Source organism: Onychomys torridus, chromosome 12 (genome assembly GCF_903995425.1).
Source record: "Onychomys torridus chromosome 12, mOncTor1.1, whole genome shotgun sequence".
NCBI classification, from domain to species: Eukaryota; Metazoa; Chordata; class Mammalia; order Rodentia; family Cricetidae; genus Onychomys; species Onychomys torridus.
In genome coordinates, this window is record NC_050454.1 from 988,036 (window position 1) to 1,059,584 (window position 71,549).

Consider the following 71,549-nt stretch of genomic DNA (forward strand, 5'->3'; position numbering starts at 1 on the left):
TGCACACTGTATTCTGTCTAAGAGTATAGCCTGGCAGCTGGCAGCCAATATACATACTGTATTCTAAGAGTATAGCCTGGCAGCTGGCAGCCAGTATGCACACTGTATTCTGTCTAAGAGTATAGCCAACATGCACACTGTATTCTGTCTAGGAGTATAGCCTGGCAGCTGGCAGCCAGTATGCACACTGTATTCTGTCTAAGAGTATAGCCTGGCAGCTGGCAGCCAGTATGCACACTGTATTCTGCACCTAAGCTCAACTGACTGCCCATGAAAGAAGAGAAAAGGTTGAGGCATCCTGTGGGTCCCCACTTTAGGACACCATAAGCCATAACGGTAAGGAACTATGAAAGGGAAAGAAAGTGAGAAGTGTCCCCACACTAACATAAAGTTCCTAAGGGCTCTAGGAAAAGAAAAAAACACAAATTAGAAGAGAGAAATAATAGACCACCTCGCACTGGATTGTCCAGATGTTCCAGGTGGGGATCTGAATTGGGAGAGAGCCTGCAGGAGTATACCAGGGGCATCTGCTGAAGTATCCTGGTACTTACGTCTGGGTGCGATGAAATGGACCCGGGACTCATGACTAGGAGATGGCTGCAGAGATGGCTCAGTGGTTATAGAAAGTGCTGCTCTTTGAAAGCACCTACATCAGGTAGCCCACAACCACCTGGAACTCCAGCCCCAGATGATCCAACACCCTCTTCTGGCTTCTGTGGGCACATGTTCATACCCACAAAAATCCACGGACACACATATATATAATTAAAAACTAAAACAGATTGTAAAAAGAAAATGAGAGTAGAAGAAATAGTAGGGATAGAAAGATTTAAACAGAATTAGGGGATGGGAGAGGGTAGAAGTTTGAAGGAGAATCAACCAAAACAAGAAAGTATAGGGGTGAGCCATATGGAAGCTTACTACTTTATAAACTAACTAAAATATGTAATTTTCTTTAAACAGTTTGAATAAGGGGCTGGAAAGATGACTCAGCAGTTAAAAGCACTTGCTGCTCTTTCAGAGGACTCCAGTCAGTTCCCAGCACCCACATGGCAGTTTACAGCCATCTATAACTACATTTCCAAGGGATCCAGTGCTCTCTTTTGGCCTCTTCTGGAGCACTGTATGCATGTGGTGTACAGACATACATGCAGGCAAAACATCCATACACATAAAAGAGGGAGTGTAGAGCATAGTGGCACCCACCTTTAATCCCACCACTCTGGAAGCAGAGGCAGGCAAATCTCTGTGAGTTTGAGACCAGCCTGGTCTACATAGAGAGTTCCAGAACAGCCAGGCTACATAGAGAGACTGTCTCAAAAAGACAGACAGACTGACAGACAGACAGACGCACGCATGAGAGAGAGAGAGAGAGAGAGAGAGAGAGAGAGAGAGAGAGAGATTGAACAGAGAGAGTTTGAGCAGAGAGAGGTTTGAGCAGAGGTTCCCGATATCGGCAGATAATTCTGCTCTCAGAAGCCACAGGGTCACATTCTAAAACAAAGGTTGACCTTGAACTTGAGATCATCCTGCCTCTGTTTCCCAAACACTAGGATTGCAGGTGTTGGCCACTTTTAGTTGTAAAGTTGTCTCTTCTCTAATTAAAATGGTGGGGGGGAAGCATAAGTACTGAGACATCATATTAGAACTAAATTATGTTAATTTCAGATAGCTCCATAAAGTTACTGGAAAAAAAAAGAAAAGTTTACCCTGGAGTTTTATAAGTTACATCCAGGGGCTGGAGAGCCTGCTAAACAGGTAAAGTCTTACAAGCACAAGTGTAGGCAAACTCTTCTGTTCCACCAGTCAGTTCCCAAATAACCACACAGAGACTTAACATTAATTATAAATGCTTGACCATCAGCTCTGTCTTTTTAGCTAGCTCTTATAACTTAAATTAATGCATTTTTATTAATCTATGTGCTGCCCCGAGGCTCGTTTACCTCATGTATGTACTTCCTATCCTGATCACTCTGCAGACTCCACCTTTCTTCCCCCTAGCATTCTCTCTGTCCTGAAAATTTTGCCTAGCCATCAGCCAATCAGCTTTTTATTAACAACGAGAGCAACACATCTTCACAGTGTACAGAAGGATTATTCCACAGCACACAAATCTAATGGCCCACGCTTAGACTCTAAAGGCATGTCAGAAGGCAGATACTGAGGCAAGCATCCATAATCCCAGTCCTTCCACAGCAAGATGGGAGGTAGAGCTAAAGAGCCATGCAGAATCTCATGGGGCAGCTGGCAGAGCAGCAGGAAAAGAGGCCCTTCCTGACCAAGTGGAAAGTGAGAACTATCTCCACAGATAAATAAGTGCAAGGTAACCTTCCACTGAGAAATAGGAAGCAGAAATCTTAGATATTCATTATTTCATTCTCCATTAATATAGTAATCTTCAAGTCTTGCTTTTTAAGTACCAAAGTTTCCATCCAAATTCATGAATAAAAAGCAAGGTGCCTTCAGAGGCAAACTGATCTTTGTGACAAAGGTCACAGACAGTTCACCCTGAAAAGCATCTAAATTTAGAGATTTGCCACGGGAGCAAAACTTCCATGCTCTAGCAATAGAACAAGACAGGCTTTCCAAACTATGCCAGGCATGTGCCCGCAATGCTATCACAGCAGGGCCAGGCTCTGTGCCTATGTGCTGGTGACCTGGGACAGCTCAGCCTTTTCTAGGCCAGTTACAGAGCGCTCTAGAGCTGGAAGCAAATAGACACGGCTTGCTTTTTTTTTTTTTTTTTTTTTTTTTTTTTTGTAGCACACTACTTTAAAGGTTTATTTATTTATTATGTATACAATATTCTGTCTGCATGTGTTCTTGCAGGCCAGAAGAGGGCACCAGATCTCATTACAGATGGTTGTAAGCCTCCATGTGGTTGCTGGGAATTGAACTCAGGACCTCTGGAAGAGTTGTTGGTGCTCTTAACCACTGAGCCATCTCGCCAATGCCTAGGCATAGCTTTTAAAATACTTTTAAAATAAACATTCAGGGGCTTGAGGTGTAAGCTCAGGGGCAGAAGAACCACCTAGATGTGTGATGCCCTAGATTCCATCGTCCAGCACTACCAATGACTAAACAAAACTATTATTTTAGTACTTTGTACATGTACATAATAGGTTTTTATGTCAAATTATTACTAGAAGAAACCTCTGACTCTTGGGCATGTGTCCTACAGCTCAGAGTCAACCATGGTTTAAACTGCTGTGTCACCTTTGTGTGAAGATGCTCTATGAGCAGGGCACACTTTCCTATACCTTTAGAGGACAGGACTTGGGGTGGGTGATGGGGGGCTGGTTGTTCCTTCTTTGTTTGCTTTTGTTTTTTAAATTAAAGTGGCTTTAGTGTATCAATATTTATAGATCAGCCATTTGTTTTTTTATTGTAGGTTCCCAAAACATTTTAAATTGTAGTTGTCAGAAGGGATATTAAGATCTGTAGCTAGGTGGTAGTGGAGCACGCCTTTAATTCCAGCACTCGGTTGGCAGAGGCAGGCAGATCTCTATGAGTTCGAGGCCAGGCTGGCCTCCAGAGCGAGATCCAGGACAGGCACCAAAACTACACAGAGAAACCTTGTCTAGAAAAAAAAAATCTGTAAAGACTTTTTCCACAATACCATTATATCGAATTACCTTTCCTCTAGCTACTTATGGTCTTTCTCAACATTTTTAAATGCAGTATAGTTTTACAACAAATTATATTCCCCCACCACAAAGAGTAAACCCTCTTCCCTGGTAATGTTCTTTGTGCAAAAATGAATATAGAATTAGAAGTCTAAGGAGGATCTGCAGAAGCCTGGTGGGGTGGTTCATGTCTACAAACCTAGCACTTGGGAGACTGAGGCAGGAGGATTGCTGCTATGAGTTTTAAGGTCAGCTTGAGCTATATAACAAGAAGCAATAACATAAATGAAGACTATTTAAAAAGCCAGGCAAGGTGGCTCATATCTGTAACCCAACACCTAAGAAGCTGCCACAAGTTTAGTGCCAGCCTGGGCTTCGTAGAGAGTTCAAGGTCAGCCCGAGCTACAGAGAGAGACCCTGCATCAAAGCCAAACCAACAAACCAAGTAGGATCCAGAGAGGCAAGGCGCATAAAGTCTTTCTCTAGCCATGTGATGCTAAATTTATCTTGAGCTGTGCCCGTGGTTAACATATGCTTATTCTGTGACTTCTTTTAATTTCTGAGTTTCTTTGCTAAAACTTGTTTTTCTAAGTCAATATAAAGGATAGTATATATCTTTCTATCCTTCGTTTATTTCCTTCTTAAGGACAAAGCATGAAAGGAAGGAACAGCACAGGAGGGGCTGGAAAGATGGGTCAGTGCTTAAGATCGTGCGGAGGACCAGCGTCTGCTCTAGCGCTTGCCCTGGAACCACCTGTATTCCCAGCTCCAGAGCATCCAGCACCTTCTTCCCGGCCTCTGTGGACACCTGCACTCATGTGGTACCCATGCACACACTCAGGCGCATAAGCATATACACAGAATACAACAAATCCTTAGCATTGGTGAGGGAAAGGACAGTGACAACTCCTGGTTGTTAAGTATTCACTATATCCCGAGTACTGCACATCTGCTTCTTTTCTTATTTAATCCTCACACTTACACAACGTAGGTACTTTTATCTTCATTTTATTTTTAAATTTACTTATTTCTTTTTGGTCTCGTGAGACAAGGTCTTGCCATGAAATGTAGGCTGGCCTCAAACTCCTTCTCTTCTGTCTAAACCTCCTAAGAACTGAGATTACAAATATGTTCCACAACTCCCAGCCTGATCCTCATTTTGAAGATGAGAAAACTGGCTGAGAAAGGTTAGCGCACTCAAGCACGTGGATACTGGGAAGCAAAGCTAAATTTTGAACCTCCGACTGCATTTAAAAATCTTGAGAAAGACCATAAATAGCTAGAGGAAAGGTAATTCGATATAATGGTTTGAACCACCTTGCCTAGCTTTTTAAATACTCTTCGTTTATGTTATTGCTTCTTGTTATATAGCTCAAGCTGACCTTGGCAGCCTCCGACGATAAAGCACTACTTCAAACAAGATAGGAGATACAGCTGCTAAAGTGTACAGCTGCTGATGTAATGGAGTGAAAAGGCAACACAGCCTAGGGTGACCCCTGGCTGGCTATCCAGGGGTGGAGATGCTCTGAGATCTCGGTTAGAGCTTCCGAGGGGTGCTGGCGCTCGAGGTGGATGCCTAGACAGTATCTCTGATGAGCACAGCATCAGATGAGATGCCAAATGAGAATTCTTGGGCTGAGACTGTTGTTCCAGCTTTGATGAACACAATTTCTTAAGAAAGCTGATGAGATTTTTCAAGGACAGAAAGGGAGGTCATTCTTGGCTAGGTTCAGCCCCTTCCCTTCATGAGCACTGCAGGATTTGTGGGATGACTGTCCAGAAAGCAATCAAAGGATCAAAAGCAGACAAGATAAATTCTTAGAACCTGTTGGCATCTTCAAGGAGAACAGTGCCAGGCGTGGTAGATCAAGCTGAGCTTGATACATAGCTTTACATGTCACTGGAGCAAGAGCCTGGGGCCAGGGACATGAACTCTATACAGACTCGGTAGTGTTTGGCTGAGAATGGCCCCCATACGCTCATGTTTGAATGCCTGGTCCCCAGTGAGTAGAAGTATTTGGAAAGAATTAGGAAGGGTGGCCTTGTTGGAGGAGGTAAGCGGGCTTTAAGGTTTCAAAAGCCCATGCCATGGCCATTCAGCCCCGCCTCCCATGCAGACTTCTCCCTCTCCTCTCTCTCACTGCAGATCAGGTGTGAGCTCTTAACTACTTCTCCAGCACCATGCCTTGCTTGCCTGCCAGCATGCTCCCTGCCATGATGATCATGAATCAACCCTCTGAAACTGTAAGCAAGTGCTCAGTTAAATGGCAGCTCACAACTGTCTATAACTGTAGTCTCACGGGATTTGATGCCCTCTTCTCCTGTGCACACATATGTGCAGACAAAACACCCATATACATAAAAACATAAATATTTTGAAAAATAAGAATGAAGAGCAGCAAATAGAGATAACATCATCAAATTGGGCACTTACAACTGGCACAGCCACATCTGAATGGAATGGCAGAAGTCATAAAGCCAGCACAGCTGCTTGACAAAGATCCGCAGAGCTGAGCCCCATGATGGCCGCCATGCCACCTTTGGTTTTCATCTCCACCTGTTACATACTTGGGGCACTTTTAATATTTGTACACCTTGAGGATATTGGGTTGATGGAAAATTCCTTATGAATCATATATGCCTTCTCCCAGGAATGCTGCTTCTAAGCTTACCCAGGAAAGTTCTGAACATACAATTTCCCTACACACACTTTGAGGGAGCTATCCTTATCTACTTGAAGTTTTTCCTTACGCCTTGGAGGTTGTGACACATAAAGAAGAAGCCAGAGGTCTCTTCATGAGGCTATGAGACAATCTTGAAACATCTGTCCCTGTACTTACACTGGAACAAGATATTCAAAATAAAGTAAAATTAAAAAGGTCAACAAGATTCAGTGGGCTAGAGGAATTGTCCACAGTTGAGATTACAAGGCTCTTCCCACTGTACACTCAGACAATTATGTGGCATACAACTGCCCTACACAAAGACATATTGATGAGCAAAGTATGGAGTGGAAAGATGATAAAAGTATGAGGTGTCAGGACCTCCCTCTCTTAGAAGTTAGCTCATGTAGAGCTACTATAATGTCATATGACCAAGGAACAACAGAATGCCAGGATTAGACATATAGACCAATTCTATAAAGACATAAATGTGAACATTGATTCTATTATGCCAGAATTTGAATAATAACTACAGCAGCTTTAGCCTGAGGATTTTTCCTGGGCACTCTGACCACTAAGAGTTAATAATACATTGCTTAAGACACGGCAAAATGCCCAGGGTAGTTGAAGATTTTGTTTTGGTCTAGTGTCCTTGAAGCAACCAAAACAACCAGCCTGAGCACAGGCTGTCAAATGCCTCTAGATTCTAAAAACATTGGGTTATGGGGTTTATGCGTAAGAATGATAACTCTGTTTATTAATGATGTCAAAACTTGAGGGAAAATGATTGGAAATGATAACTCTGTTTTGTCATAGTTTATTAATGATGACTAAAAGACGAGCAAAAGGAAGTAAAACACATGTCCAAAAACAAAAATGATATGATCTATGTTTTAGAACATCATGAATGTATACCTGCTAACTAAATTCTGTATAAATAAACACTCTGGCTGCTAGTCAGTCAGGCTACAAGATTCACCATGGCCTGGCTCACTTCATTCTCCCGCGGACTCCTTACACCCTCTACAGGACCCATCCACCACCAGGGATGGCTCCCAGCACACAACATCCGGAAGACACTAACTAGGTAAGTGGAGGTAGTCAGCTGGAGTTCCTGCTTGAGTTTTCTCTCCATGAATGAGCTTCCTATGGCTGAACTTCCAACTGCTTTTTCCCCATGTAGCCTCTCTTAGAGATGATTCTAGCTGTTTTCAAGGACCTGTTTTTTAATGTTTTACTCTTGGGCTGTCTTACTGTCCTCTTCCCTCCCTCATCCTCAGACAAGTGGCCTTGGAGGACACTTTGAGATGAACATGACCGGGTCTGAGTTGGGAGGAAAGGAACATCACTTCTAAGCCAGCTTCTTAGTAAACTCAAACAGCACACAACGATTTACCAATGCAATATACATTACACTAACATGCAGGACCCTGGTTCCCTCTGCAGCACTACATAAGCTAGGCATGGTGGCATATACCCACAGTCCTAGTACTTGGGAGGTGGAGGTGGAAAGGTCAGAAATTCCATGTTGTCCTCAGCTACACGGCTGTTAGAGAACCCATGCCTTCTAAGTACCAGACCACAATAAAGGCAGAACACATCCAGCCCATCCCCATCTTCTGTCTGAGTACTGGCTCATTTCATGGGTCACATACTAACCAAGCTCTACCTGCTACCCAGAGAAAGAGTGACCTCAAGACCTTATGTAGTCTAATTTGCATAAGCCCTATTCTTCCACCTTGTTCATATAGCACAGGTCACATATTAACTAATCCTGCTTCCTCACAACATAAGCTCTCCCTTCCCTGAGAAACCTTTAAGAGTAGACACCTTGCTTCTTACTTGGAGTGGAACCAACGCTTCTTACTGTGGTTCCCACTGTACCACTTGCTGCAGCATTAGTAAATTGGTTGCCTGAAAAAAACGACTGGCCTCAGCATCTCCCTCTCTAAAAAAATCCAGCAACAGTGGAGGTCAGCCTGAGAAGCATGAAGACCCTGTTTTGAAAACTAAATAAAGGAGCTGGAGAGATGGCTCCATTGTTCAGAACACTGGCTTTTCCATAGGAAGAAGGTTAGGGTCCCAGCACCCACCCACGGTGGTTCACAACCCTCTGTAACTCCAGTTCTGGACAATCTGATGCCCTCTTCTGGCCTCCATGGGCAATGCATGCACGCGCAAACACAGGCAAAGCTCTAAAACACAGAAAATAAAACCTTTAAAAGTCAGTGGTGGCGTACACCATCAGTCCCAGCACTTGGGAGGCAGAAACAAGTGGATCTCTGTGAGTTCGCGGCCAGCCTGGTCTACAGAGTGAGTTCCAGGACAGTTAGAGCTGTTACACAGAGAAACCTTGTCTTGAAAAAGCCAAAAATAAATAAATACAATTCTTAAAAAGCGAATTTAAATAAATAGAGCTAGAGCTATTAGACTTAGTGGCTAAGAGTGCTTACAGCTCCCAGCACCCACATCAGACAACTATATCCACCCCCTGAACTCAGATGCTTAGACCCAGTACAGACACGTACATAAAAAGAACAAAAAGTAATAAAAATCATTTTAAAAAATGAATCCTAGTTTTCCTTCAACTTAAGTGTCTTGTTTAAGTGAACTGGGGGGGGGGGGGGGACAGGAGAGGAGAGAGGGTTAAGAATATGAAAATGAATATCCTTGTCCTGACAAACGCAACCAAAGGTAAGGATTCTCAAAGCTGAGAGCGACAACTGGTCAAGCCAGAGTAGCAAGCAGTTTTATCGCAGGCCTTCCTATCAGCCATAGAGGAGTCAAAAAGATGTTTCCCTCCCACAGGAAGTACTCAATGAATAGGTTTTTCTTTCTTTTTCTCCCCCCCCCCCTTTTAAGGTTAATGGGAGATGAAAAGGAGACCTCAAAGCCTATTAGATGCCCTGGACGTCAACCCTCCTCATTATATCCACCTTGTGGAGGCAACACATTTCCTTCCTTTTAAGGGAGGCAGGGCTGTATTAGTGACGCGCAGAAGAGAAGTACATGACAACTTTGATAATCAGAAACCAGAACCAACCAAAAGGTTTCAAGATAGAAACAAAACAAGGCCTGGAAAGGAGTTCTTTGTGCCTTGGAAAATTACAACTTTTGTTCGACTCCAGCGTGTTATTAAAACAAAAAGGCAGCGAAGGGACTGATACAGGCGACCTTAACAGATTTACAAAGGAAAGACAGCATCCTCTTCACTGATGGCAGTACATTCCAACTCGCTGGCCCTCAGATATCCCAAGTGTGTTAGAAAGTGTTAATTAAACAAGCCTTAGTCCAAGCACTAAGGTCGGCTAAGTCCTGGTCTTGTGCTTTGGCTTTGGGAGGCAGAGGGCTCTTTGAAGACAATTAACATACCACTCGGGCCTCGCTCAAGACGAATTCCTTTAACCTGATTGTACCTTAAACAAATATTTCGAATTAGCAGCCAGGGATGGGTTTCGCCCTCTAGCGGAACCCAGGTGGCCCGGGAGCCCACCGGGAGTAAGAACTACATCTCCCAGAGTGCTCCGGGAAGGGGATACCTCTCCCCCCATTGGCCAAGGATGGGTGACGCCGAGTGTTTTGGCCCAACGGTCACATGTTTCCTTTGTTGTGAGCGGTGGCAGAGGCTGGTGGCTCCCGGAGACGCCGGCGGAGCAGAGACCGTGGGGTCGCCTCTTCCAGCCTGCGCCGAGAGGTACCGGGGTGGCCGCTCCAGGCAGCCCGCGGTCGCGGCGCTGACCACCGGCACCTGCGGGAGGGAGACGAGGCCCCCGGCAGCCAGAAGCCCGCGAGGCCTCGGGCGTGGGGACCGGGCGGGGACGAGCCCTGCGGCGGCGATGCGCTTCGGGCGGAAGCGCCCGGAGTGCTACGGCCTCGGAGCTGGCGTTTCCGTGGGGGTGAGGGCGACCGTGGGTGCTGTCGCCGAGCACGGACGCGATCGGGGTGCTGGGGCCACAGCCGCCCGCCGCCGTGTTGTTGCGAAACCCGCTAGGCGTGGTCACCTGACCGTTACCCGCCCCCGCTGAGCCTTTGTTTACCGGGAGCGCAGCCGCGGGCCGTCCCGGGGGAGCCCCCGCCCGGCTTCCTTCTCTGCCCGGCTCTGCTTCTTAATTTAGTTCCCAGTGTTCCCGCCCCCAGTCCCGGACACCCGAGGCGAAGACCGTTCGGGCGGCTACGATTGGGCGCCGCCGGCGGGACCCGGCCGCCGAGTTCCGAGTTTTTATTGGCGGGGGCTGGTGTCTGGGTGGCCCGCGCCGCGCAGTCCCGCCCTCGCTTGAAGGTGACCTGGAGGACGCGGGCGCCGCGGGAGGGGGACCACGGCGGGGGGCGTGCCCCGCGGAGGCCTGGGCGAACCCCGAGCAGATGGGCTTCGGGCACAAAGTGACAAGACGGCGCCGAGAAGTGCTCTGCGCAGGCTTCGATAGCAGGGGGTGAACCACAAGGTCCATTTTGGGGAAGCCGGGGTGTGTCGGCGCTAGCGGATTTTAATGATCCGTTTTGCGGCTTGCTAGATGTTTGCAGCTGACACCCGGCAAGTCCACCTGGTGGTTGGTTGACAAGGGTTTGGCCTTTCGTTTGGGTTTTCTTTTATTAGGATTTAAAATCTACCTTTTGCCACTTAAGGTTTAAAGGATGGCTTTTACCTTGAGAGAGAGAGAGAGAGAGAGAGAGAGAGAGAGAGATTATGTGAAGTTATTCGCCCAAAAGTTAGTTTTGTTTGTTTTTTAGTGCGCTTTCTTAGTTTTTCCTGATTGGGGATTTTTCAGCACACACACTTTCGTGTGTTAATCTTCCAGGTAACTCAGAAGTTTCTGAGATGTGAAAACTAAATTAATATCACTGAAAGACTAGTCATTATCAGCCAGAGGATATTAATGATTGTCTTCCCAAGCCCCTAAGCTTATGGGGGTCTCAGATTTTTGTCATTTTTTTTTTTTATAGCAGAAAAAAATGAAGTTCTCCAGTGAAGCAGGTCTTACTGGCTATATATTCCTAACAGATTTTTTTTTAAGAAGTTGTTATTCTGTGCATGGGTATTTTGCCTTCTTGTATCCACCACTTGCGTTCAGTGCCAAGGAAGGCCAGATGAGGGCGTCAGATCTCCTGGAAGTGGAGTTATAGATGGCTCAGGTTGTCATCTGTCTGTGGTTGCACAGAACTGAACCTGCTGAACCTGCTGCCGCTCCGCTTAATATTAAAAATTCAAGTAGTGATGACTGTATCAGAATAAGCAGCTGTGTGATCAGAACACATAATCACTAGTGTACTGAGGGTTTTTAATAGACCTTAATATATGCAAATGCTATCCACTATACTTTAATAAAAACTAACTGCCATCTGGTAAGTCGTATTTCTTCAAACAAAGCCTGTGATTTAGTCTCTAAACAGGAAGGAGAAAATAATATTCAAAGAGTTATCTGTTCTATCTTAAACTTTACTGGCCTTTGTCCAAGTTGCTAAAACCTTAAATGGTTTTTCAGTGTGCTTTTTAACTTCCTTGTTTTCCTGCCATTTTGTTAAGATTCAAAGGTCAAACCTTTCGAAAATAAATACTTAGTAAATATATTGCAGCATTTATTCTTGTACGAACTTTACTCTTACCTTGAAAATTAAAGACAACTCTTTCATCAAATACATAGGTATGGACTCTGTAATGAAAAATGTCAATCAAATGTCCTCACAAGCCTTCATACAGAAAACATGCTTTCATTTCTGTTGTGGCTGCAACAGAGACAGTTGGATGTTGTTACATCTCTGTTCTTCATGCTATAACACCCCTGGAAGCACAACCAATTGAGTCCCCTGTGGGTAGTCCAGTTATTTGAGATGCTGGGACAAGAGGATTGCTCATAGGCCCAGGAGTTCAAGACCAGCCTGGACAACATAGACCTTGGGGATAAGGGGCAACAAGAGAATAGCTAACTTCAAGAGTTGTAATTCCTCCAGCACACGCTCCCCACTCCACTTTGAGTCTGAGGATTAAATTCAGGTCTTCTAAAATGTAGCTACTGAGTTCTCCCTTGTTGGCTGATCATTTTAGATGACCTGAAACATTGAAACTAAATAAGATGAGAGAACTCAAGCATTAAAGAGTGGAGGTCATGCCTGGAGACCACCACATCCCCCGCCCCACTCCCCCACCCCCGCAGGGGGATCTAGAATTGGTACCAGACCTGCAATACACAAGGAGATCCCATCTCAAAACACAGTGATTAGATTAGAAAGATTAGATTTCTGTAATTTGTGCAGTACTAAGTTAAATAAAAATCATTGACTTCCGAGTGTTCTTGATATTAAAAGGTGATTTAGGATCTAAGGTTTAGCTGTAATAAGCCAAAGCTGATTTTGGTAGCAAGAAAAGTAACTGTCAAAATTCTGTTTCTCCCTGCCTCCCCCCAACAGGATCTTGTTTTGTAGCCTTACCTGGCTTGGTACCTGCTATGTAATTTATAATAGCCTCTAACTCACAGTGATCCTCCTGCCTCAGCTTCTGGAGTGCTGGGATTATAAGTGTTAACTCTTGCTTTGCTAGGCCTTTCACTTGTAAATCCAAGTGCAGTAAGTATTGGAGGGTGACTAACAAAATGACATTGTTTCTATGTCAGGTCTAGTAAGGGGATAAGTTAAGGAAAGCCTTTTAGACAGTGAGAACACCTGAAATGTATATGTATTTGTAAAATCTATAGTTTTACATAGGCTTGTGAAATTGATATAAATATGTAAAAGCCTGTTTGGTTTAGCGTAGTTCTTTGTAAAGGATTTAGTCTGTTGGAAGCATTTGCTAGCATCCTTTTACATTACCATTAGATCTTTAAAGGTAACTTTCTTTTCCATTACCCATTCTTGTCTCTGCTTTAGCCATGGTTCAGTTTGAGAAAGTGTGGAACAGGATGGCAGGGATGGCTGACAAGTTGTAGGGACTATGCTAGTGGAAGGCCATAGGTTTCTTGTTCTCTGGTCTTTACAAGGCCTTAGTTGGTCCATACTGTCTGCCTGTAGTGTCTTTGTAGAGGATTCTCTTAAAGGAAAACAAAGCTTGTTATGTTGCCACACTATAAATCACACCTTATACACAGTATCCCTTGTCCTTGATTTATTCAGATCTTCAGGATTACCTAGCTGGGCATTGTGGCACCTTTAATCCCAGAGGCAGGCAGATCTCTGTAAGTTTTAGGCCAGCCTGGTCTACATAGTGAGTTCCAAGCCATCCAGGGCTACATCGAGAAACCCTGTCTCAAAGAACAACAAAAATATCAATTTAAAACAAGAAAAAAGCGTAAAGTATTACCTACAGAAGTAAAGTCCTACAGAAAATGCTGGATGGGCTATTTTCTACTCAGATGGTATAATTCTACATCAGACAAATCATTGGAAATCTGTTCCAATTTGTGCTTGAGTTCTGCTAGAGAAGTGCTGAGAATGTGGATCCATATTAGTGTTGGAGTTCTTGTTTGAGTCTAGTGCTAGCCCACCCTACAGTAGTATCTAAAGTTGAATTGGAATCTAGAACTTGCTACCCCAGTGTCAGACACAGCTGGTACTCTTTCATTGGCCTTGGGCCTTACTAACTACTGATAAACAGTACTTGCTTAGGTAGGACTGACATGGCCCTTGCTAACTACTAGTGAAGAGTACTCGCTTAGGTAGGACTGACAAGCTCCTAACTTGACCGAGATGCAGTGTTCTTTATCAAGTGTGCACACAACTTAGACTGCCTAATGAAAATAAGGAAATACACAAGATAGTATCCGTGTCCTAACCACAGGGTAGTCTGAATATAAAGATGTGATTTTGTGTTTTTTTAAGTTGGTTATTGGTTTTGATATCAAATCTGCCTACACTTAAGAATTTACAAGTTCTTGTTATGAATGACCGGATCAGAAACCAGAAGCAACCACTAGTATTTAAATACAGTTGCTGTTCTGTGCACAGCTCGAAATCCTGGTAGTTTCCCTTAAGCATTTTTCTCCATCTCCTATACACACACACACACACACACACACACACACACAAACACACACACAGTGGCCGGGAAGGGGTAGATTGTGCTGCTTTAGTGCTTACATAGACATTAACTCTATAAGATTCACTAAAGCAGAAGAAATAGAAATATATATTAAATTATTTGATAAGCTTAAAGATTCTATATAAATATATAACAAAAGCTTAAAAGTGAGTGGGTTTTCTTTTATTAACTCTTGAGATTTTTTTCTCAAATTGATCACATAGTTAGATGTGGTAAATAGTGAGTAAACTGTTTACTTTGATCATGTTGACACCGCAACTCTTGAAGTACCCAAATTCCATCATATTTGAGTGAAATGTAAGTTTTTTGGCATTCTTTAAATATTCAAAGTGGAATTTTCACAGGGTATACATGTCTTCATCTCACTGTCAAATTTAGCTTACTATTGCAGCGAATAGTAAAAGAAATTTGAATATACTTGAACATAAAATTATTAATTTTCTTTAAGAGTTACTATTAATGATCTATATGAAAATGAACTTCTAGTTAGGAACTGTAGTTCACTAAGAACTGTTTTCACCGCATCGCTAATATATGCGAACTAATAGTGTCTGATTTGTATGTCACTGTTCTCTATTTTAGGTGTGGAAATATAAACAACACAAGTATTTGCCTGGGGCTTTGTGAAACAAATGCTAAGAAGGTATATTTATGTTTATTAGCTATTTACTGTGCATTGTTCTTAGAGAGTTTAAACCATTTCATTCTTTACCTGGGATCATGTGATGCCAGTCAGAATAATAGTGAATAACAATGGCCAGTGGGTTTTTTGTTTTGTTTTGTTTTCCTCCTGAGACAGGGTTTCTCTGTGTAGCCCTGGCTGTCCTGGAATTCACTCTGTAGACCAGGCTGGCCTCGAACTCACAACAATCTGCCTGCCTCTGCCATTCCCTCTACCCCCACCCCAGTACTAGGATTAAAGGCATTCGCCACCACCAGGCCAGACCAGTTCTATTTTAAGACAGAATTGGGCTGAGTGTGATGAGGCGCATTTGTAATCCTAACATTCAAGAACTGCAGTTACATTAACAATGGCTAGTTTGTATGTAAAAAACAAATAAGTGACTTAATTTTTGGTATGTATCTCATTTTTCAGATTCTATAAGCATGCTAATTCAATCCAGAACTAAATAGAGGAAAAAAAAAAATAAGTAAGGTGGTGGTGGTGGCGGCATACTCCATTAATCCCAGCAGAGGCAGGAGGATCTCTGTGAGTTTGGTCTACAGAGTCAGTTCCAGGATAGCCAGGACTGTTGTAGCACAGAGAAACCCTGTCTTGAAAAACAAGCAAACAAATAAGTGAATACTTTATTTCTAATAAATGGGAAAGCAAAGGCTGATTAACTATATATGGAAGGAAGGCCAAAAGTTTAACTTTGAAAGCATATCATATTTTAAGATGACCCTGTGTAAATCATTTACCCTGTGATAAATAGTAAGAGTTTGTATTTGGTTCTCTTGTGGAAAGCTGGTAATAGAGTTTTCTTAGAAAGTCCAGAGATAGCAAGTCTAAGTCAACCTCCATATCCCCAGTTTTACCTAATACTGATACATTGTACTAGCTACAGAAAGCTGTTCCATGTTTTCCTATAGGCATCAAGGAAATGAAAATGTGCATGGAGCCAGTGGGCTCAGGTAGATGAGGGGTTGTTTTTACTTAGAGCAGTGGCTCTCAACCTTCCCAATGCTGTGACCCTTTAATACAGCTCCTCATGTTATGACTCCAAGCATGAGATTATTCCGTTGCTACTTCATAACTGTAACTTTAATACTGTTTGAATCGTAATGTAAATATCTGATATGTGGCCCCACAGGTTGAGAACTGCTGGCTTAGAAAGAGGGAGATTTTGTCCTTGTAGCTTAGAGAGAGGGCAGTTTTGTTCTTGTTAGGTGGCTGGTTGGTTTGGTTGACTCATTTTGAGTTTTTAGACAGTATATCAGTGTGTAAGTCAGGCTGACCTCAGCCCTGCAGCCATCTTCCTGCCTCTGCGTACTGAGATTGCAGGCATACATTGCCATGCCCAGCTTAAAAGGTTTTTGTTGGCAGCACCAGTGATATCTCTAACTAAAGTACCAGTGGTTCGTGTGAATTTGTTTCAGCCTAAAATACAGTAGTGATGATGATGATGATGAACTAGGTAAGCTATTACAAAGAGTAAATTCTTGATTTGGGAAACTGGCTTTTAGCTAATTCAGTCATAATTTGAATCTGGAATAGTAAAGATTCAAATAGGAATTTCTTTCTGTGTCATAATCATTTCTGTCTGTGTGTTTGTTTTGAGACAGGGTCTCATGTTTCCTGGGCTGGCCTAGAACGATCTCTCTCTCTCTCTCTCTCTAGCTGAGGATGACTTTGAACTATCCTCCTGCCTCTACCACAGAAATGCTGTTTACAAGCACACACTACCACCATGCTGGTTAGAGAATAGGAGATGTTACTGCTTCTCTTTTTGTACTGGTTAGGGTTGGGTTTTTGTTTGTTTTTTGTCAACTTGACTCAAGCTACAGTTATTTGGGAAGAGGAACCTCAACTGACAAAACACCTCCATTAGATTGCATGTCGAAAAGTCTGTAGGACAATTTTTGATGGTTGATATGGGTGGGCCCCATGGGGCCATACTACCCCTGGACAGGTAGTCCTGGGTAGTATAAGAAAGCAGACTGGGGTTGGGGATTTAGCTCAGTGGTAGAGCACTTGCCTAGCAAGCGCAAGGCCCTGAGTTCGATCCTCAGCTCCAAAAAAAAAAAGAAAAGAAAGCAGACTGAGCAAGACATAGGATACAATCCAGTATCCATTCCCTGTCCTCTGCTTCAGTTCCTGCCTCGAGTTCCTGCCCTGACTTCCCCAGTGATAGAGTGTGACTTGAGAGTTCCAAGCTGAAATGAACTTTTTCTCCTCAACTCACTTCTGGTTGTGGGGTTTATCAGAGCAATAGTAAACCTAACTGATAACACTTTTCTCCAGATTTCCATTATAAATAGGTAGTGCTGTTTGAAAATGTTAAATGTGCCTGTTAGTTAGGCACTGCTCTATATTTTCTCATTCATTCATTCATTCATTATGCTAGAGGGCACAAGTGTGCCAGAGAATGTATATGGATGTCAGAAAATGATTTGTGCCAGGCAATAGTGGCACACATTTTTAATCCCAGCACTCAGGAGGCAGAGACAGGCAGATCTCTGTGAGTTCGAGGCCAGCCTGGTCTACAGAGCTGTAGTTGGAGTTTTTCTGTCTGACCCACAGTCAGGACAAATCTCTCTTACCCGCCAGTCCCATAGTTGCTCAGACCCAACCAAGAAAGCACACAGAAACTTATATTGCTTACAAACTGTATGGCCGTGGCAGGCTGTTTGTTATCTACCTTTTCTATCTTAAATTAACCCATTTCTGTTAGTCTATACTTTGCCACGTGGCTTGTGGCTTACCGGTGTCTTTATATGTTGCTTCTCATGGCAGCGGCTGGCAGTGTCTCCCTCCAGCCTTCTACTTCCCAGAATCCTCTTCTCTCTTGTCCCGCCTATACTTCCTGCCTAGCCACTGGCCAAACAGCATTTTATTTACACAGAGCGATATCCACAGCACAGAGCGAGATCCAGGACAGCCAGGGCTGTTACACAGAGAAACTCTCAGAAAACCAAACCAAAATGACTTGTAGGAGTCAGTTCTCTCCTTCTACAGCATGGGTTCTGGGGATCCAACTCAGGTTGTCAGGCATGTGGGCAGGGTCCTTACCCACTGATGTATCCTTGGCTGGCCTGCTAGAGCTCTCTGTGTAGACCAGACTAGCCTAGAACTCACTATATAGCCAAGCATAACCTCAAACTCTTGAGTTCCCAAGCAGTGAGATTACAGATATGTACCATGATCCTAGTTTATGTGATACTAGATCAAACCCAAGCCTTCATGCATGCTTGGCAAACACTTTACCAACTAAGCTATGCCTCTACCCAAGTGCATGGACTTTTTAATAGCTGTAAATAAACTGTTCCGTCTTGAAGACATCCTGGGGTTTAGTTAATAGGGTCTTTAGCTTGTTTTAAGTATTTGCTGTTAATACAGCACTGAACATCTATGTATATAAATTGTTCCACAGATTCCTGATTATTTCTTTAGGAAAATGGTAGAAAATGAGGCTGGTTAGACAATTTACGTATTTTTAAAGTATAATGATAGGTAAATACTGGCACTGCTATTTTAAATAATAACTGTTCAAACAAAAAAAGATAAAAACTGTTTATGTTAATGTTCTGGCTATAAGCCATGACTGGTGGTATCTGCCTATAATCACAGCTTCCAGGAGGCTGAGGCAGGAGGAATTCAGACCATGCTAGACTATGTATAGGAGACTTGGTTTTAAATAAACAAAAATAACATCTAGAAGACTGTTAGTCCAGCTCTGCATGCTTTCTTACCTCTGCCATGCAGGAGATGGTGGAAACTGCTCCCCTGAAAGAGTGCATACATAGAAGCCTTTAAGCTGAGGACTGCCAGGATATCACAAAGTAACTCTCGTGTTTTAATCCTGCACTGCAAATTTTTTTATCAGTTTTTATTAAAATAAACTAGTATATGTTGTAGAGTATATTAATCATGTGACTTCATTATGTTTACATAAAAAATAAAATTGTATAATTATTTTTATTTTTCTTTAGACACATAAAGAAGATTCCTAGCAGCCATTTCTCAACAATTATATAGTCAACTGATGTAACAATGGTACTAATATTGGGACGCAGACTAAACAGAGAGGATCTTGGGGTGCGTGATTCCCCAGCAACTAAGCGCAAAGTTTTTGAAATGGACCCCAAATCTCTGACAGGTCATGAGTATTTTGACTTCTCTTCAGGATCATCCCATGCTGAAAACATACTCCAAATATTTAATGAGTTCCGAGACAGCCGCTTATTCACAGATGTTATCATCTGTGTGGAAGGAAAAGAGTTTCCTTGTCATCGAGCTGTCCTCTCAGCCTGTAGCAGCTACTTTAGAGCCATGTTCTGTAATGACCACAGGGAGAGCCGAGAAATGCTGGTTGAGATCAATGGCATCTTAGCTGAAGCTATGGAGTGTTTCTTGCAGTATGTCTACACTGGGAAGGTGAAGATCACAACAGAGAATGTCCAGTACCTCTTTGAGACCTCCAGCCTCTTTCAGATCAGTGTTCTCCGGGATGCCTGTGCCAAGTTCCTAGAGGAGCAGCTTGATCCTTGCAATTGCCTAGGAATCCAGCGCTTCGCCGACACCCACTCACTCAAAACACTCTTCACAAAGTGCAAGACCTTTGCCTTACAGACTTTTGAGGATGTGTCCCAGCATGAAGAGTTTCTTGAGCTTGACAAAGATGAACTTATTGATTATATCTGTAGCGATGAACTTGTTATTGGTAAAGAGGAGATGGTGTTTGAGGCCGTCATGCGCTGGGTCTACCGAGCTGTCGATCTTCGAAGGCCGCTATTGCATGAGCTCCTGACACATGTCAGGCTCCCTCTCTTGCATCCCAACTACTTTGTTCAGACAGTTGAGGTGGACCAGTTGATCCAGAATTCCCCTGAGTGTTATCAGTTGCTGCATGAAGCAAGACGGTACCACATACTTGGCAATGAAATGATGTCCCCGAGGACTAGGCCACGCAGGTGAGAAGACACAGATACAGCTAACAGAAGTTTTGGTTTTAAACATACATTTTAAACTGCCTAACTCAATCTCAGCGCACTCATTTAAATGTATAGTTTACATGAATCTTAGGCAGTTGAAGGTCTGTTTGGAGGCTTGGAGATGTAGCTTCGTTTGTAGGGTACTCGACTACATAACCTGGGTGTGGTAGCACATACCTGTAATCTTAGCACACAGAGACAGGTGGATCAAGAATTAAGGTTGTCTTCAGGTATATACATAAACCCTACATTTCAGATCTGTATTTAATGTCAGTCTCAACTTTCAGTGATTTTGTGTGTGTGTGTGTGTGTGTGTGTTTGAGAGCACACATTATATAGCCCCAGGCCGGGCTTAAACTCTCTATGTAGGCTGACATTGAACTTCTGATCCTCTTGCTGCTGCCTCCAAGTGCTAGGATTACTGGTATATGCCCTATACCCAACTCAAGTGCTGTGTCTGAATTTGAAAATTATATCCACATTAAAGAATGTTTAGTAAGCGTATGTTTGGAGTGAAATGTGACTATTAGTATTAAATGTGTTAATTTCATAGTTGCCTGTAGACTTAAGTCCTCCTACCCACAGATCAAGTGCTCTTACCCACTGAGCCATCGCCCTGGCCATGTTTTCCATCTGACTTTTAAGGGAAATGACCCATTTCTCAACAGTGAAAAGTGTGTGTCAGGTTGCAGTATCAACACATTTGGAAACCAGCAGGAAGAACTGAGTAGAATTCTAAGTTGGAGGCTGTTGTTGATGGAATAGCAGGCGCTTCTCCTGCATAAGCATCCCCTGAAATTCTAGAGATGATGATCTTTATTTACAAGTCTGCTACCGACCCCTGGCACTTCCATCCTGTTTTGTCTGTTACTGTGTTGTCTAGTTGCTGGAAGCTGTCTGAACATTGCATATTATCTTGTATAGACTTGTCTCTCTGGGAAACTCCTGGGTTCTCCACTCTCCACTCCTTGACTCCAGTACCTCCTCTGACTTCAGCTTCTGTCTACTGTCAGGACTGAACCACTCTAATCAAGTCTTCGGTGACCTTGTTTACTAGTCTCCTTTCAGTCAGGAGCTAGCTTCATGGCTTTAGAGGATGTTGGGTCAATTCTGATGCTGGGGACAGAGTTGATGGTCTTGTAGTATGTGTTGGGGAGTGCTCTACTGCTGAGCCATACCCTCAGACCTGGGTCTGATGTTAACTGCCATATCTACCTGGAAACTCCACTGGCTTCGGGAATACCATTGACCTCCTGACTTCCTGTTGGCCAGGGTCCTTTCCCAGGGTCCTTTCCCAGGGTTGATGGTCCTGATTCCGGTGTCAGACTGAAGTGTTACCTGTTCAGGCTGCATCTTGTCGTCGGCCTCACATACTTTCCTGGGTGACTTAATCTCATCCAGACCTTGATTTTCATCACCCTGAACTGCATACTGTCAGCTCCAACCCTGAATCTTTAACACTTACTTACTCACTTCCTCATTCCTATTTCTTTTAAATTTTTGAGTAATTTTTACCTAATGCCTTTTTGTTTTACATGATTTATAAAATTAACTTATGTACATATCTGTTACTTGATTATGCATATCTTTTAGAATAGCATAAACAAAATAACTTTTACAGTTAAAGGTTCATATTAGCTACAACCCAATCCTTTTGTTGTTGTTGTTTTTGAAACAGGGTTTTTCTGTGTAGCTTTGCCTTTCCTGGAACTCACTTTGTAGCCCAGGCTGGCCTCGAACACAGAGATCCACCTGCCTCTGCCTCCCGAGTGCTGGGATTATAGGCATGCAGCACCACTGCCTGGCCCCAATCCATATTTAAATTGTCTTTTAATATATCTGTATCCAGAATCTCCCTATTATATCTGGTTATTTCTAAAAAGTCTCTTTTAATCCAAAACTGCTTTTTCACGTTTCGATTTGATAGAACAATTTCTATAGCCCTCCTTCTAGATCTAGCTGCTTCCTTATGGCCTCCTTTAGATAGATGTATTTAGCCACGGATATTTCCTAGAAAGTGCTAGCTGGTTCAACACATTTCAGCTTGATAGGCAGTTAAATATTTGGGACTAGAATTTATCCTATGTGATGTGTATATTACATTGCTTATTAAAAAGGTCTCATGCATATTATCATCTCATCTTCCCAGCTATCATTCCATAATAATAATAGTAGGAAACTCTTAGTCTCAGGAACTGCCCTATGTACCATAACCCATATTAATTCATTTAGGTTTCAGAATAGACGTGAGTTAGTACTATAGACACATTTACAGAGCCCCAGGCTCGGGTTTAGAGAAGTGACTTATTCAAGATCACAGTTCAGTCAGTGACTTCACACTAGTACACATACTGCCTCCTCAGTGACTTTGGAATTTGAGTATTTCTAAGACATTTCATAAAAATGACACTGTACTTTACAGGACTTTATTTATATTCTTAATTGCTTTTGAGACAAGGTCTCATATGTCCCAGGCTGGCCTCCAGCCCTCTGACGTGGCCGAGGATGCCCCTGAACGTCCGACCCTGCTTTCACTTCCTCAGTTACTCAGTCCTGGGACTTAGACCTGGGCCACCATACCAGCTGTTTCCGTTGCTTTCATTCAGTGCCCATAGCATCCCGAGTGTCCTTTCTTCCCTACGTACTCAACGAAGAGAGGACTTGTTTCCAAGGTGAAAAGTTTGTTTATTTTTCACATTGCTGCACTATGAGGGTTGAACCCAAGGCCTGTGGATGCTAGGCAAATACTCCGCCTCTGAGCCACTTCTCCAACCCCTCTAGGAGGAAAGTCTAATGTTAATGTGGAAAACATATTAGCGCCTGCATGAGGATGCATATGTGTAATCCTGTTCTCAGGTGGCTGAGGCAGGAGAATTGCCATGAGTTTGAGACCAAACTGAGCTGTATAACTGAGTGCCAGGCCAGCTAGGGGTATATAGCAAAACTTGTGTGAGACAGAAGGGAAAGGGGTTATACAAGTTTGGGGTGGAATACTTAGGTTTTGGTGCTGCGTTGTTTTTCTTTTGAGTACATATACCCTACGAGGCATGACGTGTGTGGAGGACAGAGTAACCTGTGGTGTAACTTCTCTCCTTGTGCGTGCAGGTCCCAGGGTCAGACTCGGGTCATCAAGCCTTGTGGCAGAACTTTTACCCTCTGAGCCTTGTTGACAGCCTTGAAATACCTTTTTTCTAGCTGTTTTTGTTTTTGTTTTTTGAGACGTAGTCTCATGTAGCCTCTGTGGTTTTGAGCTGGCCTTGAACTCCTGGTCCTCCCGTGTCTACTGTCCTGTACCAGGGTTGTAGCGTGCACCACTGTACCCTGCATGAGGAGTCATCTGGCCATCAGCTTGAACAATTCAGGCTTCATCTAGTAAGCATGTGCCTGCCGTCCTTGTATGCTAAATGCTACTTCAAAGTCTTTCTTTCACCTGGAGAAACGTGACTTCCCTGTGGCAGGCCTCTGCCATGCCTTTGTCTCAGTCCATGAATCTGGTGGTCCTGGCATACCATATCCCTGACTGAGCTTTTTTTTGCAGTCTGATTGAGACCTCCATTGCACTTCATTTTGATTTCTTTTTAAAGTTTGTGTGCGGATGTGTGTGGGTGGGTGTGTATTATAGGGGGAACACTGGCACACAACAATTGTGTGAGTTAATACTCTCCTTCCACATTCCACAACTCTGGTTGTCAGGCTGTATATGGCAAGGGCTTCTTCACCTCCTGAGCCATCTCACCAGCCAACATTTCAATTTCTTATCCTAGCCCAGTTCCTGGTTTCTGTATTTTCTTTTTTTTTTTTTTTTTCCTGTTTTTTGAGATTGTTTCTCTCTGTGACCTGGCTGTTTTAGAACTCACTCTGTAGACCAGACTGGCCTCAAATTCCTAGAGCTCCACCTTTCTCTGTCTCCTGGGTGCTGGGACTAAAGGGATGCACCATCACACCCAGCCCTAGGAATACCAGACTTTTAAACTACTGACTGTTTGGGAATTTGGGTCTGAGGTTTGCATGGAGCTCCAGTTCAGATTGTCCCTGCCATAATGATTACCTGGAATTTCCCCTGGAGGATGCTGATTCTTCTTTTGGTAGCACTAGGCTGCTACAAAATGAGGTTCCCGAGTAGCAGCATGGATAACATTGACCTGGACAAGTTTGCTGATGTGATGACTCTTTTTGGCAAATTGCTCATATTGGGGCACAGGGGTGCGCAAATACATTATTTTGAGGTTATACTCAGCAGTTGATTATGTATTTGAGTCCTGACCTTTAATATTTATGTATGTTCATTTTTGTGGAAGTAAGTGCAGGTATGGGTCATGAGACTGAAAAGGGAACTGTGGGAGGGGAACAGGAAGTTTTAAGCAAGGGGGCTGGGAGGAGTAGTAGAGGACATGAAGGAGGAAGGGGACTGCTGGGGAGGAAGGAGAAGGGGTGGGAAGAGCAGACAAAACTAACTGGCTGCCCTGTATGCTGCTTTATTTTTAGTTGTGTATGTCTGATCTGCCTGCGTGTATGTCTGTGCATCATATGGATGCAGTTCCCTCAGAGGACACATGAGGGCATCAGATCCCCTGGATCTGCAGTTACGGACCCATGTGAGCCACCGTGTGAGTGCTGGGAATCGAACCCAGGTCTTCTGGACAAGCAGCAGGTGCTCTTAGCTGCTGAGCCATTTCTCCAGCCCCTGATTTTTAATTATTTTTGTTTTATGTGTAAGTGCACATGTGTATTCCTGGTATGCAGAGGTCAGGAGAGCACACTGGATCCCCTAGAACTGGACTCACAGATGATTGTAAGCCAACATATGGGTGCTAGAACCGAACTCAGGTCCCCTGGAAGAACAGCCAGTGCTCTTAACCACTGGGTCCTCTCTCCAGCCCCTGTATTATAAAGAAAATACTGATTTTTTTTTTTTTATTAAAGAAAATTATATAGGCATTTCTCCTAGTATTCCCTAACACCACCCCCCTTTTGTTAATGAGACAGGGTCTCCTTTCGTAGCACAGGCTGTCCTTGAACTCAAAGTGCCTCCACCTCACTTCCCAATTACTGGAATTAAAGATGTGTCATCATACCTAGCCTCTATCTGTCCCCTCTTACCTGATGAGGCAGTTACTTCATGATGAATATGGGAACATAATTATTATAATGAGGACAAAGCTTAAGTTCTCAGGAATAAGGAAGTTGTGAATATATTATTTCCTTAAGAAATGGGATTTTTGCTGGGCATTTTATGGTTTCCTGTACATGTACTTGCTGGAGCTTGGGCAACCTAACAGTGCACACCTATTTTCCCAGTACTTGAGAGGTAGAGGCAAGAAGATGAAGAGTTCAAGTTCTTCCTCAGCTACATACCAAGTTCAAAGCTATACTGGGCTATACGAAACCCTCCCAAAAGTAAGTGTGTGTGTGTGTGTGTGTGTGTGTGTGTGTGTGTGTGTGTGAGAGAGAGAGAGAGAGAGATTGAGGTTTAATGACAGTTTAATAAGTCCATTCATTTTACAGGCAGTACAGCTGTGGTACCGACTTGCTGTGACCACAGAAGTAGGCGGCAGAACCAGCTCTGCCCTGAGTGCTCTGAGTGACTGTTCCAGTGAGTCTTATTCTCCCACGTGGCTGAACATATGGGTCACCATTATGACATGTTTGGCTGCTCTGAAGTCAGGCACTTCACATAAAATACTCACTGTGCGTTTCCCTCACACCTGACCCCTTAAGCAGTTTTTTTTTTGCTTTTTTCAAGATAGGGTTTTTCTGTGTTGTTTTGGTGCCTTTCCTGGAACTCGCTTTGTAGACCAGGCTGGCCTCGAACTCACAGAGATCCACCTGCCTCTGCCTCCCTAGTGCTGAGATTAAAGGCGTGCACCACCACTGCCCCGCGGCAATTCTTGAGGTAACTCTTCAAAGGATGTCTGTTAGCAGTTTTAACTTCTTGTAGAAATAGTCTCCCTGGCTTTCTGTACAGACAGTACACTACTGCACTTACAGTTTCTTACCTTAAGACTTGCTTGGTTTCCTTTTTTTTTTTTTCTATTGGCAATCATGGAGGTTTAACCTAGGGCCTCACTCATGCTAGGCAAATGCTTTACCACTGAGCTGTAAAACTTTGAAATTGTTATATATGACCACATCCAGATCTTTCCCCTTTGTGTTATTAGAGAAGCTTCCTCAGTTGTTCTCAAAGATTTTACTTTTAATTCTTTAAAATGGAGTATGTTGTGTGTGTCTGTCTGTCTGTCTGTCTGTGCATGCACACATGTGAGTATAGTGCCCACAGAGGCTAGAGAGGATGTTGTATTCCTAGAGCTTCCGTTACAGGCACTTGAGTAGCCTGACGGAAGTACTGGACACTGAGCCACTGTCCTCTGCAAACCCAGCATGTGCTCTGAAGTACTGACCCGTCTCTCCAGCCACCTCCATACTCTGTTCTTCTAAGCGGCAGTTGAATAGTTTTCTACTTATGGACCGGCCATAATTTAGGCTTTGCTGTTGCTTTGTTTTATTTTATTGAGAAAGGATCTCATTGTGTAGCCCTGGCTGTCCTGGAATTTGCTATGTAAACCAGGCTGGCCTCCAGAGATCTGCCTATCTCTGCCGACCTAGTGCTGAAGGTAAGCGCTGGACTCTTGGCTCATAGTTTTTTCCTGTTGTATTTACCATTTATCTGTTAATGGGCATTTGATTATTTCTACCTTTTGGCTAGTATGAGTATGTGTCTGTAGAGTTTTTTTAAGGCTTCATGTATTTGTGTGTTTTCATGCGCCGTGGGTACACTGTGGAAGTCAGTTCTAGGGAATCAGAGTCAGTCTATCTGGCACTTGGCAGCAAGCCCCTATACCCACTGAGCCCTCTTAGTAGTCCTAACCTACCTTTTCATGATGGCTGTTTAGACTGTCGGGTTCTTATAGGTGGGTTTGGTTTGGTTTTGCTATTGCAAATAATGGTCAGTAGCTGCTGTGATCACATGTGCTTTTGCCTACATAAAGATTAATTGACAGCTGAAGCTGCTGAAGGTGGAAGTGCTAAGTCATACCAGGTATGTAACATTAATGTTTTGTTGGTTTTTCAAGACAGGGTTTCTCTGTATAACAGCCCAGGGTATCCTGGAGCTCACTCTGTAGACTGCAAGTGTCTGCCACCATGCCTAGTTCATGGCCAGTGTTTTTGCTACTCTGCAAAGGGAAAGTTACGGTTCTGACTTCCATTGCAAGTGTAAGAATCTTTCCCTAGCCAGGCATTGTGATGAGCGCCTCTAATCCCAGCACTTGGAAGGCAGAGGGAGGTGGATCTCTGAGTTCTAGGACAACATGGTCTATATAGCAAGTTCTAGGTTAGTCAGAGCTACACAGTAAGACTCTTTCCCAAAAAAATAAATAGATAGATAAATAAATGATTGATAGATAGATAGATAGATAGATAGATAGAAAGGTAGAAAGGTAGATAGATAGATAGATGAGCAAGCAAGCAATAATCTTTTTCTGTGGGGATAGAGATGCTCAGCAGTGAAGAGCACTTGCTGCTCTTAACAGGGATCCCCAGGTTCAGGTCCCAGCACCTACATGGTGACTTATAACCATCTGTAACACCAGTTTCAGGGGACCCAGCACCTTCTAGCCTCCATGGCACTAGGCATACAGGTGATGTACATAAATATATGCAGGCAAAACACTCATACCCATAAAATAAAAACAAACCTTTTTTCCCCTAAGAATCTTTTCCTGAATCAAAAGCCGTTTTTACTCTTTTCCTGAAATCCATTGAACCTCTAATATATCAGAATTCTGGTTGAAAGTTATAGAAACCAGCTCATCAACTTAAGTACAAAAGAGAAATGTGTTAACATGATACAGGAATCTGCATCTCGTAGAGCCTAAAGGCAAAACTTGAACAGTTCATTAAAACAAAACAAAACCAAAGACAACTCTGAGTGGCCTCAGGAACCACTAAATGCCATCTCCCTGCCTCCCGCCTCTGCTCTTCTGCGTGGCTGCCTCCCGCCTCTGCTCTTCTGCGTGGCTGCCCTCCCGCCTCTGCTCTTCTGCGTGGCTGCCCTCCCGCCTCTGCTCTTCTGCGTGGCTGCCCTCCCGCCTCTGCTCTTCTGCGTGGCTGCCTCCCGCCTCTGCTCTTCTGCGTGGCTGCCCTCCCGCCTCTGCTCTTCTGCGTGGCTGCCCCCCGCCTCTGCTCTTGTGCGTGGCTGCCTTGTTTGCTTTCATTTCAGTGAACATGGCCCACTCACTGTTGCATTTGATCACACTGTGAACCCTGAGATCTCATTGTTTACTGGAGGAACCTGCTTCTAACTGGTGTGGCTCAGCCCTAGCACATGCCTTTAATCTAAGAGCTTTTTGTTTGAATATTGTAAACAGGATTAAGTAAAGTCTTCCATAGGTCAAAAGGTGGAGCAAGCCACTAGGTGACAGGAAAAAGCCATAGAGAATGGGAGGAAGTCAGGAGGTTGGATAACGGATACACACACACACACACACACACACACACACATACGCACACATATACACGGACAGATGCACACATATACACGGAAGTAGAAGGGAGGGACATCCAGTTGGGAGAGTTTTTGTTAAAGATGTCCTAGGAGAAAGCTTTCTGAGACGGTGAAGGAAGAGGAAGCAGCTGGGTGCTTTCTCTGCCTCTCTGAGCTAGCAGGTTTTCACCCCAGCATCTTTATTGCTAAATATTGATAACACAGAATGATAGAGACAGATAAAACAACTCAGGTTTTGCATTTGTGTATTACTGGTTCAGTCATTCAGAATGAACTTCTACTTCCCTTTAAGACATGGAATAACATATGGCCACATCGGAGTAGACTCACCAAGCAGAAAGGTGTTGACTGAAAACCTCACCCCATGTTTGGCTGAGGAGACAACCAGTGGTGGCCATTAATAGCAAGGCGATGTGGGGGTGGGTCTCTTTGAGCTTTACTGCCAGGAGAGAAACAAGCCCAAGAGGCAAGAAGGGTGTGGTTAGCTGGGCAGGTTCAAGGAGTCTGACCCCAAGCAGTTTATTTTTGACATGTTTAAGCACAGTACAGTGTTGGAAAGAAGTTGCCATGTGACATTTATCACAACAAAACTTAAGGCATGACTATATCAGTCCTTTGCAAAGTACATGTGAACTCTTACACAAGAATGGGTTCTCTTGACTGGCAGTGCTCAGGATAAAGGTCTAGGGAGGAAGGGTTTGTAATAAGCATAATAGTAACTCTCTTGCAAAGTAAATAGAACCTCTTTCATAAGAATGGGTTCAGCCCATGGTGGTGGTGGTAGTGGCTCACACCTTTAATCCCAGCACTTGGGTGGCAGAGGCAGGCAGATCTCTGTGAGTTCAAGGCCAGCCTGATCTGCAGATCGAGTTCCAGGACAGCCAGGGCTACACACACACAAAAAAAATAAAAAATAAAAAATAATGGGTTCTATTGACTGAGAAACCATGCTTGGGAGTCTGGAAGATTCTGGTGAGGCCTGGCTCTACAGAATAGTAGAAGACACCAGGTTATAAACAACATCCACTCCAACCTTCTGGGTAGAAAACAGGCGTGCACATTCATTGAAGAGAAAAGCCTGTGTGTGTAACAGTCCTGGTGTCCCCAATGCTTATCTGTGAGTACATGTGCCACCTACAAGATGTGGTGTGCTATTTTTCTTTGGTTTTTCTTAAACTGGGGTAGGGTATGGAGTGGACTGAGTACTTTATACCAGTTGGAGAAAACTTAGGAAAAGGGGAAAACAAAACAGCCTTATCCATATTCTTACCTCCCAGGATTACACTCTTGAATAAAGCATTTTTCTTCTATTTTTAGTATTATTGGGGAGGGGAGGGACTAAAGAGAGAACCCAGGGCTTCCCACATGCTAGCTATGGATTCTGCCACTAAGTTATTGCCCTGGCCCTGTTGTCTTTGTGTTTTTATTATTATTTAACAAGTTCATGTGTTTGTATTGCGTATTGTGATCCACTACCCCGTTGCCTGCTCTTACCCTCTCCCCATTTCTGCTGACCCTTTTCCCAACCAGCCCCTCCACTTTCATGTCCTGGGGTAGGAGGGTATCTACTGGCACTTGGGCAACTTCCATCGACTGTACTACTGAAGACAATGACTTTCCTGACCATCATAACTGCCACTAACGATTCAGAGGAGGGGGCCTTATGAGCCCTTCCTCCATGATGGAGTGTTGCCCAGGTGACCACAGTTGCGGTGTGTTCAGGATTGTTAGAGCGTGGCATATCCAGAAAATAATGCTGCATAGCACTCTTCCCATCCTCCAGCTTCAGCTCCTGCTTCCTTCCTGTCCTTCTGCGGTGTTCTCTGAGCCTTGGAAGGGAATGATGATGGTCTCCATAGGAGACTGCGCTTAGTAGTCACTTGTTCCCAGCACTTTAACCAGATGCGAATCTCTGTGTTAACCACCACTGCAAGATGCTTCCTTGATGAAGGCCAAGAGCAGCTCTTTGTTACTAGGCCATTTGACCTCGTGTCCATTTATATCTTGTTTTGTTTTGTTTTGTCTTGAAACAGAGCCTTACTATAGCCCTGGCTCCCTATGAGCCTTCTGCCTCTGGCTCCAGAGTGCTGGGATTAGAAGCATGTGACACCATGGCAGACCCCATACATAAGTTATCTCTGAACAACTTCTCCTCCTCCTCCTCCTCCTCCTCCTCCTCCTCCTCTTCCTCTTCCTCCTCCTCCCCCCTCTCCCCTCCTTCCGTTTTTGGAGACAGGGTTTCTCTGTGTATCTCTGGTTGTCCTGGAACTTGCTCTGTAGACCAGGATGGCCTTGAACTCATAAGTATCCTGCCTGCCTCTGCCTCCTGAGTGCTGGGGCACCTCCACTACCTGGCTGAACTTTTTAACTTCTAAGTAACATGAGTATCATGTAGCTTAGTATTTAAGCTTATCTATGGTTAGTTCCCAATGATAAATTTTTAAATAATTGCTGCTTTTAAAAAGTAAACATTTTGAGTCTTGGTCACTACATCTGTTTCCTTTTGAAAGCTGCCTGCCTGGTACAGCCACCAGCAGAAGGCCCTGGCACACAGACTCGGTACTATGTCCTCACCAAGTTTAGAAAATAAGTAGATCAGATTGTCTGTAGGGGTGGATCTAATGTTAACTACAAAAAACTAATTAACTCACTTATCATCTAGTCTGGCTGAGACCAGAGGGTCACAACTTCAAGGCTTCAAGGCCAGCCTAAGCAACAATAGTGAGACCCTGTCTTAAAAAAACTAATAAGGCCATTTGGTCAGTGGCCAAATGCTTGCCCAGCATACACGGGGCCTGGGTTCAAAGCCAGTACCACATGAAGAGAGGAGAGCCAGCAGGCAGGTTAGTGTGTTAAGGCCTCCTGCTCAGCATGTTGTTATTAGGTTGCTAAAGGAAGTTGGTAGAGCTAGTAGCTTGAGAAACTCTGACCCAACATAAAAATTTTCTTACCAAAAACTAGCAATGTTCAAGTCAATACTGCTAAGACAATAACTTGAATGGGTGTAGCAAAAACTTACTTCTGTGGTTATGATTTCTTCTTTTACTTAGTTTGGGGCTGGCCAATACTGTCTTTCTTTAGATAACACGGTGAATTGGTGATGTCATACCTTTTTTTTTCTTTTCTTTTCTTTTTGGTTTTTTTCAAGATAGGGTTTCTCCATGTAGTTTTGGTGCCTGTCCTGGATCTTGCTCTGTAGACCAGGCTGCCTCTGCCTCCCGAGTGCTGGGATCAAAGGCAAGTGCCACCGCCACCCGGCCAATGATGTCATATCTTACAGACCAAAGAACTGTTCTGTCCCTGTAAGGTTTAAGTCTAATACCTCCATTTTTAACCAGTGCATCATGCATGGGTGTTGCAATGGTTTAACTTACAGATATTTTTAAATTTTGTTTTATCTCATTATCCTTAGCTGGACAACATGAGTACCTTGCACATAAAATAACTTATTTCTGAAGAAATACTCTAAAATACATACACTATGGATTTACTTTAGAATTAGCAACAACGAAACATGGTAGAGTTCTTGCGTTGGAAGCAACGACCTGGTTTCAGACCCCAGTACTGTAACAAAAGGCTTTAGAAGTCAAAACCTGTAAAAATCAGTGTGGTGACCCCTGCCTTTAATCTTGGCACCCAGGAGGCAGAGGCTGGCAGCTCTGTTCAAGGCCAGTCTGGGCTACATAGTGAGACCCTGTCTCCAAATCAACAGACTACAGGAATCCAGGTTTGGTGTCTGTAATCATTTCCATCACTCGCTTGTATTCTCAGGAGAATCATGACCTTTAAGCCAGCCTGGGTATATATCAAGACTGTCTTTAAGGAAAAAAAAAAAGTAAGTTTAATGGCAGGGGCAGGCTGGAGAGATGGCTCATTGGTTAAGAGCGCTTGATGCTTTTGCCGAGGTCCTGGGTTTGGTTCCCAGCACCCACACTCTCAGCCATCCTACCTCCAGTTCAGGGTATCCAATACCAGAGCTGTCCTCTGACCTCTGTAGGCACCAAGCACGCACGCGCGCGCGCGCACACACACACACACACACACACACACACACACACACACACACACAGGAAAACATGCATGTAAACCTGAAAAATCCTTATAGATATTTTCTGTGGGGTATTGATGTCACTAATAAATGTTCAATAAATAACTGCCAGCCTATACAGTTTGGCACATCTGTAAGAATAAACTGCTTGTCATTATTTGTTGTTAGGACGTTGAACAATCTTGAATATATGTTAATGTATTACAATTGTCTTTGCATTCTTAACAATAATTATTTTAGGTCTACCGGCTATTCGGAGGTGATCGTTGTGGTTGGGGGCTGTGAGCGAGTTGGAGGGTTTAATCTCCCATACACTGAGTGCTATGATCCAGTAACAGGAGAGTGGAAGTCCTTGGCCAAGCTTCCAGAATTCACCAAGTCAGAGTATGCCGTCTGTGCACTAAGGAATGATATTCTTGTTTCAGGTAAATAAAAAAATTACTACAGTAGCTGCAATTTTTGATTTAGATACAGATTGACTTTTAAAAATAGCTTGTTGAGTGTGAAATGGATATTTCAGGCCAACTAATTTATACAAAACTGAAAAGACCTTTTGCCCTTGAAAACCAGAATGATTTACAAAAGATCTAGCAGAAAATGCTTTTGGTCATGGTATTTTAAATGTTTTTACATATGCTTAGAGTATATGTGTTTTAACTGTGTGTGTGTGTGTGTGTGTGTGTGTGTGTATCTGTATGCACTTGAGCATGTTCAAGTGTGTTCTGTGTGTGTGTGTGTGTGTACAAGTATACATGTGTGCATGTATGTGCATGTGGGAGAGCATGAAGTTATAGGCAGCTGTAAGCTCTATGGGGGTGCTGGGAACACTCAGGTCCTTTGAAAGAGGGGCAGCTGCTCTGACCATGGAGCTACCTCTCCAGACTAATTATGGTTTAACTTTATCTCTTTGGGTTTTAAAGGATCACTGTAAACAATTGATCTGTTTTCTGAAATTTTCTCCCAAAGTTAAATCAATTAAAATTTTTCTATAAAATCCTTGAATTGAACATATTTACTCTGTGTGATGTCCTAAAATTCAGGAAAAAATGACATATTTTCAGAAAGTGCATCTGGTCTCTGTGATCTGAAGCCTGTTGACTGACATAACTTAATTAGCCTTGCAGATTGTTTTACCTCCCAGGGAATGAACACTGCAACTTACGCCTGACTCTGTGTGGTTTCTAAAGCATCTCAAATAACCGTGCTGTCTGTAGTTATCTGATGCCTGGTTTGTAAAACTCACTGTGTATTTTATTCTTATGGAGCTTATGGTCATTTATTTCTCAAGATAATAGCTGACAGGATTTAAATGCTCTGTGGGACCATTCCCATTAAGCGGAAGGGTTCCTCCTTTATTGGTTGAGCTAGTTCTGAACTTCTCAGATTGAATGAGTCAATTCTGCTTTGTTTACTTATGTGTTAGTGGCTTAGATCTCTTGGTCATGTTTAGTGACATTGCCGAATGTGCACTGTTTTACATTTGAAGGTGGAAGAATCAACAGCCGCGATGTCTGGATTTATAACTCACAGCTAAATATCTGGATCAGAGTTGCGTCTCTAAATAAAGGCAGATGGCGCCACAAAATGGCTGTACTCCTTGGTAAAGTAAGAGAAACGGCTTTATTACTACTGCTGGGATATGTCCAAAAGAAATGCCACAGCTGCGGCTTGCATTTCATTTCCCTCTGGGTGTTCTGGCTTCAAGTGGTATTTCCTTCCATTCCTAACCAAGATAAACTAAAGACATAAACAATATGACACTGTACTTTTTGAATAGATATTTTGTTCTCCCAATTTCAAATTTGTGGCAGTACAGCACATTTCTCACACACTGGAATCCAAGTCTGAAAAAGAACTGGAAAGGCGTATCTGATACAAAACCAGGCCAGTGTCCAGGCCACACAGCCTCTTCCCTTTTCCTGACTTTGGCAATCAAGCAGGAAAATGGTTTATTTTAGTGGTATTATTTAGCCTTCTTTATTTGTTCAAGAGGGGATAAAACTCTCCAACATGCTCTGCGTGTGTGTGTGATGTATGTTTAAATTTTCAGGTTCACACACGTGACACCTGGAGGCCAGGGGAGGATGTCACATGTCCTGCTCTCTAACTTCACCTTATTTCCTGGAGGCAGGGTGCTAGCCAGCAAGCCCATCCTCTACAACACTGCTATTACAGGACATTGCCTTGTTTTTATGTTGGGGATTTGAACTCAGATCCTTATCCTTACACAGCAAGCCCTCTTACTTGCTGAACCATTTCCTCAGCCCCTTCACCAACATGTTTTCTAGGAAATCTATTATAGACTACAGCTAACAAACATATTAAAATGATGCAACTGGATGCCAAACAGGATGCTCCACCTGTAGTCCTGGCTCTTAGGGGCCAAATCAGGACTGTCACAAGTTCCAGACCGGCCTCAACTACACAGTAATACTTCTCAAAAGTTTTCTTTACATTTGGGTTCTGAACCATTAACTACCATTATTTAATCTAAAACTGGTCTGTGAGTTAGTGGTTTGGGACTTTTTTTTTTTTTTAAAGGCAGTTCACTGTGTATCCCAGGCAGACCTGAACTCATAGAATCCACCTGCCTCTGCCCTGAATGCCCCTCCTAAAGCACTGCACTCACTTTTTAAACATTAAACAGGTAGAGAAGCTCCTCTTGTTCCTGAGGAACTGTTAGCCGTTCCCCAATGCTGTCTTTATCACCTTGTCCGAAACACCTCAAATGAAATGAGTCTTCCCTCAGCCTGTAGCACCCCTTTCTGAGAAGATGTGGTATCTTAGGACACGTTTCACAGCCACCAGTGGAAAACCAGAACTTAGTCAAATCAGAGGTGGTTGCCCTGGTGGCCTGCCTCCCTCTCAGCCTCTCCTTTGCCCTGTCCCCCACAGGGGTGTCCTGAAACCTTCAAAGTATGGAATGCTAGTGGTTCTTGAACAGTTCCAAAGTTATCGCTTAGTTGGACACAGTGATACACACCTGTAATCCCAGTGCTTGCAAGGCAGAGGCAGAGAGATCAAAAGTTAAACCAGCCTAACCTATATAGAGCAAGCTTGCACTATACCTCTCTCTCAAAAAAAAAAAAAAAAAAAGGAAAAGAAAAAAGAAAGAATAAGAGCAGAGGGGAGCATGAGAATCCTAAGCCAAATGTATATTATACACTTACATAAAAATATCCTTATATACAATGAATATACACAAGGAAAATGTTGTATTATTAAAGGAGTTAAAAATATTTTTAAATGTAAGTCAACATCTTATTTGAGATGTGTGTATATGATTGCCACATGTGTGTAGGTGCCTGTGGAGGGCGAAAGATGGCATCGAATCCCCTGGAGTTGGAGTTCCTGGCAGTTGTGAGGCACCCAGTGTGAGGGATGGGATTCAAACTCCAGGCCTCCGCAAGAGTAGAAAACTGAACAGCCCCCGTTTCTGGTGACGGACCTCATGAAGCATGGGCTGACTTCCAGCTCCATAACTGAGGATGACTTAACTCCTGATTGTCCTTCCACTGTGGGGCATTTACCCACCAACCCCACAGCTCCCCAGAGTTTTCCTGAGTGTGAGCGGCAGGAAATATTGGATAGAAGGATTTATAGTGCGGAGATAAACAGATAGAAAATAAAGGATAGCCTGGAGAGGGCCTGGAACCTATTCCAACGGGCCCTGACTGTCTCTGCCCCAGGGTATTTATAGAGACCCCCCCCAAGGGGGTGGAGCAAAAGACCTCCTCCCCCAGCACAGCCAAGTGCAGACCATCCCAGACACCTGCACTCCAGCCCCTGGCCCTAATCATCCTCTATGCGGACCTGCTGGGTAAAGCCACCAGTAACCTGAAAAACAGGCTCCCACATTCCACCAGCTCTAAAGTACTGGAAATGCAGTCATGCACCCCTCCTCCAGTATCCTTTAAAAGAAACAGTCATTTCAGCTCAGTGGAGGTAAAGCGTTTGCCACACAAGTGTGAGGCCCAGAGTTCAAATTCAAAGTACCTACTTAAAACCAGGAGCACACATGTAATCTCGGTGCTCTTGTGGCAAACCAGGGTAAATTCCAGGGAATTCCTGGAAGCTCCTGGGCAACCAGTCTGGCATACACAATGGAAGACAATGAGACCCTGTTTGTAAAAGTGTAGACGGCTCCACTGGCACTCAAGGTTGACCTCTGACCTAGACAACACACCAGATACTAGAGTGGAAAGAGAGATCCACCTCCAGGAAGTTGACCTCTCACTTCCACACAACGCCAGACGCAGGGTGGTAATTGTCTAAGGACAAAGCAGGCCAGCAAGATGGTTCAGTGGGTGAAAGCGTTTGCGGCCAAGCCTGACAGCTGAGCTTTTCTCGGAGATGCACGCCATGGACGGAGGACACGTACTCTCAGAAGTTGTCCTCTGGCTTCCACGTATGACACAGTGGCGCGCGTGCACACGGTAAATACATGTATGACACAGTGGCGCGCGTGCACACGGTAAATACATGTATGACACAGTGGCGCGCGCGCACACGGTAAATACATTTTAAAAAGTACAAAGTATTACTGGAGAAGTCAGTGCTAAAGTAAGAGATTACAGAAGAAGTATGACCAAAGTAATTTCTAATTATTTAAGCTGTACATAAAAGACAAGTAAAAAGGACCACTGCCTCAAAGTCCATGTTAGTGAGCTCTTAATTCACTTGACAGATGTTAGGTTGTTTGATGCGATGCTAAACCAAAGCAAGCTGGTCATGGTGGCCCATAGAATCCTAGCTCTTGGGAAGCTGAGGCAGGAGGATGAAGAGTCAGAGGCAGCTGAGCTGTCTGAAATCCTGTCTCCAACAATAACAACAAAAAATAGTTAAAAGCTTAGAAGGACTGTATTTTTAAAAACATTTCATCTCGTACACAGCAAGTACACAGCTCATGGGAATTACTCTGAAAATTAGAATAAGGCTAAATTCAGGCCTGTGAAGTTTTTACATTTATAAACACTGTTTATAGGAGCTGGAGAAATGGCTCAGAGGTCAGAAGCACTGTCTGCTTTTGCAGATGGCCTGGATTCAGTTCCCTGCACCCACAACTGTAACTCCAGTTCCAGGGGATCCAGCACCCTCTCTCAGCCTCTGGGCAGCAGGCACACATGTGATGACAAGCATCCATACAAAACACATAAATCTTAAAAAAATCTACAGAGAAACTTAGGATGGTGTAGAATGAAGCATTTTAGAAAAGGAAAGAATTATTAAGGAATATTTAATAGGAGTCTGTCTGGCTTTGTGGCATATGCCTCTAATCCCAGATGCTGAGGCAGGAGAATAGCAAATTGAAGACCAGCTTGGGCTTCATAATGGTGAAACCCTGCCTCCAGAAAGAAATACCTCAGAAACCTTATACATTTAGAAAGACATCATGCAGCAGCAGAAACTCAGATTTTCTTAGTCCAGAAGCATCTTATCGTCAGTGTTCAGGGTATGCATCTGTTGTGTATGTATGTGTGTAGAGTGGATCGTATTTAATGTCTGAAGTTGAACTGTGTTCAGGCCTTGGGTGTGACTCATGCTAGTAATCACAGACTTGGAAGGCTGAAGCAGGAGGATTGCCACAAGTTTAAGGCCAGCCTATGTTACAGAGTGAGGTCTTGTCTCAGAAATCACAAAAAGATTATGTGACAATGTTCTATATTATTATTTACAGTTTTTAAAATGAAGAATTATTTGTGTGTGTTTGAGTGTTCTTTGTTGAATGTATGCGCATGTCTGTGCCCTTGAAGGCCAGAAAACAGTGTCAGATCCCCTGAAGCTGAAACTCCTCTGTGTGGGTGCTGGGATTGACTGCTGAGCCATCTCTCTAGCACCATGTTTGTTTGTTTGCTTGAAACAAGATCGCATTACACCTGAGAAATCTAGAAGTGGTATTGGCTACTGTGCATATACAAAAGCACACAGAAGGATAAATTATGGACAGATTTAAGTCACAAGGTGTGAAGTTTAGGCATTCATTGATGACCTGTAAAAGGACTGATGGTGTTTAAGAAGGATGGAATGTGGTTGTGGGAGCTGTGAAATGATGTGACCCTTGGGCACATTACCCTTGGTGATGACGGAAAACAACAGGAAGGGCAGGCATAAGAGAGCCTACGGAAGACCAGTTGACCTTCACAGTTAGCTAGATGTGGCAAAAGGAGTTGATGATAATTGTCTATTAACAGAAATGTGGTGGGGTGGAGGACTGGAGAGATGACTCAGAGGTTAAGAGCACTGACTGCTCTTCCAGAGGTCCATGAGTTCAATTCCCAGCAACCACATGGTGGCTCACAACCATCTGTAATGAGATCTAGTACCCTCTTCTGTGTACATAATAGATAAATAAATCTTTTTTTAAAATGTGGCTATGAAACTGGAAAGCTTGATTAAAAGTTTCTGATATAGCCATTTGGTGGTGGCGCACCTGTTTAATCCCAACACTGGGGAGGCAGAGACAGGTGGATCTCTGAGTTTGAGGCCAGCCTGGTCTACAGAGCAGGTTCCAGGACATTCAGGGCTACAGAGGAAATTCTGTCTCAATAATAATAATAATAGTAGTAATAATAATAATGATAATAATTCTGATATGCCCCATGATGCACAAGGGATTGTTTGCATGTAAGCCATTCACTAAATGTCTTGTTTATGGCTTTGGCTGTCATACAAAGGTATTGCCCCACCACAATTCATGGAAAATGTTGAGAAAGCTCTCGAATTCACTGTGTCTCGGGTGTTTTTCTAGCTGCTGTTGGTACTCACAGATGGGCCTGGCCTTCAGAGAGCTCACCCTTACCTGGTGGTGTAGTTGCATAGCTTTATTACTTTATAACCAAATATCTCATTGTTGAGTGAACAAGAATTGAAAAACCTTATTCCCGTGGGTATGGTAAAAACTTGTTCTTCAAAGGAGTGAAAAAAAAGAAAAAAACCATAGCGAGTCATAGACAAAACACAGGTATATACAGTAAGGTAAATAAATACACAATCTGCCTGTGTGATTAAAATGTCACTGAAGGGTTGCTAAGAAATGAAAAAGTCTCAGAAAACTCAACTAAATAACATTGTAGTTACAGCTGTCAAGGCTTCAAATGAGAGGGATCCTCTCATTTTAAGTGAGCAGATAAACATTTTAGACTTGCTACCAAGATTCTTTTCCCTGCATTTTACACACAGGTTTATGTTGTCGGAGGCTATGACGGGCAAAACAGGCTCAGCAGTGTGGAGTGTTATGACTCCTTCTCAAATCGCTGGACAGAAGTCGCACCCCTTAAGGAGGCAGTGAGCTCTCCTGCAGTGACTAGCTGTGTAGGGAAGTTGTTTGTGATTGGCGGAGGACCTGATGATAATACTTGCTCTGATAAGGTAAGCTGTGTGCTTGGAGAGTGCAATGCTGTTTACAAGAGGGAGGGAGACAGATGGCCTGTTGAGTTGATAGTTGGCTAGGTCACCAAGTGTGAGGGATCTTTTAAAAATGGTCTGCTCTCCTGTTCTGAGGGGAAGGCACTGAATTTCAAGTTGCCGGTAATTTGCAGTGTGTAACAAATGTGGTTAAACCTTTTTGAAATGAGGCTAATCTCAGAGTAAAAACCTTTACTGTCTACAGGATTTAACTGCAACACAGAAAAGGAGTGAGCAAAGGTCAAGGCACTAGTGATACTGCTTCTGCTTCCAGCTAGGTCATTTTTTAAACTTTTGAAGACTTTGGGTTTGTTTGGTTGGTTGGTTGGTTGGTTGTTTGGTTTGGTTTAGTTTGGTTTTTGTTTTTAGAACAAAAGAAGAGGAAAGATTTCCTCTATAGTGTAAACAGAGGATGGCCCAAAGTAGCCGCAGTTCATTCAGCTCAGAGACAGAAGAATGTGTGCTGTCCTGGCATCTCAGGAGATGCCATGTCGATTCTGAGGAAGGGTATCCAATGGCTAATGGGTTTGGTGGTGATAGGGAATTTCATCAGTCAATTCATTTATTTTCTTACTTAAATGTTAATATATCATTAGATGGTCAAGGTGCTTACCACCAAACCTGCTGATCTGAGTTCGATCCCCAGCTCCTGTGCTAGGTGAGCACCAGCTCTGCAGGTTGTCCTCTGACCTCCACGTGGGCACTGTGGCAGTAAATAGATAAAGTTACCTAAAAATACTAAATCAAGGTTGCCTCGTTCTTTTGAAGTAAGTGACAGTTTTTAGTGGCACTCTTACCCTACAAGGAAAAGTCACGAAACACAACAGAATCCACTAACAAGAGGTTTATTAAGACAAGGAGAAAGGGATAGATGTGACCACGCCTGCTGAAAGGACACATGGGAGAAGGGGGGGGGGAGATGGGGCCTGCCTTTTTAAGGGCCAGCCTGCACATATGTACACAGGCCCACGTGGCTACTCCACGCATGCGCATAGATCACGTGGTCACACCGCACGCAATTTACATGACCACATAGCACAGGACTGTGACCTGGAGATGACTAAGTGTCCCACCAGGGCATGCTGGACCATGGGGCTGTGGCTGCAATTCCTATCAGTAAGGACCACCTAAACACATAATTATATTCAGATTGAGACATGATTAACTTACATAAAGCAATTTCAGAAAAACTTAGGACTTACTTTTAGTGTACATTAGTAAACCTGGAAGCCATTCTTCTTAGAAATAATCTGTGTATTTTGTTAATGTCTTCTGCTTGATGGTAATAAATTAGCCTTTCTTTGGTGATTTTCTCTTTTTTCAAAGGAGTTTTATCCTTCACCCAAAAAGTAAGAATTTTCTTAATTCATAAATTTGTTAATCAGACTAACCTCATTTAATCTTTGAATTAATGGCATTAGATTTTTAATCATGATTCTATATATTGGCAGATTTTTAAAGCAAATTTACATATTTGTTTAGACCTCTTGCTCCCTGTTTTTCTGTATTATTAGGTCCAATCTTACGATCCAGAAACCAATTCTTGGCTACTTCGTGCGGCTATCCCAATCGCTAAGAGGTGCATAACAGCTGTGTCCCTGAACAACCTGATCTATGTGGCTGGGGGACTGACCAAGGCGGTGTATTGTTACGACCCCGTGGAAGACTACTGGATACATGTGCAAAACACATTCAGCCGCCAGGTAACAGCGCAGGGCCCAACCCGAAGCCAAGAGCAAATAAGTGACATGATCATTTACGAGAATTTCACTTTCCAAGTATTTCATCTTTTGTTTTGTTTTGTTTGTTTATTCGGAGCTGAGGACTGAACCCAGGGCCTTGTGCTTGCTAGGCAAGTACTCTACCACTGAGCTAAATCCCCAACCCTGTATGTCATCATTTTTAAACTCCCTCCTAAGGAATTGCTTTTTATTCTTTTATGTTCTTTTGTGGTGCTGGGGATTGGGTCCAGGAGCTCGTGAACACTAAGTAAACACTCCATTCTCGGCTTCTTTTTAATCAACATTGTATTTAAGCTTTTGACTGAAACTCAGCCTTCACATTTTTCAAAATCTTGTTCCCTTCTCTTTCCTATTTCAGAAGAGGAGGTCAGACTGAGCGCCTCTGTTTAGAGGCTTGGTAGTTTTGTTGTAACGGAAATGGTTGTGCTCAGGATTCTCATCCACACATTCCACATGAAGCCAGGGTGGCCCTTTGTCTGCTGTTCCAGAAAGGCCCCAGCCCCAGGTTCTTGGCTCTGTTCCCCTTCCTTTGACTACCAAAAGGCTGCTTCTGATGCTGGGCTTCTGTCTCTCCTCACATGTTAGTGTGTGCACAGGGCTGTGGGTACCCAGAGAGACCAGAGGAGGGGCCACTCTCCAGTTACAGGTGGTTGTGAGCCACCTGATGTGGGTGCTGGGAACCAACTGCAGCCTTCTGCAGATGGCAGAAGTGTTCTTACCCCTGAGCCAGCCTGCTCCCCGAAATGTATTCTTCCTGTCCTTCCTTCCATCGGTCCTTCCTTCCTTTTTCTTTCTTTCTTTGATTGGCTGGCTGGATTTTGTCTTTTTGTCTCTTTCTTTTTTTAGACAAGGTCTCACTATGTAGCCCTGACTGGCTTGGAACTACTTTCCTCTCTCTCCTGAATACGGAGATTAAAGATGTACGGTATACCCAGCCTCCACAGACACACTCTTAAAGGTCTCCAGGAGGCATCTCTCCTGTTGTTTTCTCCGTCCTTGTTTTTGTCCACTCCGTCTTTTTTTTTCTAGTTGACTTCTGAATTAACTTCATTTGCTGCTCAGGGCTCACCCTGTTCTAACCCTGTTCCCACCTGCTATGTGGCACTGTCCACGGTGCTCCAGACTTAAGTGGGTCTGCCTACTCTCCTGCTGTCTGTGTCCAGGCATCCTAGACACCTCACTAGGTTTCTTCACAGTCCTCAAGAGGGATGCTCACACACTGGAGCTGTCCTCGGGGTCCTGTCCTCCAGTCTAGCTTCTCTAGGCCGGTTTGCTACAGTTATTCTCATTATGTCCCCTTGACTGGAAACCTACTGAACGAACTCCCAAACCTCCCTGCTTTCTTCAAGACCTTCTCATGTTTCATCTTGGTTTTCTTTCCCACTTGCTCTTAGCCCAAAGACCGAGAAGTGGTTGCTTTGTTTTTTTTTTTCTTTTTTCTTTTCTTTTCTTTTTTTTTTTTTTTTTTGAGACAGGGTTTCTCTGTGTAGCCCTGGCTGCCCACAAACTCAGAGATCCCCCTACCTCTGCCACCATGCTCAGCTGACTGCTTTGTTTTTCCAATTTCCTTTCCTGTAACTTTACTACAGTTATATTAAGTGTGTGTAATTTTCAGTACAGATCACATGTTATTTCGGATTGTTGATCCCTCTGCCTATGGTGCTTTTTTACCTCTGTACTCTCATTCTACTCATCCTCCAACAACAAACGCAGGCTACCTCTGTTGAAGTGAGCTTTTCCCCACGGTGTTTGTAGTACTCACACTGAGTATAGCAGTCATGTACTTCTTAAAGTTTCTGCTTATTTAATTGGGTCAAATGGTTCATTTTGGTTTTTTGACTGTTTCTCAGGTAGCTGGGACACTAGCCTTGAACTCTTGGTCCCCTGCCCCCACAGCTGTCTACGACACTGCCAGGATCCCTTGGGAGTTTTGGGTTGTTTTTAACGTTACTTGTTTGTGTGTGCATATGTGTGTACAGCCCATGTGGGAGGTCAGAGGACAGCATCAGGAGCCCACTGTGTGGGCCCTGGAGAGACCACAAGTGGTTGGGATTGGCGGGAAACAACTTTTAACCACACGCCCTCTGCCAGTCCCCTTATGGTTTGTTAGGAGTGTGAGTGTGAATTATGTGAGCATTCCATGTGTGTGTGTGAGTGTCCCCAGGTATGAGAAGAGAACGTTGGATCCCCTGGAATGCCTGGGAACTGAACGTGGGTCCTCTGGAATAGCAGCAGGCACTCTTAACCACTGAGCCATCTCTTTCCACTACCCTGGATTGGTTTTCGATTGTTTGCTTCATTTAGATTTTATTTTATTGATGGGTCTGTGTGAATGTGTGCCGCATATATGCAGGTACCCTTGGAGACTAGAAGAGGGCATCACATCTCCTGGAACTGGACTTAACACGCAGTTGAACTGCCAGGTGCAGGAGCTGAGAACTGAACGTGGGTCCTCTGGAAGAACAGCCAGTGCTCTTAGGCACTGAGCCATCTCCAGCCTGCCCTGGATTTTTTTTTGGGGGGGGGGGGTGTTTCCAGACAGGGTTTCTCTGAGTAGTTTTGCGCCTTTCCTGGAACTCACTTGGTAGCCCAGGCTGGCCTCGAACTCACAAAGATCCGCCTGCCTCCTGAGTGCTGGGATTACAGGTGTACGCCACCACCACCCAGCCGTGCCCTGGATTTTTAAATGTTTATTTCTTATACTGGAATTCAGCCTTCTTTAGGATACTGTTGAATTAGCAATTCATTTCTTCTATATCTTGCATATGTTTATGTTCAGAACGTAGTTTGTTGAATTAGTGAACAAATGAAGAAATAGCCTGACCAGTTGGCTCCCACGTGGTAGGAGAGAACAGCCCCCCTGATCTCCAACACCCCACATGTGCTCCTACTGGGGCACACAATCCCTAATGAATTTTTTTTAAGTAAGCGGGAAGCATTTTTAAGTCAGTAATAAATACTTCTTTTCCTTCTTCGGTACATCAAGCATTTAAACTGTTGTTAAAGTTTAAAATAGTTATATTAGGAAAAATATGAAAGCAAGTTTGTAATCTCAGCACTTGTGGGTACTGAGACAGGAGAATTGTTGTCAGTTCAAGGCCAGCCTGGGCTACAGACTACTAAGATTCTGTATTTTTTTTTTAACTATTTATTTTTATTTTATATGCATTAGTGTTTTGCCTGAATGTATGTCTGTGTGAGGGTGTCAGACACCCTGGAACTAGAGTTACAGAGAGCTGTGTGCTGGGCACCGGGAACCGAACCCAGGTCCTCTTGGAAAGCAGTCAGTGCTCCCAACCGCTGAGCCATCTCTCCAACCCCTTTATTTTTGTTTTTAAAGACTCCTCCTTATAAGAATATTTCTTTTGCCTATTAATTATTTACACACAAATACAATTTGGTTAAGGATTTCATTAAGTATAATTAACTAAAGTGTATTGGTGGCATTTCTGTGTCCCAGCCAAGACCTCTAGTAATAGAGTTTTTTACTTTGATTAAAACCTGTTTTTCTCTGGATGGTGGTGGTGCAGTCCTTTAGTCCCAGCACTCGGGAGACAGAGGCAGGCTAGCCTGGTCTATAGAGCGAGATTCAGGACAGCCAAGGCTACACAAAGAAACCCTTTCTTTAAAAACCAAACAAGCAACTGTTTCTCATTCAATTTTTTCTACTTAAGGCTCTCTAAAGGGACTATTGTCCCAGTCCTTCGTCCTGTGATAATTATAACAGCATCCCTTCACTGCAGTAAGCGATTTAAAGCCTTGGCAGTCTATAGTGCCCTTCACACCTTGGCCTCTGTTACGAACAATGCCCTCATTCCATTCATGCGAATGTCCAGCACTCACATGTATAACAGGTATTGGACGAAAGGTAGATGAGCTGATATCACATCTCCCCTTCTTGAACTGTGTTAAAGCATGTTGTTTTTCAGTTTAGTGTCGAATCCTTTATCTTCAATAGTTAATGGTTTGTTTCTTTATGTGTTTGGTTAAACAGGAAAACTGTGGTATGTCTGTGTGTAATGGTAAGATCTATATCCTGGGTGGAAGACGGGAAAACGGAGAAGCCACAGACACTATTCTCTGTTATGATCCTGCGACAAGCATCATCACAGGGGTCGCTGCGATGCCCAGACCAGTGTCGTATCACGGCTGTGTAACTATTCATAGATACAACGAGAAATGCTTTAAACTCTAAACCCAGGGGACCTCACACAAGAAGCCACGTCAGTCCAAGAGGGAAGTTTAAAACTACCAAGTGAGAACACATCTGTGTGTTGTACACAAAAAGAAATAAAGAAATAATCCTGATGCCTTTCTGCCCAAAATATCACTATTTCAAGCTGTAATAAATCCTTTCCTGTAACTGGGGTGAGGGGGTTAAAATGATGGTGGTTAAAGCCTGGCATAGTAGTGCACGCCTTTAATCCCAGCACCCAGAAGGCAAAGGCAGGTGGATTTCTCAGAGTTTGAACCCAGCCTGATCTGCATAACAAGTTCTAGGTCATCAAGGGCTACACAATAAGACCTTGTCTCAAAAAAAAAAAAAAAAAATTGGCCTACGAATATACTTCTTCATCTGTGAGAAAGTGTGGTGGGAAATGACGCCCAGCTGTAAACTTCTTAGGGATCTGTGCACTGTCTTTCAGGAATGTCGACTTCTTTTTTTGTCAGTTATGTAGAGAAAAATTGTGTGACTGAAGCTTCATTTAGATTGAATCACCTGATGTTTAGAATGTTTAGAATTCATTGTGAGGGAAAAAATAAGTTTTAAACATCTGTGTCACTGACTTTATCCATACTGATTAATTTCAGTGAAGGTGGTTTTCTTTCCCAGTTGTAAAAATGTAGTAACAATTCAGTTACCATAAAATACCAAATTTTGTGACTTCATAGACTGTTCTCTGTTATTAAATCCCTTTTGTGAGCTTAAGTAGGAGATATAAAAGTAAGGAGATTTAAATTATACTAAGGAAAAAATTAAAATAGCTATCGAAGAAAAAAAATGTGATACACTTTGGTACACTCAGGGTATTTAATGAATCATCTGTGAGTCTGCTACAGAAGTTTTTCCCATGAAACTAACAGAGGAGTTGAAATCCCTTTTACAGAGCCAGGAGGTAGTGCACATCTGTATCCAGGATCTGGACCATGCATCAAAAGAAACTACATCGGAACTGAAGAGTTGGCTCAGTGTTTAAGGACACTTACTGCTCTTGCAGAGAACCCTGGTTTGGCTCCCAGCACCCATACCAGATGGTTCACAAAGGCCTGTAATTCTAGTTCCAGGAAACCCAACACCCTCTCTTCTCTGGGCACCTACAGGCATGTGGTGACGTAAAGTCACATGGACACACATATGTACATAAAAGATATACATCTTTTAAAAAAGTACATTTGTAGTGCTGCTGTAAGAGAAGCAAGACAGGTTTGCTCGCTACCAGCCCCGTCGAGTTCATCTTCTCCGTTGATGCTGGGCAGGTGCCCTCTTCCTGTCTTGTCAGCACCTCCCAGCCCTAGGAATCCACCAACTCCTTAATAGCCTAGAGCAGAGGCTCCTCTCTGGGGCCACTTGTAAGTTAGTGCTGAGCAGAAATCTCTTACTTGGGAGCCACTGTATAAAATATGATCAACACTTTCAAATTTCTATTAACGTTTTTTCCTCTAAGGTTTTCCACCTCCCGTTTCCAGTTTTCAAAGGGAAATGCTGAAGTTTTTCCTTAGAAATCTAAGTGGGTACAGCAGGAACTAAACTAGCAAACTAATTATACTGTAACTTGTGTGTGGACAGAGAACGGTTTGCAGTGCTGGAGGCGGCCCGGGTGTGGGCAGTGTGTGACTTCCCAGTTACCATGGTCTCTCACAGCACAGTCTACTCCTTGTCAGTGACTGTAGTGTTACTAGATTTCTGTGAAAGTTAAGGTCATCATCAAAAGCCCAACATTGGCAAACTTCTTCCTCATCTTAGAATAAAACAGACATTTCTTAAGAGTCGATGCTTAGTTAGAATCTCAATTCTGAGAGGAAAAATGCTAGGAAATACACTGATGAAACTGTTTTCAAGTCGTAAACTTTACATTTTAAACGATATAACTGATAATTATAGAAGCAGTTCAGAAAACAGTTATCTGTCAATTGAGAGACAGTTGTATGTACAATTGAGAGTATCTGTACTGTAATTTTATAGTAAATACCTGCATTATACTTTTGTTAGATAATGGAAACATTTTAATTCAGAAATTCTTCACAGTAAAGTGTGTGAACAAAAGTGTTTTGTAAATGCTTAGGAGTCTACAAATGATCATTGTTATTCTCATGTATATTTGTAAGATGGTGTCCATTCATAAATACATCATATAAAAGACTTTCTCAAAGTAAATTTGTATTTCAGTATTTTTGTCTATTGTAAAAATATTATCTACTTGTATTTTGTAATGTTTATCTTTCATATATCCTTGTGTTTATTGTAGTAAATTGGAAAAAATGCTGAAAAATCCTAATTTGCTTAAACAAATCAATTTTTCTTTATGTAATTTAAAACCATGTAATTTGAGTAGTTGCAAATTATGTTAACAGTCACCAGAAAGTATCTTGAGTCCTAGGAAATGAACTTTTTAAAGCTGCCCAATTGATATTTAACTTCTTTTAATTACTTATCTATTTTAACTTCCTTTATTACTTATCTTTCTTTGCTAATTCTTGATAAATAGTGTTGGTAAGGAAGGCCTGGTTAAAAAAAAAAAAAAACAGTTTTAGGGTATAATTAGTATATTAAAAGGGATGTATCAACCATCCTGATGTCATACCGTATTTATTCTGTCCCCCCCATAATTGACAGAGTTTCTTTTGGTAGGTGATGCTAATGTGCACCTCTAAGTTATGTGTATGTGTTCATATATAGACTGTGTGGTTGTGTACATACATCACAAACACCCAATGATTTTTTTCAGTTTCATTGTCAGAAATAGATGTGATAAAAAATTAGTTGATCGTGTTCTATTCAATTGCAGAAGACTAAATTTGAACATCTCTGGAGTACTCTGTGTTGTTGACAGGATCTCTGTAGCCTGTGCTAGCCTCAAACTCTTGGCAACTCTGCCTTCTGAGTGCTGCAGGCACAAACGGAAGCCAGAGCCAGTTTTCTATTTTTATTGTGTGTTTTCCAGAGCTGAGGACCGAACCCAGGGCCTTGTGCTTGCTAGGCAAGCACTCTACCACTGAGCTAAATCCCCAACCCCTCAGGGCCAGTTTTCTAGAAGAATAATTCATCTGGAAGTACAGAGCTGGTCAAGAGGATCTGTGTAAGGGCAGTGTTGAGGGTCAGAAAGCCAGCTGCTGGTGGAGAAGTTCACAGAAGCCTGCTGAGATCGTCTCAGCTGGAAAGAGCCTGAAGGTTGTTGGTTTGTGGATCAACAGGAAATTACACTTGGGTTTGTTTGCACTTTTTCATGAACTTGAATCCTTTTCCAACTCTTCTCCATGTGTGTGAGAAGGTGGCCTGAGTTCCTCCTTTTCTTCTCTGCCATCCCCACTGACTCTACTAACTGATGAATTTTCCCTAGCTGTTTTCGTAGATGATTGGGATCCAGGTGTTTACTCCATTTCAATCAGGTTTAAAAATATATAAATGCTCAGGGAGGATGTGAGCTTGTCACTGCTGCCTTGTTGGGGTGGGTGCAAAGTGCTGTCTCTTAAATACTATTCAGTTAACAACTCTAGCCTAAAATTCGTTCAGCTGCTTCACACATGGCTATAGTTGAACATATGGTCTACTTAGAAAGATGACAGTGCTTCGTGAACTGATACATTCTCTGGTGAGTAGGAATTGGTTATGTATCTGCTGTCAGACTCCCATTTGGAAAGACAAAGGCTGTTTTTCTACTTTTGTCCATGTCCAAACCAGGTGTGTGCTGCCTTTACCTGATCTGACAATAGATTTTAAAAATCACTTAGAGCCCATGCACTGAGAGAGGAAGAAAGTTATCTGTGTGTTCCTTTAACATTTCTGGATATGTATGCGGAAAGGATACATACTCCAGATTTTCATGTGGCACTGAGTGATAAGCTCATGTCTAGAGGTTTCCTGTGGACTGCCTTGTTTCATAGACAGTCCAAGACACCACAAGTTAACATGATTTGGCCTTGCTGGCCTTAGTTGTGCGTAGCTGAGTGTAGTGGCAAAGCCCATAATTCCAGCCCCCAGGAGCTGGGGAGCAAGAGGATCAGGAGAGTTCAAGGACAGCCATGGCTCCATAGTCTGAGGCCAGACTTCATCACATGGAATCTCATGTCAGACATAGTCATGGAAGAGAATGTTTTTCTCTGTGTAGCCCTGGCTGTCCGGGAACTCGCTCTGTGGACCAGGCTGGCTTTGAACTCAGAGAGTCACCTGCCTCTGCCTCCTTAGTACTGGAACTAAAGGCTTGCGCCACCACACCCTGCTGACTTTTACTTTTTATGGGAAGCTTGTGTAAAGGTTTTGGAGGATAGTAGCGCAATCCAACCGCTCCATGGAAGAAGTCAACAGTGGTAGCGGAGAGTCAAGGATGCAGCTGCCAGAGGTAGCCAGGACTGGGTCCTTGGCAGTGGAAGTGGACAGAGTGAAAAGATAAGGTATTTTGGAGGTAGAATTAGCAAGACTTGGAAATGGATTGGTATGGGGTGGGGGGGAGGTCCCATGTGGCTCAGGTTGGCCTTGAACTCTTTTCCTTAGCCTTCTCAACTGCTAAGAGCCTGGACTTGCAGTCACCACATTCTGAGGGCTGCTTTTTGATTTGTCTTTTCTTTTTAGGGTGTGTGTGTGTGTGTGTGTGTGTGTGTGTGTTTTGGGTATTTTGCTTTTGTTTTGAAATAGGGTCTCGTGTAGCTCCAGCAGGCTTAAAACTCAGTATGTAGCCCAGGTTGGCCTTGAACCCTGGATCATTCTGCCCCAGCCCCGGAGTGCTAGGATTATAGGCTTTTGCCAACTTGCCCTGCATTGCTTTTTTAATTCCTGTTCTGAGCAACGGAAGAGATAGATAACCATACCTTTTATTGAGATAATAGATAACCGTACCATTTATTGAGATGGGGAATCTTGAGTTCTATTTTGAATGAAATAAGTTTGAGGTACTTATGTGTTACATGGTCAGTAAGTTGAGAAAACAGTTTACATGTGACAGTATAAAACTCAGAGTTAAAAGATTAATCAAAGGACAGAGAAGAAACAAAATTGTATTTCCTCTCTGGAAAGCAAGAGGGCCTTTAAGTTTCTAGAGTAGGATTGATGGTTTTGGACTGGTAAGATGGTCTTAGTTCCGGCCAGGACCCACGTGGTAGAAGGAAAGAACGGACTCCCGAGTTGTTCTCTAACTTCCACCTGACGCTTCTTACCCAGACGTGCCTGCAGACACACTTTCCCCTGAGGTTTACCCCAGCCCTTTTTGGTTACTGGTGTATTTTAACATTTTTTGAACAATTTAAAAACATTTAATTTTAAGTGCCTTCACGTGTGTCTGCACCACAATCACCATGCATGCTCAGAGGCTAGAAGAGCATGTCAGAGCCTCTGGAACTGGAGGTACAGACTGTTAGGAGCCACCATGGGAATGGGACCTGGATGGGTTCCGGGGAAGAGCAACCAATGAATGCTCTTAGCCACTGAGCCATCTCTCCATTGTCCTGTTCTGTCATGAGGACGTTGTCTTCATGCTTGGAGGTGAAACCCAGGGCTTTTTGTGTGCTAGGCAGTCACAAGGCTGAAGTACGTCTCCGGCCTTTTTATTTTTTGTTTTCCGACTCATTGTTAAATGTTCTTTAGCTATTATACACAGCTTGAGAACAGCACGTGAAACTTTGTACAATTTCCTACAGTTTCAAGTGCTGCCTGCTGGGTATTATTTGGCATGTTTTAGTTGGTACTGTTTTGGGTTGGTAAGTTAGTTATTTGGAACACAACCAATGGTAGCCGTAAATGCCTGGCTCTTCTGCATATGGGATGGGATACAGGTATGCCACAGTGCCCAGCTATAATGGTTTTTCACTATAGACTATAAGAAGAGCCAGACTTGGTGGTGCAGGTCTGTGACCCCAGCTACTTACAGGCTTAAAGCAGAGGGATCACAGAGCTGGAGAGAGAGCTCAGCAATTTGAGAGCACTTGCTGCTCTTGAAGAAGTCCCAAGATAGTTCCCAGCACCCATGTCATGCTGCTCACAACTGTCTGTAACTCCAGCTCCAAGAGATCCTATACTTTTCTGACCTCCCAGGGCACCTGTATGCATATGTACATCCACACAGCTTACATGTGTAATGTGTACACATAAATAAAAATAAATCCTTGTAAGTCTGGAGCAATGGCGCAGTAGTTAAGAACACTTGCTGCTCTTGCCGGGGATCTGGGTTTTCTTCCAGCACCCACATGGTTCCTTACAACCAACCCTTAACTCCAAGTTCAAGGGACCCAGTGTTCTCTTTGGGCCTGTGTGGGTATAAGGCACACATACATTACACTTACCTACATATATACACATTTAAAAAACAACAACAACAAAAAATTTAAGAGTCCCCATGTAGATTTTTTTTTTAAAAGCAGATCACTAGCTCAAAGCTACAGAGTAAGTTCATGGTCAGCCTGAGCAACTTAGCAAAACCATGTCTCAGAGTAAAGTACTCAGTCCAGGGTGGTGCAGTGGTGGGTGGGGGTATAGCTATATGAGCTCTGTAGTACAGCGGTTGCATAGCATATGTGAAACTCTAGGTCGTTACCATGCCTAGTTGTGTGTGCACATGTAGAGAATTAAGACTTACATCATAGCTATGTGAATACAGCCCACCTAGGTTATATCTTATCCTCATTTGGGAAAATTTCATTTCCTCTCTGGGATATTCTCAGAAGTACTTGGACTGAGTATTCTCATTCAACCATGAATTAAAAAAATTATTTTACTTAATGTCTGTGTGAACGTATGCATGCGAGTGCACACCTGTGTACGCCTGCAGGCCAGAAGAGTACATCAGATCCCTCAGAGCTAGAGTTACAGGCATTTGTGGGACACCGAGGTTATGTGTGTGCTGGAGTCCAAATATGACTCCTGGTCCTAATGGTTATGCAGGAAATGATCCACATCTCCCCAGCCTGGGTTTTCTTTTCTGGATTCTTTTTTTTATGTGTATGAGCATTTGTCTGTCTGTTGTACCACATGAGTTCCTGGGCCTATGGAGGTCAGAAGAGGACATTGGATTCCCCTGGAATTAATTAGGGACGTGTGAGCCATCATGTAGGTTCTGGGACTCGATCTGGGACTTCTGCAAGAACCAGTGCTCTTAACCGCCAAGCTAGCTCTCCCGCCCTCCACTGTGGATTTTCGATTTTCTTAGCTGTTGGTTGCCTCTTCTTTACATTGGCCGCTGTGTCTTTAATGCACTCCTCTTGTCCCTCTGCATACTACTGTGGGTTGGGGGATGGGCTGAGCAGACTTTTCCCTCGCAGACAAACAAGAATGTGTAATGGGTTGTTTTCACACCCTCCAGTCTGTGTTGTAAGGAATACAGCAGGAGGTGGGGCTTGGTGACTGTGCTTGTACAAGGTCTTGGGTCCCCTTTGCAGCATACAAGAGAAAAAAGTTGGCTTTTGTTGTTGTTGTTAGTGGTGGTGGTAGTGGTGAGTTTGTGTGGACTTACAAATTGTATTCATGTGTTTTGAGGGGTTGGGGGTGGGGCAGGTTCCTATTCTGTAGCCTGGCTGGCCTAGAGTTCCCTGAGTCTGACAGGCAGGCCTCGAACCCTTGGCACGCCTCCTCTCTCCCTCTCCACCTCCCCAGTGCTGAGGTTCAGTTGTGAGTCACAACGATAGGGGAGAGAGAAGGGTGGTGGAGGCAGGGTCTGGCTATGCAGCTCAGCCTGGCTTTGAACTCAGGATCTTCACAATCAGCCTGCCCTATCCCTCTTGGTGCTAGGCTTAGAATCATGTGCCACTAGAGTCAACACAGGACCTTGAACACTTGCTTCATTTGTCTTGGCATTACATAAATATTCACCCAGGTTTTGGCTAGGCATTGCACACCTGTAACTGTTTAGGTTAAAACAGGAGGGAGGATTGTTAAGTTCAAGGTCTGCCTGACCTACAGAGGAGTTTATAAGGCTGGGGTTTACAACACGGGTGAATTGGATTTTCCTTTGAGTGTTGGAGTAAAATGAAAAGGTCAGGGTAAAAATCTGAATCCATTGGAAGGGCTGGGAACTTGAATGCTGCAGCTTTAGAATTAGTTTTCACCAGGCCAGGCCTGTGCAGAAGAAGAGTGGGTAGAGAGGGAACTACGGCTAGTTCCGTGGTGGTAAAAGATGGCTTGTGCGGAGGGGAGTTGGGTGTGGTTGGTCACACCTGTGACCTCAGCACTCAGAAGGCTGGGACGGGCTTCTCACTGAAGGGTGTGTGTGTGGGTGGGGGGGTCTCTCAATTTTATCTCACTATTCTTACAGCCACATCTAATGCTAGGTATCAGACACCACTCCCAAGAGTGTAAACTGATAATGCCAGAGATGCTCTCATAATATTTTAAGACATTTTAAAGCGTAGTATTTTAGGCAGGTTGGAGAGATGGTTCAGCAGTTAGAAACACTAGCGCGTCTGCTCCTGCAGGGATCTGGGAGTAGGTTCCAAGCACCTTCATGATGGCTCACAGCGTCTGTAACTCCAGTTCCTGGGGTTCCAATACCCTCTGGCCTCCACAGGCACCAGGCACACATGGTGCACATACATTATGTGCAAACACTCATAGTACAGACAAAACCTTCATATACATCAAAATAAATGAAAACTATTAAAATACTGTATATGAACCTTTTTACATTTTTGTGATTACCTTAAATATTAAGCTTTCATAGTGTTAAAGGTGATCCTGAGTTTTAAAAAGTGAAGTCATGACTTTATCTTTCCAAAGAAGTTTTGTTGGAATGTTTGTGCCTTAAGCTCCCCAGTGCACTTAAGTCTGATAAAACTGGGACATGCAGAAACTGCAGATTTGCCTCCCATGCAGTAATGCATGTCTTATTTTTGTGTTTGTTTGGTTTTTATTTTTCATTTTTGTTACTGAAACTGGGTTGGTTTTACCTTTTGAGTCAGGCTCATATATAGCTCAGACTGGCCTAGAATTCTGTTTTTGCTAAAAATGCACTTAAACTCCAATTGTTCTTTATCTCCCAAGCTCTTGGATTGGGTTCTTTGTGGATTGGTTAGTTGGTCAGTCAGTTGATTTAATGTAGCCCCAGCTGGCCTGGAACTCAGTACATGGCCTGGCTGGCCTTGAGCAATGGCAATCCTCCTGCCTCAGTCCACCATACCCATCTGTCCTGAAGTGCGTTTGTGAGTTCCAAGTGTGTCGTTGCTCGGCAGAAAGAGAATGTTAAATGAGGTTGTTGCTTGGTTTACATTTTTAACTCTTGGTACCTAGGTGCTTTTAAAATTCTCAGATGAACATCCATTCTGTTCTCATAAAGGTCATTTGAAATATCTAATAGTGAAAAAACTATGTGTAGTTATTCTGTTATGTCCTTATATTAGTCATTAGTTCTGCTCTAGGCTTTTTCTTTTAATTTTCTTGAGAAAGCACTTCCTGAAAGCATTTCCTCTTCATTGTCCCCGCTGCAGTGAGTGTCCAGAGCTCGCAGAGGTAAGGCGTTCAGAACTGAACAACGTAATGTGCTTTACTGTGAAGCTGTCCACGCCTTGCTTTGTGTTTGAATCTTCACAATGACAAAAGGATGTTTTCTGTGTTCTTCTCGGCTCCGCTCTAGTACATTAATGCTTATGTTTTTGTTTAATGGCACTTCTTCCATAGTTTAAATTTTTAAAAGTTGTATCTAATGTCTTTTAAATATTACTTGACTATATGGTTGCATTAAATTTTGTTTACCAGAAATCTGATGAGTTTTAGTTTTGTTGTGTTTTAATATACCCATATGATTGTGTAAAAAAGGACCAGAATATTTATATTTATATTTCCCAGAATAACCATAAAAGAACTGAGGACATAAACAATGAAGTAGTGATCTGAGGGAAGGAGATGGTGGCCAACAAGAATACCAAAGTTGATGTGTTGAGCACGGTCCCCAGTGTAGCGGTGTTAGGAGGAGCTGTTCATAGGAAGCAGAGCTGGGTTTAATAAAAATACATAATACAGCTTACCTAGGAGGGTTAAGAGAAAGGTACTCAGACAGCAGAACACAGACCCACCCAAGGGCATTGGTGTTGACAAAGTCAGCCTAATACCGTGGGGGGCAAGAAGGGTATTGGATCCCCTGGAACTTGAGCCTGCAGGGAACCAACTCCCAACCCTTGAGTGGTAGAATTTTTCAGAAATGAAGGCTTCTAGCCTATCCCAGTATTCCTCTCCTTTGCCATCTGAAGCCATGAGGCCCATTCATGTGGGAGGGTTTGCCCATTTGTACTAAAGGAAATACTGTAAACTGGAATGCTGGCTCTTAAGAGTTGTATCTAGGGACTGGCGGCTTTGTGGGCAGAATCCTGCCTGACTTCTGTGAGATCATTTTCCCTCTTACCTGTTAGGAGGACAGGACATATTTTCCATTCTTAGGGCGTTCTCATTAAAAATCCAATCTCCTGGGGCATGATGGTACCGGCCTTTAATCCCACTTGGGAGGCAAAGGCAGGTAAATCTCTGTGTAGTTGTTGTTTTTGATTTTGTTTTGTTTTCTAAAGACATGGCCCCACCATGTGTCCCTTGCTGTCCTGACTCACTGTGTAGACCAGATTAGCTTGAACTCAGAGCTGTGTCCGCCCCTGCCTCAGAAGTACTAGGATTAAAGGCTTGTGCCTCCAGGCTCTCCTGCAGTACGAGGTTTAGTTGTGTTTTTAAGATGGAACATGATATAGATTTGCAAATGTTATGAAGGGAACTTTTTTTTTTTTTTTTTGGTTTTTCGAGACAGGGTCTCTCTGTGTAGTTTTGGTGCCTGTCCTGGACCTCACTTTGTAGACCAGGCTGGCCTCGAACTCACAGAGGTCCACCTGGCTCTGCCTCCCGAGTGCTGAGATTAAAGGCATGTGCCACCACCGCCTGGCTAGTTAGCTGTTTTTGAGCAGTTTATTGAATATTTTCATACATTTTGGAGGACGAGTGTGGGGGAAGATGTATTGGCTGAGATGCTGAGGGAAGACCTTCTCAGATGAGGTGGGTGTTTGAGCTTGGATCTGATAGATGCTAACCCAGAGGATGAACATCTCAGGCAAAAGGAACCAGAAATATTGAAGTCCAGAACTTTTGAGAATATTTGAGGGACAGAGAAGGGCAACATGCCTGGATCTGAGATCAAGGATAGAAAGGGGCCAAGGCATGGAAGTTTGCAGATCATGTCACAGCATGCGAATTGACCCTCACGTGTTGTAGGAAGCTATTAGCATGAGGCAAACAGGTAGTGATGTGAAAAGAAAAATCTTTTATAATGCTTTTCTTCACTGGTATACTTTGCATACAGTGAAACACAGATTTTTAAGTGTACAGTTGGCTGACTTTTCATGTAACTTACACTCTTACTAATATATAAGACATGGTCACCTGAAAGAGCCCTTATTCTCTCCCAAGTCAGTCACCACCAGCCGCACCCTGGCTGCATTCAAGTTTCTCCGATCAACCTGTGAGTTCTAGGACAGCCATGGCTACACAGAGAAACCCTGTATTGAAAAAAAAATTCTTCTCTGACCATGCATGTATTTGTCCATTGAGGGATTTAAGAAAGAGAATCCGTCAGTTCGTACCCTTGTTCCGTTCCTTTCTCTTGCCATAAAGGCTTGAGAGTCATCTTTGTTGCTTGGGTCAGTATTGATTAAGCACACCAGTTTTCCATTCTGTGTGGATTCCTGGAGTGGGCCATAGAGTTCTTGCTGCGATAGTTAGATAGGAATGCTGGTTGTCTTGTTCACATGGTCTGAAGAATGGGGAAGGAGGATGGAGGAGCATTGAATCACTGCCTGGATCTTGGGAAAGCCCTGCTCTGGGGTGGGGATATTGTGCTGTGTCCCATCCCATCCCATCCCCACATCGCATTAGTCCCAAGATTCACATGCCCTCATGCATATAAGATTACTGACAAGATACTTGGTGTAGTCTATGGCAGATCTTTTCAGGAGCCTTAGTGTATCAGATTTTACTCACTCCTGGCCCTCAAAATTGGCTGCTTTTCATGTGAGATGGCAGGATTCTGTATGGGCTTTCGGGTTCTAGGTGTTCCCTGAAATGAGAGTTTCTGGTAATGGGCTTGGTGTGGTAGGATCCACCTTTAATCTCATCACATGGGAGGCAGGCAGGCCGGCCTCTGTGAATCGAGGCTGGCCTTAAAGAGTTCCTGTGGCAACAAGTAAATCAGTGACCCCTGTGGCAGTATTATGTAATTAATACATTTTCATTTTTGTTTGTTTAGCTTTGGGTTTCGACACAGGGTCTTGCTGTTGTCTCTTCATGGCCTAGAGCTCACACTGTAGAGAAAGCTGTTCATGATTACAGGCTTGCGCCATTCTGCCCTGCACTTTTTATATTTTAAAAGTGTAGACCACTAAATGAATGTTACCATTGTCAGAACTCACTTGTTCCTGTTATTTGAATGAACAGGATAGGTTTAAGTGGTAACGTTTGTTTCATTGTATTGTTTATGAAAATAATTATTTTTATATTTTTTAAGTTTAAATTGGCAACATTTGCTTTCTATGGTGATGTTGTTTTGGTGAGATTAAAAACTAAGTTGGAGACCAGAGATGTGTGTTAGCCTGCCATGTGAGGCCCTGGGCTTGACTCTTTGGAGGTATGGTGGGAAGGAATTAAGTTGGAGTTATAGATGACAGAAATGGTTTTATTTTAGTCCCAGTATTTCATTTATTTCTGTCTTTGAATTGGTTCAGTAAATCCACTCCCACGGACAAACCAGGAGAATGAAAGATTTACATCCCATCTTAGTATTCCTTCCAGTTTCAACTGATTGAAAGTTTAGGATTAGTAAACACTTTGTTCCGAGTTGAGCTGACTCATCTCTAAGAACTGGGGGTCTTATGCTTTAATCCCAACACTCAGGACACCAAGGCAGGCAGATTTCAGAGTCCCAGGCCAGCTAGGGCTACATAGTGAGACCTTGCTCCAAAACAAAACAAAGCAAAAACCTGCTTGAATGTCCTTTCCATAAATCCAAACTGTAAAATAAGAACAATACTTAATTACACAGTTTCTACTCCCGTGTAAGGGAATATGCCTCCGCAAATATGCCTAGCCTTAGCTGTAATTTACTACACTATTTATCATTTTGCTAGACAGAAACAGACCTGAATTATTCAAAAAACTGCAGGATAATGCTAACTCTTACTGTTTAGCTAAAACTTAAATATACTTTAAAATGAATGTGGGAAACTTCATTCCAAGGTTTTGGGGGTTTTGTTTGTTGTTTTTTGAGACAGGGTTTCTCTGTATCTCTTGCTGTCTTAGAACCCACTCTGTAGCCCAGGCTGGCCTCAAACTCAGAGAGAGATCCACCTGCCTCTGCCTCCCGAATGCTGGGATTAAAGGTGTGGGCACCACTGCCCAGCTCATTCCAAGTTCTCAATTTAGCCAATTACCTGGGTGTAAATGAACTCAACGTTGGGTTCTTCCAGTCCCCTCTTAGATTGTTCCTGTCCCCCTTCTCGTCCTCAGTTTGCACAGCAAAGGCGTGGTTTTACTTTATTCTTGGAGAGAGAATAAAACAACAGTGGTTTGTTTTCAGTGACCTTCCCTGTCCTCTTCACACGTCTTTCTAGGGAGGATTATTTTTGTGATCATTTGGGAAGCGGGAGGACACTACACATTATGAACAGGTGAAGATGATACTCCGCCTGGACTGGTCTTTACAGAGAATGCCATGGGCTTTTGGCACACTTCCAGAAGTTAGGTGACCATTGAGGAAATGGTATGGTTCAGGAACAGGTTTGAAGATTGCTGGGATTTACTGACCTCTGCGAGTAGATTTTTGGGTCTTGTTGTTTGGTCTTATTTGTAAGAAATTAGTGACTAGAGAGACTGTTGAACAGTTAGAGTACTGACTGTTTTTCCAGGGGACCTGAGTTCAGTTTCCAGCACCCACATGGCAGCCTGTTAACTCCAGCTCCAGAGGATCCAGAGCCTCTGGCCTCTGTAGGCACCTGCACTCATGTGGCTGTACTCCTCCCCTCCACGTTTGTATGTAATGACAATAAATTAGGCATCTTGATTTTTTTTTTGTTTGTTTTATTTGATTTTTTAGGATTGTTTGTTTTTTTTTTCTTTATATCACCAAAGATACTCTCAGATTGACTAAACTAATCACAAACCAAAGACTTTCTGACTATATGTCTGTCTTTTGAGGCAGGTTCTCAGGGAGTCCATGCTGGCCCTGAACTCACTGTGTAGCCCAGGATGGCCTTTTCTTCACCCGAGTATTGTGATTGCAAGTGTCTGCCATCTGCTGGTTTGTTTGAATGTATTGCTGGAGGTTGAACCCAGAGCTTCGTGCATGCTGGGCAGGCACCTGCCAGCTGAGCTGCATCCCTGCCTAGAGTAAGCGGGGCGGTGGTGGTGCACGCCTGTAATCCTAGCACTCAGGAGGCAGAGGCAGGCGGATCTCTGAGTTCGAGGCCAGCCTGGGCTACAGAGTGAGTTCGAGGACAGACACCAAAGCTACACAGAGAAACCCTGTCTGGAAAAAACCAAAAACCAAAAAAAATAAAAGGAAGGAAAGAAAGAAGGACAAAAGGAAGGAAGGAAGGAAGGAAGGAAGGAAGGAAGGAAGGAAGGAAGGAAAGAAAGAAAGAAAGAAAGAAAGAAAGAAAGAAAGAAAGAAAAGGAATAGCTCTTCCAAAAGTCCTTCTGTTAATGAATGAACTTTATATGGTAGGATGCTCATACATGCGGCATGCCTTTTGAATATTTCAAAATTTAGTGTTACTACCCAAGACAGCAATTCTATAAAATACAAATTGTTATCCAGGATTTATGTATCTGTCATATAATGACTCACTCTGGTCAGAATCAGATGACTGTCTCTGGAATAAGCTAATTCAGTGCTCTGGAACACCTTTCTCTTGGTTTTCTGCTTACTTTTATTTTTGTTATTTTATATGTATGAGTGTTTTGTCTGCATGTCTGCACTATTTGGGCCCCAGCAGAGGCCAAAAGAAGGCCTCAGATCCTCTGGACCTGGAGCTACAGTCTGCAAGCCACCATGTGGGAGCTGGAATGGGACTCAGGTCCTGTGGACCAGCAAGCAGGGCCTTTATCTGCTGAGCCATCTCCCCAGCCCCTCAAGGTGTTTGAATTTTAGGTTGGCCCCCCCCACTTGATAATGTAGCTGAGGCTGGCATTGAAGTCCTCCACTCCCAAGTGCTGTAATTAGAGGCAGCACAGCAGCAGGCCTTCTGTGTTTGTTTTGCTCTTACTGTAAGGACTGATGAAGAGCTAAGGTGCTTTTAAATTGATGTTTTTGTCTTACCTTTAAATGAACACAGCATTTAAAAAATAGTTTTTGAGTGGAAAAAATGAACTGGGTAAATTTTACTGTCTTGTATTTTAAGGCATTTCCATCCAAAATAAGTAGTTTGGGGTTAACGGTTTACTTTTGTTAGGTCTTAGATTGGGGTGGACAGTTCAAGAGAACACCGAGAGGGATTACTGGGGAATAAGGAGTTTATTTGAAAGGTTATTAGCACCGTGGACAGACAGCAGGGTAAGACAGGGTGGAGTCCTCCAAGAGGCGTTCAGGCCCCAGCATTTGAGAGTCTCTCTCACATGGTAAAGGAGGGAGGCACTTGGACTTTATTTTTTAGGTTTAGTGTTTTATGTGTGTGGGTGTTTGGCCTGCATGTATGTTTGTGCAGTGCCTGTGGAGGCCGGAAGAGGACGTTGACCCCTCTGAACTGGAGTTAGAGACTGGTTAGGCACCATGTGGGTGCAGGTGCCGGGACTCAAAGCCTGGTCTTCTGGAAGAACCGCTGGCACTCTAAACCACTGAGCTTGTCTCCTGCACCATCTTACACTTTTCAGGATACGTTTTGATTCTCAGGCAGGAATCAAAGGACAGGGTGGAGAACAGGTGGGGACCCTTCTGCTGTCAACTCACTTCCCAGGTGAGGTGTGGCACAGGGAGTCTGCTGGCTGGGGCTCAGTGTCTGTGAGACCCGAGCAGTCTGGATTCCAGCCTCACAATCTTAAGATCGGTACTGTTTTTAAGCGCCCCGCCCACTTATTTTTTCCTTTTTGATTCAGAGTCTTACTGTGTTGCCTGGGCTGGCCTTGATCTGGTGATCCACCTCCTTTGTGTTAGGTATATGGATATAGTCCACCACACTTGCCTTGGTTTAAAACGGACGCCCCAAGAAATAGCTAGTGTGTGTTTGGGTGTGTTCCTCTTAGTGGCGGAGCACACGTTTGGGACTCAGGAACCAGTCTTCTGTGTTCTAAGTCATCGTTGTAGGGATCCGCTGTTCTGCGCTGTGTCCCCCTTTGCCTTGCTCTGCCATTGAGTTCCAACCCCCCCCCCCAACCTGTTTTCTTATCTGCTCATTAGTGATTCAAACTGCCCACTAAGAGAGCCACCAGCCTCGGGCCATTAACTGAGTCTTTGAAATGTCTAGTGCAAATTAAGACTCGATTTGCATGCATAAAACAATCAGATCTTAAAGACTGGGGAAAAGTACAGCAATGTAAAATTGCAGTACTAGTTGTTTATGTTGGTTAGATTAGTGAGATGGTGATGTTTTGGATATACTAGGTTAAATAAGATCAACTACTTTTACCTGTTTCTTTTAAAATGTGGCTACTAAAAAATTTAAAAAGCTTTATGTGACTGCTGTTATGTTTCTGTTGAACAGTACAATATTTCTTTCTTTCTTTCTTTCTTTTTTTTTTTTTTTTTTGCCAGAACTGAGGATCGAACCCCGGGCCTTGAGCAAGCGCTCTACCACTGAGCTAAATCCCCAACCCTCAGTACAATATTTCTTAAGCTGGCCCATGTTTTGAAAGGGTTTAGAAGAGGAACACTGTCCAGCAGATGTCATCGCCATGCTAGGAGCATCCCTGTCTGTGCTGCCTGTCCAGCAGTGACTAGCCTCTGGCGGCTGATGAGCACAGGGAATGTCAGGATTGCACTGTGGGAAAAGCAACAACAACTAAGTTTTGTATTATATTTAATTTTGTTTATGTATGAATGTATTTAATTTTATTGTGTGTGTTATCTGAACCACATGCATGTCTGGTACCTGTGGAGGTCAGAAGAGGGAGTCAGATCCTCTGGAACGAGTTACAGATGGTTGTGAGCTGCCTCGTGCTGGGAATCCAACCTAGGTCCCCTGGAAGAGCAGCCAGTGCTCCTAACTGCAGAGCCATCTCCAACCCCACTTTATTTAAATTGACTAAATTTTGTGGTTTCTTTGGGGGGGGTGGTTCGAGACAGGGTTTCACTGTGTAGTTTTGGTGTCTGTCCTGGATCTCTTAATCAATTTAGTTTTAAATTTAAGTAGCCACATGTAGGCTAATATATGAAGCACTGTGAAATTAGAGGATTTGTGGGATTGTTTTATTCAAGCATTTATATGTAAATGCTTGTTTACCATACTGCAAAGTTGTTCAGTAGTTTGATAGAAGTACAGTTGTGTTTATTATAAGTAACACTAAAGATCAGGGGTTATTTGAGTAATTAGCAAGCACTGTAGAAGTATCAGAGGTAAGGTTTGCATATTGGAATGAGCCCTGAATTACACTGTTCATGCTTTGAAATGTGCTTAAAGCCTTGTGAATTACACAGCACTGTAAGCTTAACATTACTTTTATCAGAGTTTGGTTTATTATTTATATATGTGGCACTTCTGTGATAGGTAGACTCTTTGAAAAGTGTCAACAGGGCCAGTCATAGTGGCATATGCCTTTAATCCCAGCACTTGGGAGACAGTGGTAGAGGCAGGAAGATCCTTGAGTTCAAGGTCAGCCTGGTCTACATTGAAGTTCAGGACAGCTAAGGATACAACCTGTTTCAAAATAAAATAAAAAAACAAAGGAAGAAAAAAAAGAAATGTGAGCAATGGATCAATGTGCAACTTTGTTAAAGAATTTTTCTCTTGAAAGGGAAATCTGGGCTTTTTAACAGATAACTGTGCTGGTAATATTTTTGGAAACTAATGCTAGATTTAATGTTGGCTGAGTATCTAGAAATACCAAGAGTTGATTGAACATCCCTAACCAGAAAATCTAAAATTCGTAAGGTTGAAACATTTCTGGATTTAGGCTTTTCAGACCAGGCATGTTTAGCCTGCATGTGCACAGGCTTATAAGAACCAATATTTTGTAGTGTTTATTTATTACCTTTGTGTATGTCCATAAACATTTATACATGCCAGTATTTCACAGTACTATTAATGTGTTTGTCATTGCTTCACAGTGAGGAATCGAATGTCACCATGTCTGGAATCAAGCGAACCATCAAAGAGACCGACCCTGATTATGAGGACGTGTCTGCAGCCCTTCCAAATAAACGGCATAAAGCAGTTGAGAGTTCAGGTAGACACTGAGTGGCTTTGAGACTCAGCTCACTGACGGTTGCCTGTGCACAGGATTCACAGACTCTGTGAATATGTCATCGTGCATAAGCTGAAAGATATGTGAGGGCCAGCCTGGTGCTCTGCATTACACCATGTGGCACACACGATGGGGGGTCTGGCAGGAGCATGTCAAGTAGTCTGGAGGGAAAGCAAGCTGTAAGTCTTAGCTGTTGCTGCATGTGCCTTAAAATCAGAGTTTTGGCATCTGGAGAGATGGCTTAGTGGTTGAGTGCATACCTCTCTGGTTTTGTTTTTGTTTTTTTAAATTTCCCCCCTTTGGTTTTTTGAGACAAGGTCTCTATTATGTAGCTCTGGCTGTCCTGGAACTCACTCTGTAGATCAGGCTGGCCTCGAACTCAAAGAGATCTGCCTGCCTCTGCCTCTCGAGTGTTGTGATTAAAATTGTGAACCACTACACCTGACCTTAAGATATTTATTTATTTATCTATCTATTTATTTATTTAGAGACAGGGTTTCTCTGTGTAGCCCAGGTTGTCCTAGAACTCAATCTCTAGACCAGGATGGCCTTGAACTCAGAGATATGCCTCTGCCTCCCCAGTACTGGGATAAAAGGTGTGCACCACTGCCCCACTCACTTCTTGGCTTTTTTTTTTTTTTTCCGAGACAGGGTTTCTCTGTGTAGCTTTGCGCCTTTCCTGGAACTCAATTGGTAGCCCAGGCTGGCCTCAAACTCACAAAGATCCGCCTGTCTCTGCCTCCCGAGTGCTGGGATTAAAGGCATGCGCCACCACCGCCCGGCCATTTCTTGGCTTTTTAAAAAGTATTTCCGCTGGGTGGTGATGGCTCACGCCTGTAATCCCGGCACTCAGGAGTCAGAGGCAGGTGGATCTCTGTGAGTTCGAGGCCAGCCTGGTCTACAGAGCTAGTCCAGGACAGGCTCCAAACCCTGTCTTGAAAAAACAAAACCAATAAATAAATAAATAAATATATATATATATTGGGGCTGGAGAGATGGCTCAGGGGTTAAGAGCCCTGACTGCTCTTCCAGAGGTCCTGAGTTCAATTCCCAGCAACCACAAGGTGGTTTGCAACCACCTGTAATGAGATCTGGTGCCCTCTTCTGGCCTGCAGACATACATGCTGTATACATAATAAATAAATAAATCTTTAAAAAATATTTCATGTATATGGTGTTGTGCTTGCATGTATGTCTGTGTGCCATGCACATGCATTGCCTGTGCAGACCAAAGGAGGGTATTGGGGCCCCTGAAACTGGAGTTACAGGAGATGGAGATGGTTAGCTGCCATGTGGGTGCTAGGAATCAAGCTTGGGTCCTCTGCAAAAGTAGTCAGTGTTCTTAACTGCTGAGCCATCATCATTCCAGCTCCATGCTCCGCAGAGGACCCAAGTTTGGTTCCCAGCATCCATGTCAGGTTGTTCACACAGCCTATAACTCCAGCTTAGGGAAGTCGATGCCCTCGTTGGCCTCCATGAGCACCTGCACTCACACACAGAAACACGTAATTAAAAATAAAATATGTATTTAAAAATAATAATACAAAATCAAAGTTTTTGGATGTCTATTATGTGGCATAACCACATGAGGTGATTGTAGGTGATACATAGGTGAAGGTTTTTAATAGCTTTATATTTTCATGTATATAGAAGTAAGAATAACCTCATCAGGTTATCCCATGGGTACTGTTGCTTAAATGGGTAAGATACTAAAGTATTGATTGTGCTCATTAAATGTTTCACTTGTGTGTTCGCTGTCAAATGTCAAAGGAGGAGAGGACTCCCTTGACTTTTGTTTGCAGAGGGTTCAGTCCAGGGGTGGCCAGCTGTTGTTCTGGGCCTGATGTCAGGCAGGGTACCATGATGTCATACACACACACACACACACACACACACACACACACACACACGAGCAACAAATAAAAGTATCTTTTTATTAACTATATTTAAGACCTATCACATGATATTTTGTTTTTGGCTTACCTCTTGCTTCCCTATCCTACGTAGTTTCGTGCAGATGAAAAGGAACATATTTTTCTTTCAGAACCATTTAAGAACAGATTATACAGCTGTGCACTTCTCTGTGTTTGCTAAAGATATTGTCCCATGAACCCAAAGCAGATTCTGTTCCTTGGGTTTCTATAACTGCTGATTTAAATCAAGCTAGCTACTGATTAATTTGGTATCCTTGTGTTCTTTATGTAGCTCGAGATGCAGCTGTGCAGAAAATTGAGACTATTATTAAGGAGCAGTTTGCTCTTGAAATGAAGAATAAGGAACATGAGATCGACGTCATTGACCAGGTATAATAATGATACATTGAAAAAACTAAATTTGGTGGCTCAGAGGTTAAGAACACTGGCTGTTCTTCCAGAGGTCCCGAGTTCAATCCTCAGCAACCACATGGTGGCTCACAACCATCTGTAATGAGATCTGGTGCACTCTTCTGGCATGTAGACAGAACACTGTATGTGTAATAATAAGTAAATTTAAAAAAAAAAGAAAGAAAGAAAGAAAAGAAAAAACTAAATTCATGGAGGGAAAAAGAATATTTGATGAGATTTCAAAAACTTTCCCATTGCTGGGCGTGATGGCACACATCTTTAATCCTGGCTCTCCAGAGGCAGATGGATCTCTGAGTTCCAGGACAGCCAAGTTGCATATTGAGACCCTGTCTCAAAACAAACACAGTTAACCTGCTGGGGGCTGAGCACACATCTGTAATTTCAGGATGTGGGAGGTAGGGGACAGGAGAACCATACCTTTAAGGTCATCCTCAGCTGCATAGGGAGCTGGAAGCAAAGAAAGGAGATTGGAGAAAAGATAAGAAGTTCTACTTGAACTTCCATCCCTAAGAAGTTCTTTTTGATATTGTTCTCAGTATTTTTTTTCCCTTTTTTTTTTTTCTTGTTTTTGTTTTTTTCGAGACAGGGTTTCTCTGTAGCTTTGGTGCCACCGTCAGGCTCAGTATTTTATTCTTAATGAGTTTGTTAGTAAGTGCACACACACTCACACACTCCGTGGGTATCACTGTTTTTGTTTGTCTTTTTTTTTTGTTTTTTTGTTTTTTTTGGTTTTTTGAAACAGGGTTTCTCTGTAGCTTTGGTGCCTTTCCTGGATCTCGATCTGTAGACCAGGCTGGCCTCGAACTCACAGAGATCTACCTGCCTCTGCCTCCTGAGTGCTGGAATTACAGGCGTGCGCCATCACCGCCCAGCTTGTTTGTCATTTTTTAAGACATTACTGATCAGGGAAGCACACACACTGTCCCCATCCGCATTGTATAGAAGCAGAGACTCCAGAGCTTTGCTTATACACATCAGCACTCAGTCACTGAGCTGCATCTCCAACTCTTACCTTTGTATAGAAGCAGAGACTCCAGGGCTTTGCTTATACACCAGCACTCAGTCACTGAGCTGCATCATCTCCAACTCTTCCCTTTGTCAGTTTAGTTAGGAGAAAGTAGTTATTTATTGATGGGATTCGAGATGCCGAGTTCCTACTTCAGTTGTTTGCCTTTATTTGGTGGATTTTAAGTCGTCATTACTTATGCATTTAAACTCTCACTTGTTTTTAGCGACTGATTGAAGCCCGAAGGATGATGGATAAGCTCCGCGCCTGCATTGTAGCAAACTATTACGCTTCTGCCGGTCTTCTCAAGGTTTCTGAGGTAAGTGTTCCTCATATTCCAGTCGTTTCTAAGCCTCCATTTACCTTGTCTCGGGGGACATCAGGCCAGTGTGGATTCCCTACCATGGAGACATTTCTTACCTTGACCTTTGGAATTAAATGAGCCTGCCCGCCTTTCTGAGGAACGTAGATTGTTGGCATTGTTGTAATCGTGGTCCTGTCCTGTCTCTGCTGGTTGCTAGTGTTACACTAGCCTGTTCAGATCCAGGCGGGAGACATTGCCCTGCAGCTCCCCCCAGCTCTTCCTCTTTGCCTTATTACCCAGCATGCTTCCCAAAACGCCACCTCTCTTTGTTCTGTCGTTTGTTTTTCCAGACAGGGTCTCTCTGTGCGGCCCGGTCTTGGAACTTGCTTTGTAGACCAGGTTGGCCTCAGATTCAAAGATTTGCCTACCTCTATCTCTGGAGTGCTGGGATTAAAGGCATATTCCACCACCGCCTGGCCCAAATGCTACTTTATAATGAGTAGTTTTTCAGTATAAGAAAAACATAAATAAATATGTTTGCATACCATGTAGATTCATCAATTTAAAATTATATTGTTTTCTTCTAAAACATTTAAAAGTAAGTTCGAGACATCGTAACTTTTCAATGCTTACTATAAAACATTTTTTTACTTTTTTTTTTTTTCCTGGCAGCTGTGTATTAAGCTCAGAGTGCCAGTGAAAAATACACACGTGTATACACACACACACTCACACACACACACTCACTCACTCACTACCCATACACACACAGAACTGGAGATTATAACGTATAAGCAAAAGATCAGTAAGATAAAAAAATGTCCAAAGGACAGTCACACGCCTTTAATCCCAGCACTCAGGAGACAGCTGAGTTCGAGGCCAAACCTGGTCTACAGAGTGAGTTTCAGGATAGCCAGGGCTACAGAGAAACCCTATGGGGAAGGTGGAGGGGGGCAAACAAAGCATTGTCCCTGAGGTGTCTCCCTGGAGTTTTCTGTCTAAGGTTCCTTTAAGGATATTAGTCCTGGGTTGGGGTTGATTTCAGTCTAGCGTGACTCCGTTTTAAACTGATTTACATCTACAAAGACGCTTTTTACCCTCCTCTTCTCTGTGCATGCGTTAGCCTGTGACTGACCACAGGGTCTCACATATGATAGGAATCTGCAATTCAGCAATACCCCCAGCCCCTCAGGCTGTTTCTGAATAAAGCCACAGAGTCCGGGTGGATATGAATTTGTGGAAATTGTACTATCCGGTCCAGCAAAAATTCTGATGTCGGATTAAATAGCTCAGCATTGGCTCACCATGATAGCTGCTCGGCTTGAAAAACTGGTTGGTGTTGTGTTGATTTACCATTAGTAGTGAAAGTCTGCTGTTTGATAGTCTAGAAATGTACAGATTTTAGCTTCTGATGTTCTGATTAGGATTTACTAAGGGCTGGGCTGGAGAGATGGTTCGGTTGGTTTCTGTTGGGTTCGGTTCCTAGCATCTACATAGTGGCTTGCAACTGTCAATAACATCACTTTTAGGGCATCCAGCACCCTCTTTTGTCCTCTACTGCTCCAGGCGTTCACATAGTGCACATGTGTGCATGCAGGCAAAACACTTGTACAAATAAAATAAATCTTTAAAAATTAAAAAAAAAAAGACAACCAAGCATTCAAGGACTTTTTTTTAATTATCTTAAATTTGGAGCTCACATTTCAGCTCTGAAAAATCCTGTTACTGAATTAATCAGCTCTATTTCTTATTTTTCTTATTTTAAAACATTAGTGTGCATACCAGATCATTTTTTTTAATTGATAATTATGTAGCTATGTGGTGTGTGTGTGTGTGTGTGTGTGTGTGTGTGTGTGTGTGTGTGTGTGTGTTGGATTGAAATCTTGCTATATAGCTCCTACTGGCTTAGAAATTACAATCCTTCTGCCTCTTCCTCTCAAGTACTGGATTATAGATAGGGCCACCATGCCCAGCCAGTAATAGAGGTGTTTTTTGTTGTTGTTGTTTTTGTTTTGAGGAGATTCATTTTGTAATTGTGTGTGCTTGTGTCTGGGTGTGTACATGTGAGTGCAGGTGTTGACGGAGGCCAGAGGCATTTCCCTGGAGCTAGAGGTGTGAGTTGTCTACATGAGAGCTGGAGGAACACCCACTAATACCATTGTAAAAACAGCTGGATTTAGGCCTCCGTTCCAGCCTGAGGGAAAACATTGTATGGTGCTGATTTTAAAGCTTCTAACACTATTGGTTTTTTTTTCTGTGTGGGTGTCACTTTTTATATTGTACACTTTGGTTTTTGTTTTGAGCTAGAGTCTCACTAAATAAATTAGGCTGTTCTTGAATTCAAGGAGATGTTCTCCCCTACTTAGATTTCAAAGGTCTTGGGATTGTGGATATAAATAACCACAAGGCCTGGCTCTGTGTACTTTTTATTTTATAAAATTTTTCTATTTTTATTATTATTTCTTCTCTGTTTAATAGCCCCGGCAGTCCTGTAACTCACATTGTAGACCAGGCTGGCCTTGAACTCACAGAAATCTTCCTGCCTCTGCCTCCCAAGCACTGTGACTAAAGACGTGCAACACCACCGCCCTGCTTGTACTTTTTAAATTAAATCTCACTGGGGATAGTGGTACATATCTTGAACTCCTGAGCTTCTTGATTCCATCCCTGGAAGGCCAGGATTACAGGCATGCTCTTCCATGCTGCATTTATGTGGTGCTGGCTTCGAGCATGCTAGACTTTCAGTTGAGCTACATTAAAACCTTCATTTGACTCTTTCAAATGTTTTCTTGTCATGTTGCCCAGAGTGGTCCAGATTTTCCTGCCTCAGCCCCGAGTGATGTTTTCATGGGTATGTGCCACCTGGCTCATTGTTGGCTTTTGGTATTAGATTTTTTTTTTTTTTTTTTTTTTTTTTTTTTTGGTTTTTCGAGACAGGGTTTCTCTGTGTAGCCTTGGCTGTCCTGGACTCACTTTGTAGACCAGGCTGGCCTTGAACTCACAGAGATCCACCTGCCTCTGCCTCCCAAGTGCTGGGATTACAGGCGTGCGCCACCACCGCCCAGCTTAGAATTTTTGTATAATTATTTGTTACTCTAGTTTTTGTTTTGTTGATGCAGGCTAGTTATAAGAACTTGTGGATATGGGGCAGCGCACGCCTTTAATCCCAGCGCTCGAGAGGCAGAGGCAGTCAGATCTCGTGAGCTCAAGGCCAGCCTGGTCTACAGAGTGAGATCCAGGACAGGCACCAAAACTGCACAGAGAAACCCTGTCTCAAAAAACCAAAAATAAATAAATAAAATAAAATAATTTATGGATATGGAGAGAATTTTTAATTTAAGTGTGTGTGTGTGTGTGTGTGTGTGTGTGTGTGTGTGTGTGTGTGTATTTATGTATGTGTATGTTTTGGTGTGAGCCCAGCTGTTAATGACTGAGCCATCTCTCCAGCATGGATTTGGAGAGATTTTTGAAGACTTGTTAACATGATCTTCACGTAACTTGGAGTTTTCAGGAGTTCAGTTTTTCACCAGTTTTGATGGATTTGATTAAGTTTGCTTCTTTCATTTTTCTAGGGATTGAAGACGTTTGATACGATGGCTTTTAACCACCCTGCTATCAAGAAATTTTTGGAATCACCTTCTAGGTCATCATCTCCTACCAATCAGAGATCAG

The 71,549-nt window shown here is 43.2% G+C and overlaps 2 protein-coding genes across 4 annotated transcripts in view; both read left to right on the forward strand.

Moving 5' to 3' along the window:
• Positions 1 to 9,877: 9,877 nt before the first annotated feature.
• On the forward strand, positions 9,878 to 46,227 carry Klhl24 (kelch like family member 24). 3 transcript variants are annotated; one of them, XM_036203294.1, is made up of 8 exons: positions 9,878 to 9,983; positions 14,898 to 14,958; positions 18,969 to 19,949; positions 32,762 to 32,946; positions 34,008 to 34,126; positions 39,701 to 39,889; positions 41,440 to 41,628; positions 45,662 to 46,227. In XM_036203294.1, the coding sequence occupies exons 3-8, from the start codon at positions 19,030 to 19,032 to the stop codon at positions 45,860 to 45,862; spliced, it is 1,803 nt and encodes a 600-aa protein (XP_036059187.1). In that variant the 5' UTR covers positions 9,878 to 9,983; positions 14,898 to 14,958; positions 18,969 to 19,029; the 3' UTR covers positions 45,863 to 46,227. The 3 variants fall into 3 exon arrangements, with proteins under 3 accessions (XP_036059187.1, XP_036059189.1, XP_036059188.1); XM_036203295.1 differs by lacking the exon at positions 9,878 to 9,983 and adding an exon at positions 9,996 to 10,568; XM_036203296.1 differs by lacking the exon at positions 14,898 to 14,958.
• A 16,387-nt stretch (positions 46,228 to 62,614) lies between these two features.
• The window catches only part of Yeats2 (YEATS domain containing 2), a 93,335-nt gene continuing 84,400 nt past the window's right edge, over positions 62,615 to 71,549 (forward strand). The window contains exons 1-5 of the mRNA XM_036204055.1: positions 62,615 to 62,824; positions 64,086 to 64,204; positions 66,428 to 66,525; positions 67,800 to 67,892; positions 71,450 to 71,549. The exon at positions 71,450 to 71,549 is cut by the window's right edge and continues 146 nt beyond it. Of these exons, the coding sequence (XP_036059948.1) occupies positions 64,105 to 64,204; positions 66,428 to 66,525; positions 67,800 to 67,892; positions 71,450 to 71,549 (391 nt within the window). The 5' untranslated portion in view covers positions 62,615 to 62,824; positions 64,086 to 64,104. The remainder of the gene's footprint in view (positions 62,825 to 64,085; positions 64,205 to 66,427; positions 66,526 to 67,799; positions 67,893 to 71,449) is intronic.

Bases quoted from the DNA above. Each gene is read 5' to 3' on its own strand.
- Klhl24 (XM_036203294.1), top strand. From the start codon at position 19,030: ATGGTACTAATATTGGGACGCAGACTAAACAGAGAGGATCTTGGGGTG. The intron at 34,127-39,700 runs GTAAGAGAAACG...TTTTACACACAG, and splicing joins TGGCTGTACTCCTTGGTAAA to GTTTATGTTGTCGGAGGCTA. The intron at 41,629-45,661 runs GTAACAGCGCAG...TTGGTTAAACAG, and splicing joins AAAACACATTCAGCCGCCAG to GAAAACTGTGGTATGTCTGT.